At 35.8% G+C, this 72,089-nt stretch overlaps 2 long non-coding RNA genes across 2 annotated transcripts; both read right to left on the reverse strand.

Moving 5' to 3' along the window:
* Positions 1-42,826: 42,826 nt before the first annotated feature.
* LOC128245422 (uncharacterized) lies at positions 42,827-50,306 on the reverse strand. Its single transcript, XR_008263148.1, has 3 exons — positions 50,208-50,306; positions 49,746-49,840; positions 42,827-42,865 (listed from the first exon to the last, which is right to left on the reverse strand). It is a non-coding gene; the product is annotated as an uncharacterized LOC128245422 (long non-coding RNA).
* Positions 50,307-50,385: 79 nt separating this feature from the next.
* Positions 50,386-54,201, reverse strand: LOC128246445 (uncharacterized). The gene is made up of 3 exons (XR_008263252.1): positions 54,104-54,201; positions 53,642-53,736; positions 50,386-50,546 (listed from the first exon to the last, which is right to left on the reverse strand). It is a non-coding gene; the product is annotated as an uncharacterized LOC128246445 (long non-coding RNA).
* Positions 54,202-72,089: the final 17,888 nt, after the last annotated feature.

A 72,089-nucleotide genomic window follows, 5' to 3' on the forward strand; every position in this document is an offset into this window, starting at 1 on the left:
ATATGTTAAGGCGGTCTCTTCCAATTTTGCAATTAGACGGGCAACATAGTAGATGTTTTTAAATGTGTGTTTTGTCAACTGTTTGGATCTTGATCACTTCAAATTTATCATTTATTCATAGATGACATTAAGAAGAACCAGTTAACATTTTTGCGTCTGTCCCTAATGGTAGTTGTATTTGGGTGCAAATATTTAAGAAGCTTGTTTCAATACCAAAGCCACCAACAGTTGGATAACCTGACGTGACGTTTTAAAGCCATACATAGCATTTAATTGAGCCACCTAATTTTCATAAAACAAGAGTGTTTTTTTTTACATTTCTATGTAGTTTTATGTCACTCTGAACATAAACCAATACCATGATAATATGGCTGTAAGTTAAATACCAGAAATTATCGATTATTTATCAAAATCATATTTATATCATGATATCGATAAAGGAAAGCACGATTATAGAAATTAAGGTCTACATGCGTTGTTTTAGACCATGTCTGTATGTATACTAACATGAGTGTGATTCGATATATTTGCCTGTTATGTTAAGGTTAAAATTCAATTTTGGCGATCAGCAGTAGGGTGAGCGGGCTACCTCGGCCCCATGCGCTGTATATCCTGTAGATCGTCAAAATTGGACTCAAACTAATTTTGTGTTTGTATGTCCTTTGTGAGAAAAAAGTATCAACAAATTAATGAACAGAATTTTTGGAAATCGGCAATTGTCATTGACCCACACAAATATGCAAACACCAAGTATTACTATATTTTACTACTGGCACCAGTTAAACTAGTAAGCTTTTTGGGGGACATACTGACTTAAATATTATACTCTATAAAACTATGTTTGGAGCAATCAGATTCGTTCTATAGAAAAGCAGAAAAAAATATCGATTTCTATTAGTTCACGCAAAAAAAGAAACACCAACTGTTTATACTGAATGTGTAGATAATGAAATGACAGTTTACAGAAGGATTGCCCTTAATGTGTTTATTGTAAAGAAGTCGAAACACTACGAACACTTCTTTATTAAATGTCCATTTTTGACAACTTTCTGGAATGCCATACATGATATCTTTAAAAAATGCGGAATACAGAAAGAAATTAAGAATTTAAGATATATAGTAATAAGTTACAAAATTGACCAAAAATAGTATAATATTGTAAACATTGTTTTAAGTCAGATTGCCTTTTGCATCTATAAGACCTACTTTATTTGTGAAAGGAGATCCAAACCGATAAATAGTATGTACCATTTATATAATGATTTGAAAGTTCTTTAAGCTGCACTCTCACAGATTAAACGTTTTGACAACTTTTTTATTTTTTGTCTTGGAAAGAGCCAATTTTTGCGAAAATCCATGGAAACCAGTTATATAAGACTGCTGGCAAAAAATCAGATCGCAGATTTTTATATTTAAGTTCAAAAATTGATGTTTTATGCATTTTTCTTAAACCGTTAGTAACGGTTTAAGCCATAAAACATTAATTTTCGAACGGAAATGTGAACATCTGCGATCTGATCTTTTGTCAGCAATCTTTTATCATTGGTTTCCAGATATCTACGCAAAAATTTGCTCTTTCCAAGACAAAAAAAAGTTGTAAAAATGGTAAATCTGTGCGAGTGCAGCTTTAAACTCACTTGAACAATAAAAGCATTTCTAAACGTTTTTTAAACGATTTTGTTCATAAAATTACAATACAATATTAACGCATTTTCAAAACGTTTAATATTAAACTCAATTGATAAATAATATTGTTCCACTTCGATATATATATATTTATTTATATTGTATGTAATGTTTGTTTTATAAAATAAATAAAATAAACGGGTTGTCATGAACTGGCAATACCAAAAAGAAAAAAAGAGATGACAGTTAACTCTTAATGTTGGGATAACATATACTTAACTACAATAAAATATGCTGAGTTGTGATATAATGAAATGACAGTTGATTCGTGACCTGTATATGTATATACGTATGTACACGTGCATACTTGCAATAAGCGGGCGCCTACGTAAAGAAAATCAATTATAATATACATTTGTCATGCACCTGGCTCCACTTAAGTTGATTAATTGTTATATTAAATTATGCCTTAGGCAAATAGAAAACATATCATATCGATAAGCCAATGTGTGTTCCATGCTAAACGACTGGAGAATATAAGTATTGCGTAATATTTCAAAAATGTTTTCATAAGTAAAAGTTAATTACGGCATGTTTATCCCAGCGGCAAGTACGTGGGCACTCCAAACCTCGCGCCGAAGTGGGTTTATAAGTGGGTGAACAGAGGCTACGAAGATTGCTTTATTTGTCAAGAGCGTGGAAATCAGATGATCGGTACACTTAATATTGTTTGCGGATATTGACACAGACATTTTGTGTAGCTTGTTGCGGTTTTCTGCAAATATTTGTTGACAGACCAAACACTTTTGTTAATGTGAATATAACAGATTTGTAAATTTGATGGTAAAAGAATATGTAACGTATTGTGTTTGCTGCACGTGCTATTATTTCAACTGATTTAGGAAGCAAATACGAACTAGATGTTTGCATTAATGTCTTCTGGTTTTTTTCCAAAAATTGTTTTCATGCATGTTTTAGGAACGGGTTTCCTGTTTCAAAATGTCAAAACATTCTAATGATATAAAGTGCATGGCCTATTTTTACCAAAGAGTTCGAAGCGTAATGTCATAAAAGCTATAGGTTTAAGAGCAATGCGGCATCATTTTTAAAACCTTAATAACCTGTATCGAGGAAGCATAACACTATCATTCATTTCCGGTCCAGATTCAACAGGATTAACCAACATAATGTTCAACTGCATATTCGTCCTCTTCAGAACATGATCAGCATAAATATGTAGCTGTCAATCTAGATATCAGTTTTATTCTTAGATGATGATCAAATGAAGGTCATACAAACGAAATTATATCGAAAATATATGGGATTATTATAAGGTAATGTCAAATACATTTTATTCACTGAAGCAATATCAATAAAAAACGCTCTGTCTCTATAGTTATTGAGTGGGTGTTTTATATTAAATACTACATCGTTTAGGCTTGTTGTTTACGATATGAATCGCAACTAGCATAAATAGGTCAATTATGACGTAGGCGGAACAAATTACGTCATAGTTAACGTGAATGAAAAAGAATGGCAGCAACCATGGTGTGGCGTACAAAGAGCTCATACTTTCACGGATATTTAAAATTATGCTTATGTAAAACACACAAGACATAACCCAAAAGATAAATTCCTTCTTGTCGCGGTTGATAATTGTTCATAGAAACTGCGTTTTCAATAGAAATCAATTGTGTCGATAAAATATTTCAACAGCTTGAAAAAATAACATAATAAATAACGTAAATTACAGACAAATACAATATATATTTGTCTCAGTGTGATTGGCCATAACTAGCGGGGCAAAAAACACAATTTCATGACATTTATGTTATTTATAAAATATTTCTAAATACCAAGTTTTGATCACGATATGTCGACACAATTATTCGATACTATAGGTGAATTTGACGCCGCCGTCCCGCAAGCCCGCCGGTAAAACGATACAATTGATTGACAGCAATAATCATGTTATTTGCGGTTCTTTTAACACCCTGTAGCACCATTGCAAGCGATGTTTTATTTTAGAATAACGATCCGAATTACGGGAACATGAATAACTACACTTCTGTCGATCTTTTACAATGTTATTATAAGGTACGAAACTTTGAGAAAACATCTGTAAATGTCGGCGTTTTATACGATATTTAAGAAGTTGTGAAGCATAAATGTGCATGTGGCTTCCTGTTGAAAGTAAACGTGGCAGTTTACCTAATTTCCTAATGTACCTAATTTTCGGACACCCAAAGGACATCGATTGTAACTTTTACAGTTACTAAGTCTCACAGACAAAAATTATTAATCTTTATCGTTACAATGCCTGGCTAGATTACCTAATCGTATACATCACTGAGATAAGTAAGTTAGTTACTACCCATCCTAAACGATGAAATTGCCTGTTGAAAAGGATGTGTGATATATTTAATGGAGGATTAAAGAAACAACAAGGGCAATCAAGAGATCAAGAAAACTCAGACATGACATGTTTGTAAAACGATCCGCCACTAAACTTTGAAACTTGTACCACACTTTTAATATAGACTTTATGAAGCAATACTCGTACAGTAATACTCATTGTAACATAATAGAACAATAAAAATCAACACATTGAATGATACAGGTAACTATTTAATGTGATGAATTAAAGTTAGAAATCCAATACTTAAGTTACAATCGAAAACACCACTCAGAAACATTAATCCTGCATAGCAATATCCATGCTCTCCATGAGATCCTCGTGGGTATAACTGAGAGTTATGTGACGTCACACAATGTGACTGTTTGATCTGAAGCAGATAAAAGGTGTTTATTCATTTCAATGCATGTACACAATGGTGTTGAATGGGATTTTAATTAACTAGATGAAGGAGTTACACTTATAGGCGTAATAACCATTGATAACTACGGATAAATTAATAAGTGGTAAAATGCAGACATGAAGAAAAAAGGCAGGTTTACTATTCATGTAGATAAAATGTAAAAATGGTTATTTTCTATGAATTCGGAGAGCGAAAGATTAATTATTTTAAGGTGTCCGAACTCTAAGGTTAAGTACGGTAAATACATTCAGAAATCCAACTCTAATATTGTCAACTTTACGTACATACATTTCGTAACAAATGCTTTTCGTACCCAAATCACATTTTTTTCAGGGTTGGCGGGAAAAAATAGCGTCGGTCGGGTAACCTGAAACAGAGCTATTTTTGTATTTGGCCTTATACATATTGACGCATTATAGTAGGCTATCACTTGTATTTGTTATAACTACTAAAAGGCAAATCATTGTATTGACGTTAGTTTTAAAACAAATGAATGAAAAAGGAACATTACGACCATTATGAGTATAATTTTGGCTCAGATATGGTGGGTTTCATTATTGAATGATAATTCTCAATTACGAGTGAGATCGGTTACCGATTACTCCGCTACCATAATTTATTGTTTTAATTGTTAAATATTCCACATTACACAACACAATTAATGACATACACACGTTATGTAAAACATACGGTGTTTATCAAGTAATGCTTATTTATGAAGTAAGAGTGGTGCCCATACAGAAAAATAGACATTTTAATATTGTTAAACAAACTGATAAAAAAGAAGAGAACAAAATAAAAAGGAGAGAACGTTTTTTAACTAAAAAAAAATAACAAGTAAGTAAAGCATATATAAATTAATGAAAAGGTAGAAAGAAAAAATATTGTACTAGAGAGTGTTGCTAAAATATAATTTTCCTTTCCATTTTTGCTCGGGGACTGTTAATTTGTCATTCATGAATGCAATTTCATGTTCGGGATGTTTATTGACAAGAATAGGTTATTAAGATTGTTCCATATTTTTTTTACAAGTCTAAATTCCCAAAAAGAATGTTTCGTTGTCTCTATAGATTCTGAATAGAATTGGCATAAGCTAGAGTTTGTAAGCTTGCATTGATATATAAATGTATTTGTACTGGAATCTTCTTATTGTTGTATCAATGGTGCATATTAATGGCAATTTTTAAAATATCTTATTTCATATATTCGTCTCGAAATTTGTTCCTAGATTCCATTTATCTTCTTAGCAATGGATAGCTATAAGGGTTTTTAATTGTATTGCCTATTGAATTTTCTTCGGTTTTTGCTTAGTATTTTAAATATTTTGAACAAGTGAGACTATGTCAGGATTTACAACTGATTCCTCTTTCAATTTATGTTTTATCTTACTCATTAAACTAGCTGTTAGCTGGTTATACTTGAGGAAATCAGAATTGCCTATGGTATTAAGATGTTTTATATCGTCAAAGGTATAGAATTCTTTTGATCTGTAATCAAAAGTATGTTGGCCAAATTTGATGCCTTTTTCATTCCTTTTATGATAGTATACACTTGTTCATTTACTCTTATGTCGGAGTTATTCCATTATTATTTTATTGTTTTACTTAAACTAGTATTTCCAATATATTTGCTTATTTTAGACCATGATAAGAGTACTGCAGCTAAAAATTTATATTTATGTGCAATGATGTTTATAGTTTTTTTCGTCTAGATTACTTTCGAAAACCAACCTGCATCCAAATTCATGTAATTCAAAAGCGTTATTATAGAAGGTTTTGTATTGATGCCTTTTCGTTTCATCAAGTAGTCTTTTCACTAATGACGCTTTGATCGATTTATTTTACATAAAAATATTTAGAACCAACATCTTTAAAATCGTTCATCAGTACTTTCCTTATTATCTTGTCTGGTTTATTATTTCAAGTGAACTTAAAAATTGGCGTCTTAATGTCACCAAGGATGTATTCATGTGGTGAAGGTAGGATTGTCATCGGATAGATAAGTTTTGGAAGCGCTAATGTTTTAACTTCTGTTACTGTTTCCAAAAGCGTCAGTTTTCTGTGTTGCCAACTTTTGAGACAATTGTTTTCAAATTTTGTAGCTTTGGAACAAGATTATTTTGAATCATTTTGCTATTTCTCTTATAAAAGTGATTCCAAGTGTTATGGCTTCATTTTGAAACTGATTGAATTGAATTAAATCTAAATATGCAATATACGATAATTTTAAACTCCCTACTCTTGTAGATTTTTATGAATTTTATTTTAGGCCAGATATTCTTCCAAAGTTATCTAAACAAAATTTATCAAAGTTTCCAAAGATGTTTTGTTTGGATCCCTCATTAATATATGTAGCATCGTTTGCAAAAAGATATTGTTTTATTTCATTTTCATAAAGTTTTATCCCTTTGATAAAAAAATAATTCTGTATTGTATTAGATAGCAGTTCATTGCAAATGATAAATATAGAAGAAGATAGGGAGCTGCCTTGTCTGACGCCTCGCCCAATTTGAAAACCATTATTGATTATAACATTATTGATATCATTATAGAAGAGTTTGACCCTGTTTATTAAGCTTTCACCAAACATTAAATGTTCTAGACATTTTAGTATAAATTCGCAGTTTAACGTATCATAAGACTTTTCAAAATCGGCAAGAAATATCAAGCCATGCTTATTTTTAGTAATAAAATACAATGTAAAATATTGATAAAAGGCATTGGCAAAGAATGTTTTTATATCGTTCTAAGATATCTTATAAAGCTCGGCAGTGAAACCATCAGACCCTGGGTATTTTGGTTTTCCATCTCTTTTAACGCTTCTCTGCATTCGTATTCTGTTAAAAAACCTTCACAACTAGTTTTATCTTCATCATTTAGTTTGGCAAAAGGTGATGAGAAAAACTCACTAGCTATCTTAATCAATATCATATTTTGTGTATAATTTCCTATAGACTGTCCGTTGAGCATTCAATAATTCTGAAGGTTTACATATAATTTTATTGTCAACTTTTAAAGTGTTCAGTTTTTTATTCCTGAATTCCTTTTTTCAAGGTTTGCAAAGTATTTAGAGTTTTTCTCATTATTTTCCACATGTCGTGCTTTTACTCTCAAAATAATTCCATTTATTCTTTTAGTGAGTATATTGTCTGTCCAGTTCATCTTTAAGTTTTGAAATTGCTTCTATTATTTGGTAACTTTCGCTCTCTGCATTTTTTAGATTTTGTTCTAAATTAGATATATCGAATTTTTTCTCTTTCTCATTTGTTTTTCGCTTAAAATTTGATGAAAACTTATTGTTGAGTTTCTACTGTTTCCTTTTAGCGGGGCTGTACTCCGTATGATAAAATAGCGACAAAAAACAATTTATTTGAGTTTAACAGTTACATCGTATTTTTCCATTAATAAAGATTACTGGGTATGTCTACCAGGAAGAATTCATTGCTTATGCGTGATTGGCTAGGCGGTGTTATCACGTGATATTACCGAGGTAGGTCTATAGCTTAATTATGTCACCCAATTAGAGTAAGCTGTCTTGGATACGACGCTGGACTGCAATATTGGCGACACGGGTTCGAATTTTACATTTTGGTACTTATTCTTACAATTATGATATCAAAGCGTAACAAATTCTATTAGATAATTGACCTGAGATTCGTTACAGAAAAAAACTTTTTTTGGTGCCAATCTCGTGTACAGTCCCTTTAATACATCCAAATATGTCATGGAGTTGTTTCCTTATTGATTTCAGCAGTGTTTGTTAATGTATCTTTTATAAGCTGTTGGTATTCGCTAATTAATAGTAACCAATTATTTATTTTAAAATATCCCGGACCCCGTTTGTTTTCTGAAATAAATATTTTTATATATATTAAGCAATGGTAGGCAACCGATCATGAATCAAAATATAACATTCAGCCATTTCAAAGTGTGAAAGTACAATTGAACAGCAACATAACGCTCTTAGTAGAGTGGAACTGCTGTTGAAAAAGCGTGTTTATTTAATAGTTTTTCATCTGCAAATCCAATTTAATTGTATTGACGAGTGCTATTTTGATAATTCTTAAAAAGGTCAAAATCCCACCATACCTACACTGATCCTGATACTTCCGTGAAATGTCAAAGCGGTATCCCCATTTTTTGCCAGAAGAGACAAACTGTTGGTGTTTTTAACGAATGTCTTGTCAACTGTATGGTTCTTGGTTCACACATGAAGTCAATGGTGACATTAACGTAGAATCAGTTAACATTTGTTTTTGTTCGTAATGATGGTAACATTTAAAAAAGCCACTTAATTTTCATTAAACACAAAAAATAATTGACATTTCTATGTAATTCTATGTCACTCTGAACACCAATTAATACCAGAATAATATTGTCGTAAATTAATACCAGAAATTATCAAATACCGAGTACAAATTTATATAGTGCTATCGATATAAGAAAATGCATTATTGTAGAAAATTAGGTCATAGTACATTGTTTAAGAACATGTCTGTATGAATATTTATAAGTCATAAAGAAACAAGCTCCGTAGTCAAAAGTTTAAACATAAACCCCGTTTAATGGCACAGGGTACACGCCAAAGACGTAGAACACAAAAACAATCAATCATAAACAAGAAACAACAGCACAAAACTACACAAACAACACAAGGCATCTATATATTAAATAAACTAACATGTGTGATAATTTTGACTGCTATATTTAGGACAGAGTTTAATTTTCACGATTTGACGATCTATACTATATTCAGCGTGCTACCACGGCCGCAGTCATTCTGTTTCCTGTAGATCGTCGAAATTGGACTCAAACTAGCTTGGTATTTTTGGGTGCATTCGTGGGAAAAAAAATCTACGGAAAATTTATTACCATCATTTTTTTGAAAACCTCGATTGTTATTGACACACACGAAAATGCAGACACCAAGTATATGCTTTCTTTTACTACTGACACTAGTATAACTAGTAAGCTTTAGGGGAGAGATAGTCTTACTGAACTAGTCCTCATCAAACTATTTTTGCATCATTTCTCGAAATCGATCTACGTAGATATTCTCGATTGGTTTTAGTCCACACAAAAATGCAAATACAAACTCCTTTTACTGAACGGTAAAATAATAGAATTATTATAAACTCACGATGTTTATATCTATACGAACGGCATTTGTGTGATAACATATATTTGAATACTATGTTCGTTTCTGAATTGTAATATAAAGAAATGAGTTTAATAAAATGCTTCTTTAAATTATGAACCTGGCAAATAGAAATCATATCATATCGATACGCCAATATGTTTTCTAGACTAGACGACTGAAGAATATAAGTCGTGCATCATCTTATAAAATATTTTCATAAATATCAATTTATTACGACATGATTATCTCAACGGCTTTACGTTAACGCCGAAGTGGATTTGATAGCCGAAAAAAAGAGTGCCGGATAAGAGATCGTTTTATTTGTGAAGAGCGTGGAAAACAGATGATTGATACACTTAATATTGTTCGCGCATATTGACACAGACATGCTATGTAACTTGTAGCAGCTTTCTGCAAATATTTGTTGACAAACCAAGCACTTTTGTTAATGAGAGTATAACAGATTTGTAAATTTGATGGCGGAAGAATAAGTATCGTTTTGTGTTTGTTGACACGTGCTATAATTCCAACTGATTTTGGAGGCAAATAAAGACGAGATATTTGCATTGATTTCTTCTCCTGTTTAAAGAGTTTGCATGCATTATTTTAGGAACGGGATTCCTATTTCATAATGTCGAGACATCCAAATGACATAAAGTGCATGACCTATTTGTATAATACCTCGATGCTTCAAGAATAATTTATATTTTATAATTTATTTAACTTGTTTGTTTAAGAGTACCACGGTGACTTTTTCAAAAGCTTAGATGGCTGTATCATGGAGTAATAACACTATCATGTATTTTCGGTCTGGATCCTAATAACAGCTTTGGGGAAAGACGAGTAAACATCACAATGTTCAACTGTATAAAACGTACTTCCACCATGTAATTCTTTGATGATCATATGAAGCTTCTAGAGGTAATACAAACGAAATGAGACCCGAAATATATGAAATCATCATATGGTTTTGTTTTATGGCATATCACTTACAAAAACACTGTCTAGTAATTAACAAATATGCTCAGTGCTTATATAAATGGAGTACTTGATTTCACCTAAATGACAATATTGTTCATGCTTGATGCTTACGATATTAATCGCGACTAGCAGAAATAGGTAAAATATGACGTAAGAGGAAAAAAGACGTCATAGTTTATTGCGAATAAATATAATGGCATTACCCATGGTGTGACGTATTAAGAGAGCATACTTCTTGTCGCGGTTGATATTCTTATAGCCATTCCGATATACATTTATTTCAAGTCTAGTTTTGTTGTATGACAATAGCAATAACAATATTAATAATAATAATAATAATAATAATAATAATAATAATAATAATAATAATAATAATAATAATAATAAATATCAATATTAATAATAATAATAATAATAATAATAATAATAATAATAATAATAATAATAATAATAAAAATAATAATAATAATAATAATAATAATACTTATAAAAATGCTTCTTGGTTTCCGAAGAAGAACTTCTACACAAAACCATAAATGTAGATCTCTAAATTATACATCACTATTGGCCTAGCCTTCTAGACTTGAATCGTATTTTTCGACATAGGTGAGCATATGAGTCCTACTCCAGTGTGTTCTTCCTGTAATGATTTTTAGCTCGTCTCTTTTAGAGTACTGCTTGGTCAACGTGCTGAAATTTTGATTGGGTGCAAAGCAATAACCGCTCAAAATATTCAAATAGTACCTGGTACACATGTTTTCAGAAGAGATGCACACATGTGTTGCATTATCCAGTTGTTGGCTCATTTTCACGGAGCACTTTTAAGAAGATATAACTACCTATTAAACTACTGTGTTTCCCATTTTCAGTAGCAAAAGGTTTAATCATAAACACTGTTATTCCTGGCTAAAGAAGGCTTACATATTAAAGTACGATTTGAATTAGCCAAATGTGAGGTTGGGTACGCATGATCTCGGTTAAACCTCTAATGAACTTCTGCTAGGCTGACCGTTCCAATAAAGGCGGAAACATAACCATAGATAAAGGGACGGGTGTTGGGTTAGGTACCCATAAACTAGTTTATCAACCCCCCTCCAGTTTAGGGTTATGTAACACATTACAAGTTTTCAAATTTGCAGACCCACAAATCCGTTGAGATTGCAGGTCGAGACTGTTACGATTTACTCAGCGAAAAAGATCTCGTAATGTAGGTACATGAAACCTGTTCTGAAAGATGACATGCGCGCCCTTTTAGCTGGAGTCCAAATATCCCGCCTTTATTTGCTTCTAAATCAGTTGTAATCATAGCACGTATCGTCAATCTTAAAACGATAAAGTTACCCACTTTACAAGTCTATTATGTTCACATAAACAAAAGTGTTTAGTTTGCCCACAAATATTTGCAGACACCGCAACCAGTTAAACAATATGCCTATGTCAATATCCGTGTATGATATTAAGTGAATCAATCATCTAATTTCCACGTTTGTGAGAAATAAAGCATGAACCTGTTTTAACCTCTGCTATCAAACCCACTTCACTCACTCATGTAAGACGTCGTTTACATGCGCCCACGTATTAGCCGTTGATTTAATAGTTCCATAACAAATTGGCATTCATGAAGCGATATCATGACATGACGCCTTTATATTAGTCAGTCATTTGAAGACCTTTGTCTTGTCTTAAAAACCAAGTGAAATATCAATATGATACTATTCGAAAAAAATCACACACATAAAGTAACACACTAAACGGCATAAGTTACTATTAAACTTAAGTTGAACTAGGTCCGTTACAGTGGATATCATTATAGTTTGAGTTAATGCAAATATACACTTTTATTTACACCTTAACTTCCATTTCCTAAAGGAACTGCCTTTTGGCTATTAAGAGTATCATCCGATGAACGGAACATCTTTGGATATGTTCAGATCGTGAATCATCGCATTACAATAAACATGAAAATTGTTAATCTTGTTATTGTTTGTATTGTGTCCGCAGGCCCCGAAAAAACGTACATTTTAGAAAGTGTTAATTTATGAAATTAATAAGCAGTCTGTTACATATACATACAATTACAATGAGGAAATTATCATTTAATTATTTCACAATTATGGAAATGAACATTCATGCCAATCACGTGCTGTTAGTTTATGATCTAATTTCTAACCGAGATTATGTTCTTTACCGAGGGTAAGATACAAATGATACAAATAGGTTACCGATTTTTCTTACTGTTTTTTCACTTTAAAACAATATGAAAGTGGTTTCGATTGATGTTCGTTTGACATAAACTACAGAGACAATAGCTTTATTAAGATACATTGTATATTGAGTTTACCGCCTTGGAACGGTCATTGAAAAGCTCGTTCAACGAGGGAAATAGTTGATGCGCGTTCAGCCTCATACTTGTCACAACCTTTATACAAATAATTTTAGTATCGTTCGCCGGGTAAGAATGTTATTGGTACAAACGTCCTTTTTTAATGATGCCCAGGGACCCTCCGCACGAGAAGAAAGTGCTCTACAAGTTGGCTAAGATCTGACTGTGGACCTCCCGGGCCTAAGCTAACGCTTTACCACTAGGCTATCTGGACTATGAAGTGGTGTAATGAACCGTGGCAGACATCAAGTAGAACATCTGCCATCTCTGGAATACGATGTCGCACTAAAAGTATTTTCTAAATAAATGAAATCCAGCTTTAAGTGGACAGTCTTATTATGTTCTTCAATAGTGACCATGTAATTGGAAATTTGATATTCTTTTAATGCACCCTTTTTTACAACATAATAATTGTTAATTTTAATACCACAATCTACCATTAATGGCTTGTCGGATTACATTCGATAATTGATTATGACTTTGTACCGATTTCCATCCCTATTACCAAGGACTTCCTATGAATAGTTCGCTCAACACCATGCACATGTAATTGCCGTAAAGGCACTAAGCATAACCGTTGACCACAGGTCACCAAGGTCATCCTTGTGAACTCGTGTCTACACTCACCGTTCCAATGCACTAAGCTATTTTTATTATAACGATAATACATTGTATACAGTTTAAACTCGTTATGTCGCACTCTGTTATCTCGGTTGTTCTGTTATGTCGAACTTGTGTCGAATATGTTGGGCTAAGTGAGACATGTTCTGTATTTCGAATGTTCGTTATCTCGAAGTATTTGCTGAGGTCCCAACGACTTCGACATTGCGAATTCTTAATGTCGTATGCTTGTTAGGCCTTTTAACTAGGTCAAGGTTAACGTTCCGCTGTAAGGGGTGTCCTTGTAGTTTTACTTTTATTATTCAGATTCACGTATACATCAAAAGGGTAATTAATGTTAACATATCACGTCAATTGCAAGAAGTTATCACAAATCATTGCAAAAATAAAAAGATTTTGAATGAACGTTAGGGTATTGGTAAGCCTTATTGTACAATTGTTATCCGAGCCTGATTAGCTTCGTAAGGTTTCTTACCGTGAACTGTGAAAACATAATACGCATCAAAATACGATTTACGAATGGGTAAGCTTTACATCCCAGTGCGAACTGTATTATAGTTATTACGACTCGAACGACATTGTGCATTTGTCAATGTCCAGTGTAGGTCTAGTAAATACATAAAATTGCACTTACGAGATCGGCCAGGACAAAATATCAGCCTTAATTATATACTGTTCCATCACGCTGTGGCGAAAATGTAATGTTTCATCGGACATTTGGCCAACATTTATTGTGTGACTGCAGGTGGTCTGCTTCCGCAAATAAAGGAGGGTTTGTTGTCATGCTGTAATGTGTGACTGGCCCAAATGACTGGAAACATATTAATTCATTACATGAGCTGTACTGGCTTTGGTTAAATATTCAATACTAAATACAAAAAAGCAACTTTTAAAACGGCTGGACAACACATGGCCAAACAATTGGCAAATGCAGTATTTCCTCTAACAAACCTAGAAATGTTAATGCTAGCTGTATAAGGCCAATGATACATCGCTTTACATGGTTAAACCATAAAGTTGCTGTCTCATTTGTTTTTACCCGTTTAAAATAATGAATAATGATTTCCTTGTTTGAATTATATCTATTTATGAGTGCAGAAATATAACAGACTCTATTTTTTAAACTTACTGTGATTAACATGGTCGAAAACACTAATAAATTTGCTGTTTGTGGAGTTTAGTGCTGTTCTTCTATGTTTTTGTTTGTAATTTTGTGTTCTATGTCTTTCTCGTATGCCCAGTGCCACTAAACCGGGTTTATGTTTAAACTTTTTGCTACTATGCTTGTTTCTGTAGCTTTTTGCATAAATATTGGGAAAAAAACGCAGAAACTGCGAAAGATGCACGTGCCGCAAACGATGTTATACAGTAATTTAGATTCAATGCGTTATCCACAACGATGTCAATTTAATAATAAAAACATTTCTTTCTTTCATTTGTCCCTTCTCGTGCCTAGTAAAGCACACAAATTTGTATACATGCTATCATGTATAATTGTCGGTATATTTTATAATATTAAACATTTAGGCGGGGATATTGTTATTACATTTATATGGAATTATAAAGATTTAAATTAATAAAACATTTGCAGATTCACTACAAGAAGAGCCATATAGTGAAAAATATAATTTACTTTAATAAATCATGATTTATATTTTAAGTTGATACACTAGGATAATTACAACTTTGTGGGTAAATGTATACATCTGTTAACGTAGCTGTTTTCACTACCTGGGTCAATCGTAATCTGAAATTTGAAAGAAAACAATCTTTATAATAATCAAAATAAATTGTGTGTTTTTATTGAAAAAAACAACAAGAATAAGTAAATAAATATTTTTTTCATAAGTTACTTAAGCTTGTTATGATAAGACTTTCGACATATTTTGAAAAAAATACATCGAATAAAACTACTCGTTGTTTAGGGTCTTTTCATTTTTTTTCTAAAAAACAAAACCTAACTTAAAACAGAAATGGGCTAACACGTTCAACGCCTTTGAGACCGCCCAAAGCATATCTTAATATTGGTACCACAATTACAACAATATTGTCAGCGTCCCTAAAATCGGTATAAGTTGTAAAAAATGTTTGTTTCTTCTGGCCCGACTTATCCTATTTTTCAAACCGACCCTACATTGTACTTTTGCCGATTTGCTCTCGTAATTTCAATAAAAAAATCATATTTTGAGTGAACATGTCAAAAGTTGACCACTTTCTATTTACAATTTCCTACAAAAGTGATATGCCGTGATAAAGGTTTGTTTGGTACATAATTCCGATGGTCAAAACAAAGCAAACTAAAGAGAAAAAGTAATGTCTACCTACCTATTCTTATTTCTTCAGATATTAGAGGAAGTAAATAACTTTTTATAGTCTAACCTTGTGAGTCTATTGCATGTTGGACTCTGTTCAAAAATGAATATCAGGTGATATACATTAAGCATTAGGCTAAGAAAATGTGTATGTGTATTTAAGTTCGAGTAGCTAGAGACACACGGCTCGAGCAACGAGAGATACAATACTGTACTGTAATTCTTGTTTTGATTGATTCCCGAATAATTGCAATTTCCTACATTTGTTTTAAAACCCCATTTGTATCGTTAAAGAAACATTTAAAATAAGATGTTGTAAAAATACGACACGTGCTTTGATTTACCTGAATTGATTTTCAATACATTTAGTAATTTTATGTGTTAGTTTTTGCGATCATGGATATCAATGCTAAATCATGACCGTTTTACCCAGAAGAAACATGAACCATCTAATCCTTCCTAGGTCAAGTGGTCAGCTTGGTAGACCAAGTGGACAGCAAACAATACTGGCTCCTTTCTGTTTGTTCAAGCTGAGTACAACTTTTATGATAATAGTTTGCCTAATGGTGCTTATACACACATAACTAATACCTTTCCATCAAACAGGTTTATGTTGCTTTATTGCCACACGTATTAAAAGGGAATGGTTAACCTGTGAGTAAAGATGTGTATGTTCTCACATTTCATATTAACTCTTCAAGATCATGTATGAAGGTCTTTGCAGCGATTAATTCACATACTCATTTCTATAGTTTAATTTTGTTACACAAGCACATAGTCGTGTCAGTACCAATAACACCCTTTTCTAAAAATTAAAGTCAATTTTTCATGATAATAAACATTTGGACGTATAACATAATTTAAACCGCTTACAATATGCTCTTTCGAGCTATGATCCAAATTAAATTCAAATTGAACACAACAAGGTTCCGAGCTAAACATTTCAAGTTTAATTTAACCTCAACCATTCAGCCATGGAACAATTACAAAACAAAAACGGTATTATCAATCGATGTTATTAAAATGTTACTATTCTAATTCGGGGACGACGTAACACATATAATTTAATAATCTAATTAAATTAAATATTTAACAACAAGAAATACCGATACCAAAACCACATGCCCATATTCCACGAGGGATACTTCTTTCACAGTACAGTAGTCACTGCCATCATGATATACACGTGACTACAGATACTAAAAGTATCATATTAGTAAATACTATAAATTGTCTTTATTTTTAAATGTTTTTTTTGTATTTAAACCTCAATGCACCTTAAACAACTGGAATTTTGATAAAAACTTTCAAAAAAAAGAGAGAAAATTGGTTAAAATCAACTATACTCACTCATGGTGGCATATTCCGCTTGTCGGGGTAGACCACTGCGAAGTAAATTGTACTCGCTCATAGTGGCAGTGATTTATTCTGCTTATCAGGGGAGATCATTGCGTTTGAGATTGGACTCGCTCATGGCTGCAGAGATATATTCTGCTTGTCCCAGGAGATCACTGCGTACGAGACTGAGACTGGAGGTCAGCCCCTTCGAACTATCAGTAACATATATGGCAACCAAGTGATTTTTTTCGTACAGTCAGTAATATACATTAGATCTACCGGGGGGTGAACCCTTCCAACAGTTAGAAACAAATAGTGCAACTAAATTTTGGTTACCGCTTTCGAATTGAGTAACATAGATTGAATCTAACTGAAGGTCATCCCCTTCGTACAGTTAGTCACAATTATTGCAACTAAGTTGTGTTTACTGCTTTCATGTAGTCGGTAGCATGCATTCTTACTAACCTGGGGCTAGCTGATCTTACTCGTCTTCAATCATTATGATAAAATAGAGAAACACTAATTAAAAAGCAATATCAAGGACAACATTGTACTTAGAAAGAAAGTGTTCAAGATTAATGCTATAATTTGTATTCACGAAACCGATTTCACATTCATAATGACCGCTAGGATCCATTTTATTAAGAATATAAGAGCAATTATATGACTTGACGTGTCGAGGCCCATAAGATCAATGCTAAAACCTATGTGAAAAACTACAGAAACAAGCAAATATAAACCCGGTTTAATGGCACGGGGTAAACGCCAAAAAGACATAGAACACAAAAACAACAAATCACAAACAAGAAATATGGAAGAACAGCACAAAACTCCACAAACAGCACAGTGCATACATTCTACATATAAAAAACTATGTATGTTTATCAAGGATTGTAAGGTACCATCTTGGAACGGTCAGTAAAATGTAAATTTACTGGGGGTTTAAACCAGTTTACGTGCACAAACCTCACTCTTATCCCAACAATCCCAAATAAAGAAAAAAACGTAAAAGGTAAATCTTTTCAAAGTATACATTGAATTATCAAAATATTAATATTGCATTATCGAAATCAACATTCTAGTCTTAATGGTCATTACGTTCCGTTTTATTCAGCGTATAAGAGCAATGCTATTACTTGCATCGTTGAAATCAATGTTATACAAAGAATTAGGGGCTGGGGATAGGCTGCTTCCATTTAGTGCAGAAGATCAGAGATATTACTTGCATCAACAATATATTTAGATTGACCAATATGCTGATTTCATTCAGTGTAAAAGATCAATGATCTAACTTGCATTTCGAGACCAATATTACACTCAGAATGGCCGTTATGCTGTTTCATTCAATATATACGATTAATAATATAACTTGCATTATCGAGGTCATCATTAAACTAAGAATGATCTATTAGTAACTTACATTTTCTAGACCAATATTACACTCAGAATGTCCGTTTCCCTGCTTTCATTCATTGTATAAGATCAACGTTATTACTTGCATTGTCGAGGTCAACATTAAACTAAGAAATGCCGTAATGCTGCTTCAATTCAGTGATTAAGATTTATGATATTATTTGCATTTTCGAGACCTATTTTGTTCTTAAGATAACCACTATGTTGTTTTTATTCAAGGAGTATAAGATAAATTATATGACTTACCTAATAGTACATATACAATTGAGAATTCTGTCTATTAAAGCAATGTTATAACCTACCTACTAGTAACCTCAGCGTTAAAGATCTATACCATATATGTAATTTGTGTTTAGTAGTAAAACCCTGTAATAATTACGATTGATCAATAAAACATTACTTACCTCGTAACTTCGTGTAGTTTATGTGTAATTATTTAATATTTCATCAATCTTGTCTTTGATCAGATTGGGTTTTTTAGCTCTTATATCCTTACGCGACCATGGACTTTCATTTGTAACGCATCATCTAGATTTCATCTCGTCTTTGACCATTATCTGTTTTACAGGTGCTGTTGACATTAACTAGGTGTCCCAACGGACTAGATCTGGTATCTTTACAATCTATCAGCTAAGTGTCGTTAAGATGTCTATGTTTAAGGTATTTATAGGCTTGAATGCCTATTGTAGGTTTATTATTTAGGTACTTTAGTATGTAGGCAAGGTATATATCAAAGCGCAATATTTTATAGGTTGCTCAAGCAGACATTTTACTATATGTTCCAAAATTTCATTGAATAATTGATTTCTTGTTGTTGTTTTCTTGACCGTTTGAATGTGTGAGCCCCATTGCTTAAGGATATTTTTTTTTTGTTTTTTTTTTCTATTTGCATTGTAATGTGTTTTTCTTGATGTATATTTTACCCGTTTTGCTATGGGCTTTTGATAGCAGTGTCATTTAAACACTTGCAACGCGGTAGCATAGTTATGTGTTGTTAATTTATTTTTATCCTGTGGCTACGATTAACTATCTTGTTCCAGCGACTTAGTCATCTCTAAGTCGAGGCTACACCATACAACGTCATGATACCGAGATAGTTAGTCGTGGCTATGAGATAACTTCGTCAAGGGAACGATAATGAGAGTTGTTGCCATGACATACTTATTCGTGGAACAAGTTATTAAGTAATGGCCACAAAGTAAAAATAATAAAAAACCATCTCTTTGCCACTGCACATTTTAGTTAAAGATTGACATCCCATTGTAAAGTCATCAATGCGGGAAGAATAAGTGTTATTTTGAAGCGTAGAAATATTACCCAGAAAGCACCAGTGCTGAAACATAGCAGCCAGTAAACAACGCACTTCCGTTACGCCTTGCCGCATCAAGTTAAGGTGCATCAGCATGAATTATTGTATTTTTCTGGTTGTCCGTCTTTGGCTTAACCATAGTATTTCAGACATTGTAACATAATTATTATGAAAATTATCAAAAACAGTATATATTTTATGAAAACCTCGGTTATAACGTTCATGCAACTCACAATAAAACGTAATGCCCAGCAAAGTGCTTGAGCGGATAGTGTGCCGACTAATGATCCAATACAGCCATAATCACATTTCATTTGCATAAACGCTCAGAGAGGCCATGACATTATACAAGGCAAATTAGACAGACCAAGAACAACACGTAGTGTCTAAAACAAATAAATGTATCTCGTGTCATTGTTGCACTTAAAAGTCGTTTTAATAATAATCACGTCATAGGCTCAGTTGCATAAATGACATTCTACTGTATTATATGGTACATTAATCTATAGATGTCGGTACTGCCAGGTAAGTTCATTGTAATTATAAGTTGTTTATCTAAGTTTCACAAAAATGTGGCGGTAATGCTCACATAGTTGATCACAGCATATGTGTTGTTTGGACGTTGTGTGTCTCTGTTTCAGTTATAGAATAGAATTGTAATAAATTATTTTCCGAGTTTAAAAATGTCAATTATGTCTGCACAATTTAAAAATAAAATGTATAGAAGAATCATTATAAATATGTTTCACAATTTAAAAAAAGAAAAAAAAAGTTGACAACCCGGCTGTGTCTTAATTAAGTCTTATCTTATAATTTTGACTACTTGGTTTGTCCCAATGGTGTCATATGTATTGGCGGGGTCCTCGGTAAGCATAGGTCCCGTATTTATAAGGTTAAGATGTCCCGTCATGTGGTTATATGAAACTTGTTCCAAAACAGTGCAAGCATGTTCTTTAAACTAGAGAAGAAATCAATCAAAATATCCCGCCTTTATTTGCTTTCAAAAACCGCTAGAAATATAGAACGTGTCGTCTCAGACAATTTAAAACAGATCCGTCCATTATCTAATTTAAAAGTATGTTTTATTAACATTAACAAACGGGTAAGGTTTGTTCACAAATATTTGCTGAAAACCACAATTCAAGAAAATGTCTGTGCCGATATCCGCGTACAATATTAAGTGTATCAATCCTCTGATTTCCTCGTTACAAATAAAATAATCATTTGCCCGAACTCCATGCCACCTCTTTGCAACTTCTATCAAACCCACTTCATACACTTTCTGTAAGGCGTCATTTACTTGCAGAGGCTGATGGACCGACGTTCTAATCGTTGACAGTTTTCTTATAATCGAATTATTGAACAAATTTCATTTGTAAAACACGGTTCACATTGAAGCTATCATTTTACTCAAGTTTATAAAATCACATCTAAATATCGGGGACCATATTAACTTCGCCACAATTACAATTATAACAGAAGGTTTGGTAAAGAATAAAGTTCGGGAGATTTTTTAATCAGTTAACTTACACTTTTTGTCATCTTGTTTCGGTTAATAGGAAAGTTTTAGGAGGCCTAATGCAAGCAGCAATTCATCCTTTATTCGTTTATATAAAGAACATATTTGTTGATTGCAGTATTTTATCCTTTTTAATATTTGTGTCAGAAAAACATTTTTGGGGGTGAAATAGAGTGAAATAAAGTACAATATAACACTGAAATCAATAATGGAAATGTTCGTTTTATGTTATTTTTCGGAAATTCATTGGTATTCAAAAATATAAATGCCCCCTTTTAGGAATACCTCTTTACTTACGCCCACGAGTGGGAGTCCTTCACGCGCAGGCTTGATTCCCGATTGCGCAGACAGACATTCCAATGCCGGCTTGTGGAGAAACAGTTCTCAAAGATTTGGTTTATTGTTTATTTCATTCTCCTGTTTCAGTACAAATATTAATACACATTAAACAATACACTTTGATAAATTTATGTTCCTAAAAATAACTGTTACTGCTCAAACTATTTTTGAATTGAACAGGGCATGAATACATTACGTTTGACGCCACTAACTGAATGAATAGGTTGAACGTGTAGACAAAACACGTGTGGAAAAACATTGGATTTAAAGCTATTGTCCAAGGTTTAGAGTTTGTTTCATGAAACATGGATAATAAATCAACTCCACCAAGATCATTTAATTTACTTGTAGACGGGTCGTTTGTTAATTGTTTTGTGAATTCTCCGGAAAGTTCGTAGAATGAAGTCAGGCAGTTCTAAAAGATAATAAATAAGTAACATAACATCGAATTTGTGTTCCAAATGCCTTTGATGGTGTCCACGTGGTACACCAATTATAAGCAAGATATTGGTTGACGATGTATGTTTTAAATGTATGATGACGATTTTAAATTTTATAACTGAAATACGAAAATAATATTGAAAATGATATTAAACTTCAACGATTTCAGTTTCAATCACTAATATATTCTTTAAAACATATTTTTTTATATAAATATACCGTTCCAAGGCGGTGCTTAACATTTCTTGATCAACATACCTAGTTTTGTGTATAGTATATATGCACTGTGTTGTTTGTGGACTTTTGTGCTGTGTTTCCATATTCATTGTTTGTGATTTGCTTGTGTTTTTTTTGCTCTTTGTCTTTTGCGTTAACCCTGTGCCATTAAACGCGGTTTATTTTTAAACTTTTTATATATAAGTTCAAATTTGTTTCCATGATAATAAATTATAATTAAATAAGTAAATACATATTTGTCTGTATTATTATTTTTCATCATTGGAACAAATTTGAATTTATATACATTACGGGTGACTGAAAATCTGTACCGATTTAGAAAAAACTCAAAAGGATCAACGATGAATATGTAACAGATCAAATTCTGCCTTTTATTACATATTTGGCATAGCACAATACAATATAAAGCAACAGCGACACTACGAGGTAAATATTGTTTTGTTTCTTCATTCCTATATCTACAGGGACATAGTTGGAATGGTATACATTATTGAAGGCAATCAATTGTATTTGTTATTACTACTAGAAGGTCAATCATTGCAGTGACATTAGTCTTATAATCTGAATAAAAAGGGATATTACGACCGTAATGAGTATAAAGGCTCCAATATGGTGTGTTTCGTGGTTAAATGATAAAGCTCAATTATAAGTGAGATAGACCTACCGATACTCAGGAGTAAACACCGTCAGTTGCTATTTGTTTATGTCGAGTAATTTGGTTCAAAGTTATTGTGAACACATATTATATAGCTAAAATTGTTTTAACCCATTAACATGTTTTAACCATGGGGAACGATCTATGCTATTTTATACTGCAAGAACATTATCAAAAAAGCTACGGAAAAAAGACAACCGATCATGAATCAAAAGATAACATTTTGACAACTATGTTCGTTTCTGAATTGTGATAGGATTACATAAGTTAAATAAAATGTTATATAAAATTATGCCCCTGGCAAATAGAAAATATATCATGATATCGAAACGCTAAAATATTTTCAGGGCTAGACCTCTGAATAATAAAAGTCGTGCGCCATGTTATAAAATGTTTTCATAAATATCAATTTATTACGAATTGATTATCTCAACGGCTAATACGCTCACGCCGAAGTGGATTTGATAGCAGATGAACAGAGGGTCGGATAAGTGATCGTTTTATTTGTCAAGAACGTGTAAATCAGATGAATGATTCACTTAATATTGTTCGCAGATATTGATACAGACATGTTATGTACTTTGTAGCGGATTTCTGCAAACATTTGTTGACAAACCAAGCACTTTTGTTAATGAGAATATAACAGATTTGTAAATTTGATGGCGGAAGAATATGTATCGTTTAGTGTTTGATGACATGTGCTATAATTACAACTGCTTTTGGAAGCAAATAAAGACGATATATTTGCATTGAGGTCTTCCCCTGTTCAAATAATTCGCATGCATGTTTTAACGAACAGGGGCCCTGGCTATAATGTCGAGATGGCCTATTTTTACAAGAAAAGATTTTTACTCGAAGCGTCTGTCATAAAAGCTGTTGGCTTAAGAGAACCACGGTGATATTTTTAAAACCTTAGATGACAGTATCATGGTAATAACACTATCAAGTATTTTCGGTCGGGATTCTACAAACATCTCTGGGGGGGGGGGGGGGGCGGGGGAAGACGAATTAGCAACACAATGTTTAATTGTATAAAGTGTTGTCAATATCCATAAGCCTTTGGCTCATTTATCGGTAGCAGTTTTAAAAATATGTGACATCATATTAAACTACTTTGTTTCCCCTTTTTTACCTCATATTTGTACAATAAAACGCTAATTATTAAAATGTATGCATCTAAAAGTTGACGTAGGTGAGCTTAGTATAATATCTAATAGTTGTCTTTGTGTGACTGTGTTGTACCACCGGTAAGTTAGAATTGTTGCTACAGTTGGATTGATTCATTTGCATTTAATGACTTATTTCCTTGTGGAGTCTTTGTTTTACCGTTAACAATAGTGTCTTCAAATTAATCCTGGCTAAAAACGGCTTACATATTTAAGTATGATTTTATACAGTCAAATGTGAGGTTGGGTACGCATGATCTAGTTTAAACCTCTAGTGAACTCATGCTTGGCAGACCGATTTAATAAAGGTGGGAAACCAACAATAAGTAAAGGGACAAATGTTAGGTTGGGTACGCATGATCTAGTTCAAACCTCCAGTGAAATTCTCCACGGCTGACGTTTAAATAATGGCGTAACTTATTGTAGATAAAGGGTCGAGTGTGGAGTTGGGTACCAATAAACTAATTTAAATATCCCAGTTTATGGTCATGAAACACATAACAAGTTTTCAAATTTGAATAAAAGCGCCAATTTGAAAATAATAAAGGTGTTATGTAGCCACAAACAGAGACATCTTGTTTATTAATACATAGGGGATATTATAATAGGATGCTTTTCTGGTGACCTATATCATGTAGAGTTCGGTGTGTCAACACATATCCGTTGAGAGTGCAAGTCAAGAATGTTACGTTTTTACTCACCGAACGAGATCTCGTAGTGTAATAACATGGATCCTGATGAAGATGACATGCGCGCTCTTTTTACTGGAGTAAAAATCATTTCCAAATATCCCGCCTTTATTAGGCCCTTAATCAGTTGTAATCATAGAACGTATCGTCAAACACAAAACGATATACTTTTACCCACTTTACAATTCTGTTATGTTCACTAAAACATAAGTGTTTAGTTTGTCCACAAATATTAGCAGACAGTATATTAATATCCGTGTATGCTATAAGGTGAATCAATCATCTAATTTCCACGTTTGTGACAAATAAAGCGATCACTTGCATGAACCTGTTTTAACCTCTGCTATCAAACCCACTTCACTCACTTCTGTAAGACGTCGTTTACATGCGCCCACGTATTAGCCGTTGATTTAATAGTTTCATAAACAATTGACATTCATGACATGACGTCTTTATATTAGTCAGTCATTTGAAGATCTTTGTCTTGTCTTAAAAACCAAGTGAAATATCAATATAATATTATTTGCAAAATAAAAACAATCACATAAAGAAACACACTAATCGGCATAATTTAACATTTTTAGAAATTGTTAATTTATGATATGTTTAATGTAATGTTGTCATTAGTGTTTCAATTTTACGTGTGATTGATCTTTTCCCGCGTTACTGTGACGTTTTTCGATAAATTGTTTCCGGTTACGGCCGGGTCATTCTTATCGGACTCCAGACGCTTAATTTAGCCCAACTGCTTTCATACTCTGAAAATGACATCATTCCCGCATTTCACTCCTTAAATATACAGAAATATCGGTATGTATAGAGTGCCACTGATACTGCTATTGAGCTTATGTGCAGTCTGTTACATATACATACAAATAAAATGAGGAAATTGTACCAAAGGTAAGATACAAATGATACAAATAGGTTCCGATATTTCTTACTAAGTGTTTATTTTCACTTTACGACAAAACTTAATTGAAATCGATTGATTTTCGGAATGACATAAAACTACAGATGGCTATATTAAAGGATATTAGGATTACCGCCATGGAACGGTCGTTGAAAAGGAACCTCGCCGAAGGAACGGTCATTGGAAAGCTAGGTCACCGAAGGAACGGTCATTGGAAAACTAGGTCACCGAGGAAACGGTCATTGAAAAGCTAGGTCACCAAAGGAACGGTCATTGGAAAACTAGGTCACCGAAGGAACGGTCATTGGAAAGCCAGGTCATCGAAGGAACGGTCATTGGAAAGCTAGGTCACCAAAGGAACGTTCATTGGAATACTAGATCACCACAGGAACGGTCATTGGAAAGCTAAGTCACCGAAGGAACGGTCATTGGAAAACTAGGTCACCGAAGGAACGGTCATTGGAAAGTTAGGTCATCGAAGGAACGGTCATTAGAAAAGTAGGTCACCGAAGGAACGGTCATTGAAAAGCTAGGACACCGAAGGAACGGTCATTGGAAAACTAGGTCACCGAAGGAACGGTCATTGGAAAACTAGGTCACCGAAGGAACAGTCATTTGTAAGCTAGGTCACCGAGGTAACGGTCATTGAAAAGTTAGATCACCGAGAAAAAGGTCATTTTAATGCTAGGTCGCCGAAGAAACGGTCATTGAAAAGCTAAGTCACCAAAGGAATGGTCACTGAAAAGCTAGATCACCGAGGGAATGGTCATTGAAAAGCTAGGTTACCGCGGAAACGGTCATTTAAAAGCTAGGTCACCGAAGAAATGGTCACTCGAAAGCTAGGTCAGGGAAGAAACGGTCATTGAAAAGCTAGGTCACCGAGGGAACGGCCATTGTAAAGCAAGGTCACCGAGGGAACGGTCATTGGAAAACTAGGTCATCGAGGGAACTGTCATTTAAAAGCTAGGTCAAAGAGGGAACGGATTTTGACCCTGGACCATCCGGGCCTAAGCGAACGCTGCACCACTAGTCTATCAGGGGTATCGGAGCGGTGTTATTAACCGTACCAAACATCAAGTAGAACATCTGCCCGCTCGGGATTAAGCAATGAGCGAAAAATGTCGCCCTAAAAAGGAATTTCTAAAAAATTAAAATCTAGCTTTAATTATACATTCTTTGCTTGCTTTCCAATGTTCACCATAGTATTGGAACTTCATATTATTTTTCTGCACTGTCTTTAAAGCATTATGATGAATGTTAATTTCGATAACACAAACGGACTTTAATGGCTTGGATAACATTCGATTATCGATTATGAATTTGGACCAAGCTCCGATCCCAACTACCCAGGTCTTCCTAGGTAAAGTCCGCTCAATTCCAAGAACATGTAATGACCATAAAGGCACATAGCACAACCGTAGACCACCGGCCACCAAGCTCACCCCTTATCCCCTTGCAAACTCATATTTTCATTGGCCGTTCCATTGAGGTAACGCTTATATTTATTTATAACGATGATAAACTTTATACAGCCGAAACTTGCTATGTCTAACTCTTTTATCTAAACCGTTTGGTTACGTCGAAACCATGACAAATGATCATTGATTGAAATTACCTTAGCGTCAATACGTTTTTTATGTTGCTAAATATTTGAAGCCATTAATAAAATGTCCTGAAAGTCGAGAAAAATAAAATAAAAAGACACACAGGAAAACGGCCACCAAATAATTAAATTTCAACCGTCTCCGTGGCCTAGTGGATAAGCGTCCGCCTACGGAGCGGGAGGTCGTGGGTTCGATCCCTGGCCGCGTCATACCAAAAGACGTTAAAAGTTCCCTTGCCTGGCGCTTGGCATTTAAAGGGTAGTGCTTGGAAAAGTGGTGTACTCAATACTGGTTTAACCCAGGAAAGTTGTACCCCGTGTATCGGTGCTTTACACCGAGCACGTAAAAGAACCAAGGGGTCTCTTCGAAAAAGAGCTAGGGTCTCGCACCCGGAATTCATTGTATCCCACCACTGTCTCTTCAGCGTGCTGTCCCTTCAGCAAAAACAAAGGACCCCGTTGGAAATAAGTGCTTGCACTTTTACGGGTTATCTTTGATCGCAAGGTCTAAAGAAATACATACATACACACAAATTTTAAAATTGTATAATTATTTGAAACAGCCCCTGTAATATAATAAGCAATTATCCATTTACTGGACACACTTTGGCATTCCGAAGCTTTTACAGTTTAAATTGTTCTTCAACCGATTGGAGAGCGTCGAAAGGTAAACAAATTTAGCAGCGATATAAACTTTTTGGTTTAGTGAGACATTATCTGTATTTCGGTTATATCGAATGTTCGATATCTCTAATTATTTGCCGAGGTCCCCGACTTCGATATAGCGAGTTTTGAATCTCGTATGCTTATTTTGCCTTTAAACAAGTCAATACTAAAGTTTTTCTGTACGGGTTGACCTTGTTGTTTCTTTTTCATTATTTATATTTACGTATACCACCGCAATAGTAATTTATGTTTACATTCAACCGAAAAATGCATAAAAATGATTCTGAATAGAAGTAAAGGTATGGTACGTCATGGACGATTCTGTCGCAATGTGTGCAATTATCCATCCTTTGTGTACAATTGTAAACCGCGTCTAGTTATCATGGCTATTAATGCTGTCAATGTTTCCTTACAATGAAATGTGAATACATAATGCGCATTGATATATGATATACGAACACGTACGCTTAACATCCCAGCGCGAACTGTATTATGGTTAACAATTCGAAAGAAAGTATGCATTTCTCAATGTCCAGCTGTAGGTCTAGTAAATAGACAAAATTGAACTAACGAGATCGGCCATGACAAAAAATAAGCCTTAATTATACACTGTGACATCATACGGTGGCGAAAATGTCAATGTATCATCGGACATTTGGCCAAGGTGTATAGTGTGTTTGCCGGTGGTCTGCTCCCGCAAACAAAGGAGGGTTTGTTGTGATGCGATTCTGGCCCAAATTACTTGAAACATGTAAGTCCATTTAAACACGGTTGAGCTAAGCGCACTATATTTGTGGTATTTTTTTGTAATATTAACCATGATTTTACCACCAACAATAGCAACCTTTAATGCATTGGCAATATACATTGCAACAATATTAATCACATAGATAAGTATTTATGTTAGGGTATGATGTAAAAAAATCAATAAATGTGTAATAGAAATTGAACATCCAGGCGGGTACAATATTGTAACATTGATAATACATTATTAAGATGCAAATTGATATATTATTTGGGGGTTCAGTAAAGGAAATGTCCTATAGTGAAAAGGACTATTTATGTATTTTATAGATAATGATTTAGGATTAAGGTAATACAGTCGCATAAATTATATAGGTAAACGTATACATGTATAAACTACCTGGGTCAGACGTATTCTAGGAATTAAAAGAAAACAATCTTGATGATAATCAAGATGAACTTTTTGCTTTGGTGAAACCAAGAGTAAGGAAGGAATTTGGCTTATTAAAATAAGGTTTTAAGCTTTCTCTGTTTAAAAGTATACGAGGTATATACAGATGAACACAACGAATAAAACTATTCATAGGTCATGGTCTTTGCATTGTTTCTAAAAACAACAATATCCAACTTTTAACAAAATGTCCTGTAATGTCAACGCATTTTAGACTACCAAAAGCATACATTAGTACTGGTGAATATACTCTTTACCTTCCATTCAGTGTGTAAGATTATTGATACACTTGCATTATCAAAGCTAATATTATACTTAGAATGACCATGCTGATGTCATTCAGTGTGAAATATCAATGATCTAACTTACAATGTCGAGACCAATATAGAATGACCGTTATGGTGTTTTCATTCAGTGAATAAGATCAATGATCTATTTGTAACTTTCATTCACGAGACCAGTATTACTTTCAGAATGGATGTTATGCTGTTTTTATTCAGAGCATAAGATCAAAGATCTACTAGTAATTTACATTGTCTAGATCAAAATTACACTTAGAATGGCTGTTGTGCAGTTTCGTTTAGTGCGTAGTATTAATTATATAACTTCCATTGTCGAGATCAACATAAAACTAAGAATGATATACTAGTATCTTGCATTGTCCAGACCAATATTACACTCAGAATGGCCGTTTCGTTGTTTTCATTCAATGTATACCATCAACCATATAACTTCCATTGTCGAGGTCAACATGAAATTGGGAAATGCCTTAGTGCTGCCTCAATTCAGTGATTAAGAGTTATGATATTACATATATTTGCATTGTCGAAACCTATTTTGTTAAAAAATGGCCGTTATGCTGTTTTCTTTCAAGGAGTATAAGATTCTTTATTTCTGACTCCCAGTCAATTTACAATTTACTGACAGTTCCGAGGCGGTTCTTAAAATCCTTGATAAACATACCTAGATTTTTTATATAGTTTATATGCAATGTGTTGTTTGTGGAATTTTGTGCAGTTGTTCCATGTTCTTGTTTGTCATTGTTTTGTTTGTGTGTTCTAAGTCGTTGGCCTTTGCCCTGTGCCATAAAACGGGGTTTATGTTTAAACCTTTGGCTACTGGGTTTCTTTTTGTAGTTTTTCACATATGTATTGACTTACCTAATAATACACATACAATTGAGAATTCAGTGTATTGAAGCAATGTTCTAACCTACCTTCTAGTATTCTCAGCATATAAGATCAATACCATACTTGTAATTTGTGTTCTGGTAGTAAAACCCTGTAATAATGATGATTGATGAATAAAACAATACTTACCTCGTAACGTCGCGTAGTTGATGTGAAATTATTAAATATTTTATCAATCTCGTCTGTGATCAGATTGGCTTTTTAGTTCGTATAACCTTACATAATCATGGACGTTCATTTGTAACGCATCATATATATTTCATCTATCTGATCTTTGATCATGATCTGTTTTACAGGTGCTGTTGACATTAACAAGGTGTCCCAAAGGACTAGATCATACGGTATTTAAACCATCCATCAGCTACGTGTCGTTCAGGCGTCTTTATTTAAGATATTTATAAGCTTGAAGCCTATTTTAGGTTTGCGTTTTAAGTAATTTAGTATGCAAGAACGGTATATATCTAAACACCATATTTCATAGGTAACTTAAGCAGATATGTTACGATATATCACAAATTTTCATTTAAGTTCGATTTGTTGAGGTTAATTCTTGGCCGTTCCAATGTGTGAGCCAAAATACGCTATTTGTTTATTCTACCTGCATGTATTGCATTGTGTGTGTTTTGGGGTTATCTTTTTGTTTAGATTCTTACCGTTTGCCTTTTGGCTTTTGATAGCAATGCCATTTAAACGGTATCAAAGAGGTGTATGTTGTTGGTTTGTCTCATTTCGTGGCTACGAGTTATCTAGTTCCAACGACTTAGTCATTTCTCATATGTGGCCACAACATGCATAAGACGCTGGGTCGAAACAGTAAGTCTTCCCATTGCAATGTCGTCAGTGCGGAAAGTACAAGTGTTATTCTGAAGCATACAAATATTACCCAGACTGCACCAGTTGAAAAATTTGGCAACCAGTAAACAACGCACTTCCGTTACGATTTGCCACCACAAAGTAAAGACCCTTCAACGGGATTTATGTATTTTTCCCGGGATAGATATTTTGACTTGACCATAAAATTTCATAAAAAATGAACATGGTAAGATAGAAATTATGAAAGTTATCAAATAAAGTATATATATAATTAAAAGCCCGGTTGTAACGTATATGTAACACACAATAAAACGTTATGACCTGCAAAGTAGATTGAGCAAATTATGTGCCGACTAATGATTCCATACAGTCATAATTACATTTCATTTGCATAACAGAGAATTTCACGCAGTGACTGAATAAATGAATGTCGCGTCGGTGTTGCACTAAAAAGTTGTTTAAAAAATAACCCCGTCATAGACTTAGTTGCAAAAAATACATGCTACTGTATTATAAGTTCATGATTGTTTGGATGTCGGTCCTGCAAGAAAAGTTCAATGAAGTTATAATTTGTTTGTCTAGGATTCATACTTGATAGAAATGTCAGGGTAATGCGCACATACTTGAACATAACAAAAGTGTTGTGTGGACGTTGTGTGTATCTGGTTTTAGTGTCTGTTAGAGCATTGGATTGTGTATTGAGTTAGGGTCATACTGAATAGGCTTGTCCATGTAGGTTTTATTGTACTATCAAAAAAACGTGAAATATGCATTAAAGATAACTATTAAATGATTTTCCAGGTTGAAAAAATGTTAATTTTAGACTGCACAATTTAAAAATAAAATTTATATAGTAGAATCATTCAAAATGCGTGAACAATAACGAGAAAATAAATAAAGTCGACAACCCGGCTGTATCTTTAACAGGGTCTGCGTTATATTTTTGACTACTGGGATTGTCCGCATAGTTTATAGTTTTCCAGTGTTTGATGAGGTCCTTAGTAGGTATGGGTCTCGTATTTTATATGGTTAAGATGTCCCGCCATGCGGTGATATGACACTTTTTCCTAAAACATTGTAAGCACGTCCTTTAAACAAGAGATGAAATCAATCCATATATCCCGCCTTTGTTTGCTTTTGAAATTCGTTAGAAATATAGAACGTGTCATCTCAGGCAATATGAAACATATTCGCCCACTGTCACAGTGTTAAATCTGTTATATTCACATTAACAGACGTGTACGGTCTGTCCACAAATATTTGCTTAAAACCGCTACAAATTACAGTATATGTCTGTGTCAATATCCGCGTACAATATTAAGTGTATCAATCATCTGATTTTAATGTTCTTAACAAATAAAATAAACATTTGCCCGAACTCCGTGCCACCTCTTTGCCACAGCTATCAAACCAACTTTGTACACTTCTGTAAGGCGTCATTTACTTGCAAATAGTTGGTCGACCGACCTTTAAAGCGTTGAAAGTATTCGTATAACCGAGAGAGAGAGAGAGAGAGAGAGAGAGAGAGAGAGAGAGAGAGATTCTTTATTTCCTCCGATTTGAAGAGTTCTATTAAACACGTCGAAATATCGGGGACTATATCAACTTCACAAGCTTAAATCTTGGGATACTTTTTTCAGAACATACTTTTTAACATAGTTACCTTTTTTGTTTCGCTGATTCGGTTAATAGGGTTGTTAAGGAGGCCTAATGCAAGCAACGATTCCTTCTTTAATTCGTTAATATATATATATTTGTCGATTTCAGTGTGGAGCCTATTTTCATTTTTTCAACATGATTTGGTTAATTTGAGACGTTCTGGGGGCCTTTTATACTCTCGCGTAAAATCGCACCAACGAGAGTGATACATATACTGTTATAATTTTATTTTTTACAATCATTGTACAATATATAAGTTTAAACTTTCACAATGACTATGGTTAAAAAGCTAAGCACCCGACTTTGCAATTTCAATTGCTGCGTCTTCGTCAAATTTGCCAAAAGAAGGGGATATTAAGCTCTGCATCATAATGAGCTACTTGAACTGGTGCTTGCTCGCCAAATTCGTCTTAACCGAAGAAAATGGATATGAATCTCAGTAAATATCTTCGTTCTTACTCGAAGGCAAGGAAAAATTAGCACAGGAGACAACACTATCCGTTACTACGCGTTCATTACGAGTTATTCGGTACAAACTACAGTGAACATATAGTTAATAGCTATATTTAAAACCAAAAGAATCAACACAGTCAAAAGGAAGAACTTTCAGTATGCCCTTCTCCTATGCAAGAAAGTTATCAAAACAGTACAAAAAGAAACGAGAATTGCGGACATGAATAAAAAGTAAACAATCATTTCAATGTGGGAATAAACATTTGCGTGGCGTCGTTAAGCTCACAGATTGCTTCAACACTTGCAGTGCTCTAATTATGGAATATGTTTGCATAAAATCTGCAAATTCCATAGACTTGTATTGACAAGTGTTATTTTGATCATTTTGAAAATGTCAAAATCCCATCACACATACACTATCATCCTCATCAGAGATATGTCAACGCCAATTGTGTTTTTAATGTGTAATTTGTCAAGTGAATGGTTCTTGATCACATCAAATTTATCATTTATTCATAACTGACATTAAGCAGAATCAATTGACATTTGTTTCTGTCCCTAATGACAGTTGGGTGGAAATATTTAAAATACACTATAAAACTAATTTTGGAGCATTCAAAATATATCTACCTAACATTATTGAATAGAAAAAAGTATCGATTTGTATACGTTCACACAAAAATGAAAACTCCAAATGCATGTACTAAATGGTGATATAATGAAACGTCAGTTAAATGATGAGGTTTTTATGCACACGTACGGCACGTGTGTGATTACATTTATATGACTGCGGTACTAACTGCTGAATTGTGATATAATAAAATGACAGTTGACTCATGAACTTTATATAAATATACAGATGTACATGTGCATATCTGCCATTAGTGGCCGCCTACGTAATGAAGAACAATTATAATGTACATTTGTAATGCACTTGGCTCCACTTGAGTTGATTAAATGTTATATAAGATTATGCCTCTGGCAAAAAGAAAACATATAATATTGATAAACCAATATGTTTTCTTGACTAGACGTCTGAAGGTAATAAACCATGCGTCATGTTATAAAATGATTTCATAAGTAAAAATTAATTACGGTATGATTACCTGAAAGGCAAGAACGTGGGCATTACAAACCTCACGCCGAAGAGGGTTTAATAGTGGATGAACAGAGGGTACGAAGATTGTTTTATTTGTCAAGAACGTGGAAATCAGATGATTGATACACTTAATATAGTTCGTGGATATTGACACAGACATGTTATGTTACTTGTAGCAGCTTTCTGAAAATATTTGTTGACAAAGCAAGCACTTTTGTTAATAAGAATAGAACAGAAATGTAAATTTGATGGCGGAATAATATGTATCGTATTGTGTTTGTTGACACGTGTTATGGTTCCAACTGATTTTGGAAGCAAAAAAAGACGAGATAATTACATTGATTTCTTCTCATGTTAAAAGAGTCTGCATGCATGATTTTACGAACGGGTTTCCTGTTTCATAATTTCAAGACATCCTAATGATATAAAGTGCACGACCTATATATAAAAAAGACCTCGAAGCTTCAAAAATAATTTATATGTTATAAAAAACTATTGGTTTAAGAGTACCACGGTGACCCACAAACTTCTGTCAGACGTCGTTTACATGCGCCCAAGTATTAGCCGCTCAGATAATCGTTTCACAAGAAATTTACATTTGTACCATATACACATGAATGCAGTTATTCGGTGTGTGTATATTGGTACTTGTACAGTCTCACTATGACCAAGTGTGCAGTTTGTTACATATACATACACAATATACCATCATTTAATTACTCCACAATTAAGGCAATGAACATAGTTGTCAAACAAATGCAGTTCTTAACCAAACAATGCTTTAGGATCTAATTTCTAACCGGGCTTTTTCATATTTAAGGGTATGTGCAAAGTCTAACTATCTATACGCAACTGGTACCAACCTCTTTTTAATGACGCTCCGGGACCCTCAGCACCATCAGTAAACACTCTCCATGTTGACTAAGGATTGACCCTGGACCACCCGGGCCTAAGCGAACGCTTCAACATTCGGCTATCGGGGCTACCGGAGCGGTGTTATTAACCGTACCAAACATCACGTAGAACAACTGCCAACTCGGAATTAAACGATGATCGAGAAAGGTCGCACTAAAAGGTAATTTATAAATTAATTTGGTCTATTTTCAAACAGGCATTCTTTCTATGGTATTCAATGTTCACCATGTTGTTGCAATTTGACATTCCTTTAGAACAATTTTTAAAAACATTATGATAAACGTTAATTTCGATTACATTTCGAATTTCATTCGAACTACCAGGTATTTCTAGGTATAGTTCGCTTAATACCAAGAACATGTTATCACCGTAAAGGCAAAATAGCACATCCGTAAACAGCAGGCAACAAAGCTCACCTTTATATTCCCTTTTAACTCCTGTTTTCACTGACCGTTCCAGTGCGGTCATGCTTATATTTATTTATAACGATAACTATATACAGTCTATACTCTTTATGTCGAACTCCGTTATCTCGATAACACGGTTTAGTTGAACTTTTGTCGAATGTGTTGGGTTGAGTAAGACATATTTTGTGATACTGATATATCGAATGTTTGTTATCTCGATTTTTAATTAAGGTCCCAACGACTTAGACATAGCGAGTTTCGACTCTCGTATGCTTATTTGGCCTTAAAACAAGTCAATGTGAATGTTTCGTTGTCGGGTTTGACCTTGTAGTTTCTTTTTTATTATTCAGATTCACAATCGAAGAAATCTTCACAAATCATTGCAAAATATTTTTTAATGAAAGTAAGGGTAAGGTACGTCATGGACGATTCTGTTGTATAATGTGGAACTATCATGCCTTTGTCTATGAATTGTAATCCACGCCGTGTTATCATGGCTATTAATGTCGTCAATGCTTCCTTTCTGTGAAATGTGAATATAAAATACGCATTGATATATGATATATGAGTACGTACACTTTGCATCCCAGTGCGAACTATATAATGGTTAATTACTCGAACGACGGTGTGCATCTGTCAATGTCGAGCTGTAGGTCTAGTAAATACAACAACAAAAAACACTTACGGGATCGGCCAGGACAAAGTATTAGCCCTAATGATTCACCGCTCGATCACGCTGTGGCGAAAATGTGCATGTTTCATCGGACATTAGGCCAAAGTGTATTGTGTGACTGCAGGTGGTCTGCTTCCGCAAATAAAGGAGGGTTTGTTGTCTTGCTGTGTTGTGTCTGGCCCAAATTACCCGAAACATGTTAACCCATTATAACAGGATTGAGCTGTACTGGCTTTGGTGTAATATTAAAAACACAGCCTTTAAAAAGGCTAAACACAATTTTCTCTAACAAACTTAAAACTGTCAATGCCAGCTAGTAGGAAGCCGATAATACATCACTTTACATGGTTAAAATAATAAAGTTGCTGTCGTCTCGTGTGTATTTACCCGTTTGAAAGAGCGCTTAATGGTTTCCCAAATTAAATCATATCTATTTATGAGTACAGATAAATATACAGGCGCTATTTTTAAACTAACTGTGATTTACGTTGTCGAACACCCTTGTAAATTTCGAGTCGGCAAAAAAATGCAAAAACTGCGAAAGATGCACATGTCTTAAACGATGTGATGCATCAGTAATTTAGTTTAATGAGTTGAACACAACGATGTCAATGGTTTTCTTTTATTTGTTTCATCTGGTGCCTAGTCCCTTTAATGCATTTGCTGTATTCATCACAACGGAATAAAGCACAAAAATTAGTATACATGTGAGGGTATCAAATATGATTGTCGGTATTTAAGTTATAATATTGAAAATCGATGCGGGAATAATGTTATAACATTTATAGGAAATTATAAAGATTACTAATTATAAAACATTTGAAGATTCAGTCAAGGAAATGTCATATAGTGAAAAAGATTATTTTTCAATATATTATTATTTAGGTTGAGGTAATACAGAAGCATGAATAATGTGGGTAAATTTATACATGTATAAACGAAGCTAAATAATGATCTTACTAGCTGGGTTAAACGTATGCTAGAATTTAAAAGAAAACAGTCCTGATCATAATCAAGATAAACTGTTTTTTGTTTTATAAAACTAAAAATAAGTAATAAATTTGCCTGATTGACATAAGTTACTTAAGCTTTTTAATGTTAAGAAATTTTGATATAATTGGAAGAATTTACATGGAATAAAACTACTCGTAGTTTAGGGTATTTGTATTTTTTTCTTCTGAAAACGAAACTTAACTTAGAACAGAAATGGGCAACACTGTCAACGCTTTTGAGACCGCGAAACGCACATCTTAGTATTGGTGAGTATATAAATTGCCTTCAACGTAGACAACTAACTTACAACAATATTACCAACGTCGCTATAAATCGGTATTAGGCGTAAAGAATGTTTGTTTCTATTAACTTGACCGATCCCATTTTATTTTTTTTGCCGATTTTTTTTTTCGTTGCCTCGATATAGGTCGGTTTGGTCCAGAATCCCGACATTCAAAACATAACAAACTAGAGGAAAAGTCATGCCTACCAACCTTCGTTATTTTCGTCAGATGTAAGAGGAATCAAAGAACCTTTTTATAGCCTAACCTGTAGAGTCTATATAATGTTGGAGTCTGGTCTAAATCAGGTCATATTCATAAAGTATCAGAAGAAAATATGCATGTATTTAAGTCCAAGCAGCGAGAGACACAAGGCTCGAACAACGAGAGACACAAAACTGAGCTGTAATTCTCTTTTTTGTTTGATTCTCGAGAATTTGCAATCTCTGTGTTTATTTATAGAACACCATTTGAACCGTTAGATGTTTAATAAATACGACCCGCAGGTTGATTAACCTGACTGATGTGTAATACATTATTCCATGTGTAAGTGTCAGCAATCAAGGATATTAATACTAAATCATGATCGTTTTACCCAGTGAAAACATTGCTCATCTCATCCTTCCTAGGTCAGATGGACAAATGGTCATCATTTTTAACAAAGAGGACAGTTAACAATACAGGCTCGTTTCTGTTTGTTTAGGCTTAGTACTACATAAACGGTAATAGTTGATCTAATAGTGCATATAAACACACTTATAATAATGTTCCACCAAACAGTTTCATGTTGCTCTATTGCCAAACATATTGAATGGAATGGTAAACTATATAAGGAGGAGTATGTTCTCACATTTCAAGTTAAATTCATCAAGATCCTGTATTAACGTTTGTGCAGAGATTGATCTACATGCTCCCTTCTATAGTCTAGTTTCTTATACAAGCACATTTTCGTGTAAGTGAAAATAACACGTTTCTGAAAAATCAAGCTTTGTGATAATTAACATTAATATGACGGTATAGTATACCTTAAGTAAATGTGTCCGTTATATGTACATAACAGGTCGATCGGGCCGTAACTGCGTAATTATTTTAATAAAAAATCAAGTTTTAGGAAGTGAGCGGTCAATATAATATAATATTTTTGGCCGGTCTGGACCTCGCCAAAAATAATTATGAACCGCTGGCGTCATAAAATATGAACCCCTGACGTCATACAATATGAACCGCTGACGTCATATAAAGGGTGAATACGACTGACGATTTAAACAACGGCAAACAATTGTCGCAAATAACATTAATTGCGTTGTTCAATAACGTTGGAAGTCACTGCGTATGAGATTGTACTCGCTCACAGCTGCAGAGATATATTCTGCTTGTGAAGGGAAGTCACTGCGTAGGATACTGTATTCGCTAATAGTGGCAGAGATATATCCGGCTTGTCGGGGAAGATCGCTGCGTAGGAGATTGCCACAGTCCTAGTTGCAAAAGAACGTAAATAGCGTTTTTTGAGGTAGTGAGTCGAACACCGGCACACAGTCATCACGTTAGGAATCCTACAATGGCAAACAATCATCACGTTAGGAGTCTAGCAATGGCAAACAGTCCTACGTTAGGAAACCAACAATGGCAAACAATCATCACGTTAGGAGTACAACAATGGCAAACAGTCATCACGTTAGGAGTACAACAATGGCAAACATTCATCTCGTTAAGAGTACAACAATGGCAAACAGTCATCACGTTAGGAATCCAACAATGGCAAACAATCATCACGTTAGGAGCCTAACAATGGCAGACTGTCATCACGTTAGGAATCCAACAATGGCAAACAATCATCACGTTAGGAGTATAACAATGGCAGACTGTCATCACGTTAGGAGTACAACAATGGCAAGCAATCATCACGTTAGGAGTCTAACAATGGCAGACTGTCATCACGTTAGGAATCCAACAATGGCAAACAATCATCACGTTAGGAGTCTTACAATGGCAAACAGTCCTACATTAGGAGTCCAACAATGGCAAACAGTCATCACATTAGGAGTTTAACAATGGCAACAGTCCTACGTTAGGAGTCCAACAATGGCAAACAATCATCACGTTAGTAGTCTAACAATGGCAAACAGTCCTACGTTAGGAGACTAACAATGGCAAACAGTCATCACGTTAGGAACCCAACAATGGCAAACACTCATCACGTTAGGAGACTAACAATGGCAAACAGTCCTACGTTAGGAGTCCAACAATGGCATACAGTCCTACGTTAGGAGTGAAACGATGACAAGCAGTCATCAGATTAGGAATCCAACAATGGCAAACAGTCATCACGCTAGGAGTACCATAATGGCGCACAGTCGTCACGTAAGGAAAACAACAATGGTGTACAGTCATCACAATTTTGGATTTAAGTTCGGGTGACTGCTTCCGTACAGTCAATAACATATTTTGCAACTCATTGGGGATAGCCGCTCACGTACACTCAGTAACACATATTGCACCTAACTGAGGGTCACCGCTTTCAAACAGTCAGTACTATATATTGCAACTATGTGGGGTTACGGCTTTAGGATTGTCAGTAACATAAATTGAATCTAAATGGGGTAACCGCTTTCAAACAATGGGTTATCGCATTCGTACAGTCCGTAACATACATCTGATCTAACCTGGGATCACTCCCTTTGCACATACAGCAACATACATTGTATCTAACTGGGGGGGGGGGGGTCACAATCGTCGTACTTTCAGTAACATATACTGCTTTTAACTAGAGGTAAAAGCATTCGTAGAATATGTAACATACATTGCAATAAACCGGGGGTTTAACCGAAAATCGGGTACTCGATCTCACTCCTATTCAAACACCAATCAAAAAATCCATATCGACAACAACATTATACTTAGAAAAGCGAAGCTATAACTTGCATTCTAGAGACCAAAATTATTCCCAGAAAGGTAGTGTATAAGATCAATACTATAACTTGCATTCCAGAGACCAACATTATACTTAGAAAAGCGATGTTTAAGATTAATGCTATAACTTGCATTCTAGAGACAAACATTATTATCAGAAAGGCAGTGTATAAGATTAATGCTATAATTTGCATTCTAAAGACCAATATTATACCCAAAATTGTTCAGAAAATGGCCGTTATGTAGTTTTCATTAAAGAAGTATAAGATAAATTTTATGACTTACTTATATTACACATACAATTGTAATGCAGTGTACTAAAGCAATGTTACAACCTTCCTACTAGTAATCTCATCGTATATAAGATCAATACCATACTTGTATTTTGTGTTCTAGTATTAAAACCCTGTAATAATTATGATTGATACATAAAACAATACCTACCTCGTAACGTCGCGTAGTTTATGTAAACATATTTAATATTTCATCAATCTTGTCTTTCATCAGATTGTTTTTGTGCTTATATCCTTACATGACCATGATCGTTCATTTGTTACGCATCATCTATATTTTATGAATCCGGTCTTTGATCATTATCTGTTTTACAGGTGTGTTGTCATTAATTAGGTTACCCAACGGACTAAATCTGGTATCTTTACCATCCATCAGCTATGCGTCGTTGAGATGTATATATTTAAGATATATATAAGCGTGCATGCCTATTTTAGATCTATGATTGGTAGGTAGTTTAGTATGTAAGCAAGGTAAATATTAAAGAGCAATATTTTATAAGTTGCTCAAGGAGATACGTTATGATATATCACAAAGATTCATTGAAGTATTGATTTCTTGTTGTTATTTCCTGAACGTTCCAATGTGTGAACCCAAATGCGTACCGTTATTTGTTGTTGTTTTTTCTATCTGCATGTATTGCATTGTATTGTGTTTTTCTTGTTTAAGATTATATCCATTTCGCTATTTGCTATTAATAGCAGTGCCATTTAAACGGTTGCAAAGCGGAAACTTACGTGTTATGTTGTTGATTTATTTTTATTTCGTGGCTACGATAACTATCTTGTTCCAACGACTTAGTCATATCTTAGTCGCGGCCACACCATACATAAATTGTTAGAAAGAAAAAGTAAGCCGTTGCTAGAAGACAACGAAGACATGAAAACGATAATGATAATTGTTGCCACGACATTCTTATTCGTGGCAACGATTATGTAAGTCGTGACCACGAGGTTAAAACAATCACACATACATTCTCTTTGCCACTGGACATTTACGTTTAAGATTTACCTCCCTTTGCGATTGCGTCGATGCAGAAAGTACAAGTGCTATTTTGAAGCATACAAATATTACCCAGACTGCACCAGTTGAAAAACATGGCAACCAGTTAACAATACACTTCCGGTACGATCTGTTGCCATAAAACTTATACGCGTCTACGAGATTTATTTAATATTCCTCGTGATCAATCTAGCTTGACCATATTATTTCAGGCATTGTAAATATCAATTCTGTAAATAATCCAAAAATGTTTAATATGTTTTATTAAAAAAACTCGGTTACAAACGTCATTGTTACTCACTATAAAAGTTATGACCACCACAGTGCTTTGAGCGAAAAATGTGCCGTCTAACGATCCCATATAGCAATAATCCCTTTTCATTTGCATAGAAGCTTTGAAGGTCCATAACATTAATCAGGGGCAAATCAGACAGACCGAGAACATCACGCAGTGTAAAACACATAAATAAATGTCACGTCGCAGCTGTACTTAAAAAGTCGTTAAAATAATCATGTCATAGACTCAGTTGCATGAATAAAATTCTACTGTTTTATTAGTACATGCTTCTTTTGATGTAGTACATGTGAGATTAGATCATTGTATTTATAGGTTATTTGTCTATGATATATACTTAATAGAAATGTCAGGGTAACGCTCACATATTTGATCACCACATATGTGTTGTTTGATCGTTGTTTGTATCTGGTTATGTGTCTGTTAGAGCGTATAATTGTGCCTTTATTTAGCGTATTTCTATTAGGCCTGTCACTGTATATGTCGCGATACTCGGAGTACGAGGGTTCAAAACCCAGGCGTGCTGAAGAAAAAGCAAAGTATAATTATAAGACATAAACAAAACACGTCTGTGATGTCCAAAATCTAATATACGAGTGCTTAAATACAAATACAGCATATTAGACATAAAATGAATACAGAATGAAATATAAATGGAAGTTACCTGAAGAAATAGCCACGCAAAGTATAATTATAAGACATAAACAAAACACGTCTGTGATGTCCAAAATCTAATATACGAGTGCGCGGATTCCTCGTGCACGAGTGAAAGGTTAAGGTTAACGGATATAGAAAAATAAAGTGAAATTGAAAGAATAATGAAGACCAGACTGAAAGTGAAAGTGAGTGACAGGGATTAAGTTCTACTATTACTATGATGAATAATATTAGACACATATAGACAAACAAACAATGACAAACACATAAACAAATGACCATGCGACATCCTCCCCCTCTTAGAGAGAATGTCGTCCTGACATTGCAAAGTAACTAGACGCTGTAAACTAAAATTCAGCTAAAGTAATATACATAATTCAAAATACAGGTACTACATTTAAGTAAGTACACTACAACTGTCAAAACTACTTGTAGCTGGTGACAGTCACTATGAAAAAAACCCCAGTACGGGCCCCAAATTGAACAGTAAACATAATAATATGTTTATGTAGTAGTGAAATAATATTAATTAAGACATAATCGTAATCAATAGCAAATAAATGGCACATCTAAATAATTGTATGTCTGCAGTTTTATCATTTGAAAACACAGCATTGTTAAACGTTATGGTTTACATATTCAATAATAACGCATTTCAAACACAATAAATAACACAATTTTCAAATTCATGGTTCAATACAACAAAAAAAAAAATTGAAACAAAATCTTCAGATCTCAAAACTACTATCTCAGAAAACACTGTAATTACTCTGAAATTAAAACCAGTGTCAAACGACCCAATCCTTCTCCATCCATCTGGGTCTCTGACGCACCCTCGCTTCACGTCGCTGCGGTATGACGTGTTTCTGGCTGGAATCTGAACAAGGTACCACACTGTTACTCTCTCTAGGCCTCAAAGCACGAGTACCATCAGAACAACCACCAGGGTCTGAAATTAAAGAAGCTCCCGGCGGGGACGCCATTGTTGTATTTGGTGAAACTACGTCATCTGACTCGCCTACATCCGTTGAATCAAGCCTTTCACCAACACCAACATCAACATCAGCATCGGGACCTCTCAAAGGAATTGCCGAACATGGCAGCAACAAATTCCTATGAGGTGTTTTCACAGGACCCCTGCAAAACTCCTTCCGGACCCGGAAAACGGGAATGTCCTTGTTAGGTTGATCAACCACAACATAGACATCACGGTCCCAGCGATCAGCCAACTTGTGTCTACCTTTTATGCCAACCTTCCTAACCAAAACGTGATCGCCTGGCTCTACCTTACAAGATCTCACACGATGGTCGTATCGGCGCTTATGTCTCCGGCCCTGTCGCTTGGATTCACGACTGGCAGCCTTGTATGCAAAATGCAAACGAAACTTAAGATCTCTGATATATGAGGACTTATCGACAGAAGAAGAAGAACAAGTATCAGGTGTAATGCCTAGAAATGCATCTAGAGCCAAACGAGGGTGCTGCCCAAACATAAGAAAGTGTGGCGTTAAGCCCGTACTCTCGTGTCGAGTTGCGTTATACGCGTGCACCAACGTAGATATATGTGCTTTCCAATTCTTTTTCTCCTCCTCGGTAAAAGTGCCAATCATGTTCATCAGAGTCTGTTTGAACCTTTCGGCCATTCCGTTGCCCTGGGGATGGTAAGGTGTGGTGCGGCTTTTCTCCACGTTAGCAATTTTGCATAACTCGCTGATAACATGACTTTCGAAGTTACGACCTTGGTCGCTGTGGATGCGGCTCGGAAATCCATAGTGACAAATGAACTTATCAAACAATGCCCTTGCAGTTGTTCTCGCAGTCTCATTGCGGGTGGGAATTGCTTGTGCGTGAAATGGTCTATAATTATCAGAACCTTCTCATACCCTCCAGCGCACATGTCTAAAGTGAGGTAATCTATAAAAACAAGATCAAGAGGATGCGTTGAGACAATAGGGACAAGATTAGCAGCCCTCTTCTCCGGTGTCTTCCTCAAAATGCACCACTCACAGTCACGTACTCTCCGCTCAACGTAATCATCAATGCCGAACCAATAGAACCTAGACCGTACCAATGAAGATGTCCGGTCTCGACCTTGATGTCCAGCCTCTTCATGCAAACCTGTAAAAATGAGATCGTGAAATGCTCTTGGAGCTACCAACTGCTCAACCTTATGCCCACTCACCAAACCATGTCTGTACAACACCATCACGCACAAACAAATGCGGCCACTCACGAAGCAACTGTTCCACTGGCTGTTCTTCCAGCGCTGTTTGCCGACGTGTAAGCCGATGACCTCCACGCACAATCTGAACAACCCAGTTGATCACTGGATCAATAGACTGCTCGTCTATCCAGTTAACAGATGACAATGGTTTACCCATATTTGATACATCATCATCTGCGTCAACAACCACATCCTGGTCAAACGACACACATTCAAAGAGAGGGAACTCTTCCACTGTAACCATATGGGACTGAAAAATGGCCTTGATGACATCTGGAAACACTACGCACTCCAGAACCAGATGTCGTGCCAAAACCTGGTAGTCTCGACAAAGCATCCGCGTCTATATTCTCCTTGCCGGACCGGTACTTGATGGAAAAGTTAAAGGCAGATAAGGCAGCTAACCACCGATGTGAAAGAGCATCGAGTTTGGCCGTGGTGAAGGCGTACTTTAACGGATTGTTGTCCGTACGAACATGAAACTGATTACCATAAAGGTAATCATAAAACTTGTCAACCACTGCCCATTTAAGACATAAAAACTCGAGGTTATGCGCGGGGTAGTTGCGCTCACTCTGTCTCAAACCACGGGAGGCGTACGCGACGACACGCTGAACTCCTTCCACCTTCTGGTATAAAACGGCTCCAAGCCCGTCTCCACTGGCATCAACGTTCAAAATGAACGGTTTTGAGAAATCAGCATACGTCAACACCAGAGCAGAACATAACTTGTCAATAATAGAGTCAAACGCCTGTTGCTGTCTATCGCCCCATTCCCACGGAACCTGAGTTCTGGATCTCTTCTGCTTGGAGGGAACACCAGCTAACAGCTCATTCAGGGGTTTCGCCAGCTGTGCAAAGTTGTGAATAAAACGCCGGTAATAGCTGGCGAACCCAAGGAAGCTCCGCAGCTCCTTGATGTTCGTCGGAACCTTCCACTGTCTAAGTGCAACAATCTTGTCTGGGTCAGTCTCTATACCCGACTCACTAACAACGTGACCCAGATACTTCACCTGCCGCTGGAAAAACTCACACTTGCTGCCCTTCAACTTCAACCCTGCTGATTCTAGTCGACTGAAAACGGAATTGAGCCTCTGAAAATGGTTTTCCAAAGTATCGCTGAAAATGATAATGTCGTCTAGATAAATCAGACATTCCTTGAGATGCAGCTCACCCTTACAGCGCTCCATGAGTCTCCGGAAAGTCGCTGGGGCGTTAGTAAGCCCGAAAGCCATACGCTGGCACTCGTAAAATCCAAGAGGGCCCACTGAAAAAACCGTCTTGGGCTTATCAGACTCTTTCATGGCACATTGCCAATAACCACTTCGAAGGTCAAGTTTGCTGAAAAACCTAGAACCGGACAAATAATCAATGGTCTCATCAATGCGTGGAAGTGAGTACGCGTCCTTAACAGTCCTAGAGTTCAAACGACGAAAGTCTATACAAAACCGAAGTGAGTTGTTCTTCTTACGAATCAAGACCACGTTTGATGAAAATGGGGACTTCAATTCACGAATAGCGCCGGCCTCCAGCATCTCCTTCAGGTGTTCACGAACCTCCTCAAACATTCCCGGTGGGATCCTTCTATAAGGTTCCTTAAAAGGAGTGGGGTCTGTCAAATTGATCTCATGTTCGACCATAGAAGTACACCCCAAATCTGAACCAGAAGAAAACAAATGTTTCCAATCAGAAAGAAAATCCTTGGCCTTAATATGATCTCCCTCAGAAAGTGTATCAGTAGGGACACTAATACCCAACTCTTCCAGACTCTTGTCAGAATTCCGGGACTTGTCTAACTTGCCCTCAAAAGGATCAACCTGTCGTACTTCATCCACTTCTTGCAGAGAACAAAGTACAGACTTTGGCAAAAGTGTAAGCGGCCGTGCAGACATGTTGCAAATACGGACCGGAATCCTGCAAAATGAGCTTCCTGACTTAACTTGTACTAATCTAGGGCAAACATTCAAATAAGTGGAGCGTTCATCCGTCTCTGTAACACCAACTGTCATACCTCCAACATCTCTCACAGCTCCAGTAAGTGTACGGGTCTCAAATGGTTTCACCACAATAGGTAGCCTACTCAGCGACCTAACTGACATAACACGCGCCTCTGAAAATGTCGAAAAGACGTTTTGCCAAACAGAGGGCATCTGACTACAATCAGCAGCTGACTTAACATAACTTATAACGTTGGTACCAACAACAACAGGGGTACAACAAGAGTACTGAGTGTCTGGCACAACCAACACTGGAACAGTCACAGATTCTATAGCAGATGATGGAATATCAATATCCAACAACCCGTAACCCAAATATGGCACCTTCGCACCAGCAGCACCTGTAATGTTGAGTGTGAAATCGGACAAACTCTGCAACGCTTGATGAGGTTCAAGTGAGTAAAACAACTTCTCACCTATAGTGGTTACAATGGAACCAGTATCCAACAAAGCATTACAAGAGACACCATTTACCAGAATCTTTGTTTCACTAGATTGACCTACAAGGGGAGCTTCACACGACAAGAAGGGTCACCTACTGGCTCCCGTTTGATTGGGGCCCCTTCTTGTTTAAATCACCCGGTTTACTATTACTAGAGTTACCAGAGTATGAACCTGACTTAGGACCACCTCTACCTTGTCCTGGCTTACTAGACATCTCCTCCAGCTTCCCCATCCTGGTACTAAGCTGCTTCATCTGCGTGCTCAGCTCCTGTAACTGCTGAAGCATCTTATGTTCAACAACACTCATATGTTGACCTACAGTCTCAGTAGGCTGCTTGTTCCCAACCGGCTTAACAGAAACAACTGAACCCAATTCCTGTTCAATGACCCGCAACTCTTTCCGTAGAGTATTGAAATCAGAAACACTTTCAAATTTGTAACGTGACACATTACGTAATTCTGGACTACGACGACCAGACCACAGACGATTACGAAGCATGTCATTCTTGCTACGAGGATCAAGCTGTAAATTGGAAGTACTGAGAAGCTGCTACAAACGAAGACTATAATCAGCAACACTCTCATTTACCTCCTGCTTGGCACTGTAAAACTGCTCCTTCAACTTCTCCGTAGAGTGCACATTACCATAAATGCCTTCCAACTCAGTCAAAATATCACCAACTGTAGCTAACTCACCCAAATGCAACAGCACCAATCTAGCCTTGCCCTTCAAACTCCGTCGAATTGCCTCAAGTATAGTGTGGGCAGGGTAAACCTGACTTCTAAGTAGACACTTCAGGTCATACTTCCACACATCAAACTCAACACCACCTACAACTGCCTCACCTGAAAACTCTGGAAGTTTAGGCACCTTAACTGAAGAAACTGGGACAGAAGTAGCAGCTGAACTGTTCATTCCTGAAAGAGAAGCATGTGGCAAGACTGAATATCTCGATGTAACAGGTGGTTTCACTCTAACAACCTCAGGTTTGAAACCAACAGCGCCAGTAGAAGCACCTCTAAATGCAGTAGACCCAGTAGCACCACTTAATTTAATATCATCACCAGGAGACTTCAAATGAACTGGGGAACCACCATGAATGGGACTACCAAACTGTGATGTGAAAGAGCGTGCTCGGGGAACAGGTTTAGGTTTGTCATGCAAAATCCTGTATTCCCTAACGGGTGTCGGTGTGGACAATGTGAGGTTTTCAACCTTTGATACTGCTGGCGTGCTAGTAATAGTTGAAGCCAAAACAGTGTATTTGCCTGACTTCCTAAGTTGCTCTGCATAGTATGCTAACTCTATCTCCTGCAATCCAGACAGCTCAGGTGTTTCATCAGTGTAATTTGCCATTGTGAATAAAAAATACATGTCAATAGCAAAAACTAGAAGATAAAAAAATGGACAAAATATAATGAAAACCACAACAACAATTCAGGAACACTGGAAAGGATCATAAAAAAATGATCTGACAAACAGGTCCCTGAAAAAAACAAATGCAATAGAAAAGAAACACAAATACAAGAACAATTGTTTTTCACTTTATCTCAAATTTTGCAATGCTAAATACACCACACTTACCTATCCAACATCTAACATGTGCATCATTACAGCAAAAATGTAGATAGAACACCAGGAATAAAGCTGAAACTAACAATTCAATGTCATGCACTTCAAATCAAATAATTTGAAGACCATTTACATTGATAAGACTCACTATTTTTCATTTAATAAATTGAATGAAAAATAAACTGCAGACTAATATCAACTGAAGTGCCAGAATTAAATTAACATGAAGCAATTTACCACAAGTATGTCACCAGTCACACTTTATATGGAAGTAAAATACTCAAACTACTTTTTAATAATTAAATTCTAATCACTCATCAAGTTCTAGAACTATCATGGTAAGAACTAATTTAATAATGAGAAACTAAACAAATCTTGACCAGAGGGATTTTTTTTTCAACAGAAAACACGACACGGGATTAAATGATATGAATATAATGTATCGATATTGTTAAATAAGAAATGATCACTAATACCAGATGTTAGTCAATGAAAATGAAGTGCTCACCAGTATTTGTTAAATGCAAAAGCCTGTTACTATTAGGATGCCGTTATGAAGACTGTGAAACCATGATCGTGAAACGCAAGGAACCGCACGACAGTCTGCAAAAATTTAAATAAAATGTTCAACAAGAATGCATTAATAAATCACATTACAATGTAACATTAAATCAGTGAATGAAAAATCAAAACACTATATTAGTATATATTCACTAAAAATTATCAAAGAGTCACAATTAATTACGAAAGTATCATGTAATGTTTATAGATTCACTGGATGAATCTAGAAACTAAATGTTAAATAATCACTGTAGATTCCTTCATTATAATGAAATCCAAGTTGTTATAAGAAATGACAGATAGAGAGCTGTCAAAAGGTAAAGGTCACTATCGCTGTCGAAAGATGAAGTCAAAATATGGTCTTAATTCCAATGCAAATATGTAAATGCGAGTTAAATCAATCACTCACGATAAATAGATCACAATACCAGCAATGGTAGTCCATGAAAATGTTTTAATTCACTTGTAACTGTGAAAATATTAAAGCCATGCCGGCATTCAATGTTTACAAATACCACTTCCGGTAGAATACGTTACAGAGCGGTGTCATGTGGCAGACCACGTGATGATTGATCCCGCCACAGCGATTTGCTGGTGAAAATTCGCCCTCACGACGTTCGACACATACCGCCAAGCCCATAACTGCAGATGTATACGTTGCGAAGCCCAACAGCAATACAAGCCCGAGACCACACTGGCCACCAAATGTCGCGATACTCGGAGTACGAGGGTTCAAAACCCAGGCGTGCTGAAGAAATAGCCACGCAAAGTATAATTATAAGACATAAACAAAACACGTCTGTGATGTCCAAAATCTAATATACGAGTGCTTAAATCCAAATACAGCATGTAAGACATAAAATGAATACAGAATGAAATATAAATGGAAGTTACCTGAAGAAATAGCCACGCAAAGTATAATTATAAGACATAAACAAAACACGTCTGTGATGTCCAAAATCTAATATACGAGTGCGAGGATTCCTCGTGCACGAGTGAAAGGTTAAGGTTAACGGATATAGAAAAATAAAGTGAAATTGAAAATGAAAGAATAATGAAGACCAGACTGAAAGTGAAAGTGAGTGACAGGGGTTAAGTTCTACTATTACTATAATGAATAATATTAGACACATATAGACAAACAAACAATAACAAACACATAAACAAATGACCCTGTTACATATATTTCATTGTACTATTATAAAATAGTGAAATATGCATCAACAAATAGTGATAAATGACTTTCCAGGTTTAAAAAAAGTCAACATAGACTTTTCTGATTCTTAATTGGAAATATTAATGGCAAGATATACAGTTGACATTTTACCTGATATCTTGTTTATTTCCGTGTTCGCGTGGAATACGATATATAGTACATGTTAAGACTTAAACATCCTCTGCGTATTCGCATATATTTATTGTTCCCCTGTCTCAGGGTGATATGGATCACGGTGATTAAATGTCCACATCATGGAGGCTATGTATTTCATTAACCAAAATTCTTGTGTTTCATGGAGTTCCCCTTCGTATGTTTTTGGGGCATTATGCCCTTTTCCCGTGTTGTCACGGTGATTTTCCACTTTTATGTGGCTATTTTTTTCCTGTGGTCTTACAGTGGTGTTCTTTTTTCCCACATTTGTGGTGATGTCAGCCTGTGTTCTCACAGAGCCTTTATGTGCCCTGATTGTCTGGGCATTCCATGTATCCGGGGTGGAAGCCATTCACACTGAATACCGGGAAATGTATAACACATTTCCCGGTATTCAGTGTGAATGGCTTCCACTGATTTTTTGTTATATCAAATTTATTCATTATGATCATTTTCGTTTAATTATTGTCATTTTCACTTCAGGAGATGAAGCGGTCATCAAGGACGCGGCCTCCCGCCAAGAAGAAGGCCCGGTCAGGCCAGCCTTGGACGTTGGCAACCCCCCACACTCTGCCCAACCCGGAAACAGCGGCCGTATCTTTTCCGGAAGAACATGAGCATCCCACACCTCTGACAACGGGATCACTGGCCCCTCTAAACCAGTCTCCGGCACCGGTCACCCGGACAACACCCGCAATTCCCGAATTGGTGCAGATGCCACAAAGGAGTCCGTGAAAACCGCATTCAGGGCCCATTTGATACACTACCCTTTCCCAGTCCCATAGGTGTTATCCCGAAAAAAGCACCAGGCGAATACAGATTCATACAACACCTCAGCTACCCACGCGGGGCATCCATCAACAATGGTATCGATAAAAACTTTTCTAACGTATCTTATGCTAAATTCGACGATGATGTTTATCAGCTTCATGCAGGTAGGGATGCCCTTCTTGCCAAAACTGACATTGCTAACTCTTATCGTATTGTCCCAATTCATCCTGATGATCACGATCTTCTTGGGTTCACTTTTGATAATCAATATTACTACGACACCTGTTTGGCCATGGGTGTTTCATCAGCTTGTGCAATCTTTCAGCGTTTCAGTACCGCCCTCCAGTGGATTCAAACTCCGTCGAATTGCCTCAAGTATAGTGTGGGCAGGGTAAACCTGACTTCTAAGTAGACACTTCAGGTCATACTTCCACACATCAAACTCAACACCACCTACAACTGCCTCACCTGAAAACTCTGGAAGTTTAGGCACCTTAACTGAAGAAACTGGGACAGAAGTAGCAGCTGAACTGTTCATTCCTGAAAGAGAAGCATGTGGCAAGACTGAATATCTCGATGTAACAGGTGGTTTCACTCTAACAACCTCAGGTTTGAAACCAACAGCGCCAGTAGAAGCACCTCTAAATGCAGTAGACCCAGTAGCACCACTTAATTTAATATCATCACCAGGAGACTTCAAATGAACTGGGGAACCACCATGAATGGGACTACCAAACTGTGATGTGAAAGAGCGTGCTCGGGGAACAGGTTTAGGTTTGTCATGCAAAATCCTGTATTCCCTAACGGGTGTCGGTGTGGACAATGTGAGGTTTTCAACCTTTGATACTGCTGGCGTGCTAGTAATAGTTGAAGCCAAAACAGTGTATTTGCCTGACTTCCTAAGTTGCTCTGCATAGTATGCTAACTCTATCTCCTGCAATCCAGACAGCTCAGGTGTTTCATCAGTGTAATTTGCCATTGTGAATAAAAAATACATGTCAATAGCAAAAACTAGAAGATAAAAAAATGGACAAAATATAATGAAAACCACAACAACAATTCAGGAACACTGGAAAGGATCATAAAAAAATGATCTGACAAACAGGTCCCTGAAAAAAACAAATGCAATAGAAAAGAAACACAAATACAAGAACAATTGTTTTTCACTTTATCTCAAATTTTGCAATGCTAAATACACCACACTTACCTATCCAACATCTAACATGTGCATCATTACAGCAAAAATGTAGATAGAACACCAGGAATAAAGCTGAAACTAACAATTCAATGTCATGCACTTCAAATCAAATAATTTGAAGACCATTTACATTGATAAGACTCACTATTTTTCATTTAATAAATTGAATGAAAAATAAACTGCAGACTAATATCAACTGAAGTGCCAGAATTAAATTAACATGAAGCAATTTACCACAAGTATGTCACCAGTCACACTTTATATGGAAGTAAAATACTCAAACTACTTTTTAATAATTAAATTCTAATCACTCATCAAGTTCTAGAACTATCATGGTAAGAACTAATTTAATAATGAGAAACTAAACAAATCTTGACCAGAGGGATTTTTTTTTCAACAGAAAACACGACACGGGATTAAATGATATGAATATAATGTATCGATATTGTTAAATAAGAAATGATCACTAATACCAGATGTTAGTCAATGAAAATGAAGTGCTCACCAGTATTTGTTAAATGCAAAAGCCTGTTACTATTAGGATGCCGTTATGAAGACTGTGAAACCATGATCGTGAAACGCAAGGAACCGCACGACAGTCTGCAAAAATTTAAATAAAATGTTCAACAAGAATGCATTAATAAATCACATTACAATGTAACATTAAATCAGTGAATGAAAAATCAAAACACTATATTAGTATATATTCACTAAAAATTATCAAAGAGTCACAATTAATTACGAAAGTATCATGTAATGTTTATAGATTCACTGGATGAATCTAGAAACTAAATGTTAAATAATCACTGTAGATTCCTTCATTATAATGAAATCCAAGTTGTTATAAGAAATGACAGATAGAGAGCTGTCAAAAGGTAAAGGTCACTATCGCTGTCGAAAGATGAAGTCAAAATATGGTCTTAATTCCAATGCAAATATGTAAATGCGAGTTAAATCAATCACTCACGATAAATAGATCACAATACCAGCAATGGTAGTCCATGAAAATGTTTTAATTCACTTGTAACTGTGAAAATATTAAAGCCATGCCGGCATTCAATGTTTACAAATACCACTTCCGGTAGAATACGTTACAGAGCGGTGTCATGTGGCAGACCACGTGATGATTGATCCCGCCACAGCGATTTGCTGGTGAAAATTCGCCCTCACGACGTTCGACACATACCGCCAAGCCCATAACTGCAGATGTATACGTTGCGAAGCCCAACAGCAATACAAGCCCGAGACCACACTGGCCACCAAATGTCGCGATACTCGGAGTACGAGGGTTCAAAACCCAGGCGTGCTGAAGAAATAGCCACGCAAAGTATAATTATAAGACATAAACAAAACACGTCTGTGATGTCCAAAATCTAATATACGAGTGCTTAAATCCAAATACAGCATGTAAGACATAAAATGAATACAGAATGAAATATAAATGGAAGTTACCTGAAGAAATAGCCACGCAAAGTATAATTATAAGACATAAACAAAACACGTCTGTGATGTCCAAAATCTAATATACGAGTGCGAGGATTCCTCGTGCACGAGTGAAAGGTTAAGGTTAACGGATATAGAAAAATAAAGTGAAATTGAAAATGAAAGAATAATGAAGACCAGACTGAAAGTGAAAGTGAGTGACAGGGGTTAAGTTCTACTATTACTATAATGAATAATATTAGACACATATAGACAAACAAACAATAACAAACACATAAACAAATGACCCTGTTACATATATTTCATTGTACTATTATAAAATAGTGAAATATGCATCAACAAATAGTGATAAATGACTTTCCAGGTTTAAAAAAAGTCAACATAGACTGCACAGCTAAAAAATAAAATGTAAATTAGAATCATTATAAATATGTTTCACAATTTAAAAAGGTCGACATCCTGGCTGTCTATTCAAAAGAGTCTGCGTTATATTTTTAGACTATCTGCACATGCGCACAGGTAGTCTTAAGACCACAAACTCCAAAGAACTACTTCTATTCATGTCGTTTTAACCCATTTTTTTTGTCTCAATGCGCTCTATGTTTAGCAGAATGACGTCGAAACCATACAAATAGATTGGTTGTGCTGCAGTCCGAGTATGAGTTTTTGCTTGTTCGGTTATATTTCCGCGATGTAATTATGTATCCCGGCGTTTTATATTTAGCAGAATATAACTAGTTTTAGATCGTTATATTTATCAGATTAATGAGGGTCAAGATAACGGAAGCTCTGGTAGGAAGGTAATATACAGTATTGATATTCACTCTAGTTTTGCCCATGATGTTTCAGAAAGCACGCTTATTTGTAATGGCGATTTTTTATTTGACTTTTATGAGATAAGAAACAAATATAATTATTGTCTTAGTGTTAAAATAGTTGTATCTCAGGTTTTGCATTGCTAATGCTTTAAATACTATACATTGTAATTTACCTGCTACACAATAACAAGATACTATTCATTCTATGATTTTAGGCGTTTATATTTCTAATGAGATGTTTTCATTTTTTTGCATAAAAGCTTCGTTCCGGTATATTCTTGGCATAGTTTTTGACCTTAGGCTTTCAATTCATATAAGCACACATGCCTTTATACGACAGTGAGTCATGCATACGTTTGGTGAAGCAAAGTAGTTCGGATTAAACCTGTTTAACATCCAAAGAGTACGAAGCATTCATAACAGCACTAGTACTAGTACTATTTCTACAGAGGTATATACACTTACATAAATAACATTTATGCTACATAAAAGTATTTATGTAGCTTGCTAGGCCATTTCATTATTGTTTTGGCAATTTTACCGTTTCGTGGTACCGACAAGCGTTTATGTGCGTCGAGGTCTCACTGCCAGACTTTGCCTGGCTTGATGGATACCACGTGACGTTAACAAACCAATGAAACCTCTATCGCCATTATCCTTTGTCTTCAGCGAACAAGCTTTGCATGAAACGCTAAAAAATCAATTTTCGTATATACGTGCTTAATTCTTGGTATATCGTGTAAATTTTTATATGAAAGATAGACTTATTAAATTCTTTTATGGTTGCTATTTAATTTGTGTGTGAGTACGTACAACTTTATTGTTAAAATTGATGTAAAAGTTCAAAATCCTCGGAGATCGTCGTGTATTGATCACGCACTCATCTTTCGGCCGGGAAATAAAGATGGCGGACAGGAAGATACAAATTTTTGGACATTCGTATGTTTATCGCCTAAAACGATTTATACATAGACATCAAGGGTACAGTTTGAATTTCAATCTACAAGATTCGTCGCATATCCGTTACACGGGATACCCAGGTGCTACAGTATCGGATTTGTTAAGCAGACTGCAGGATATTCGTGATTTTAAACCAGACATTGTCGTTTTATTGGTATGAACGAATGATCTATATCACCCTTCGATCACTCCTGACGCCGTCGCCACTAACATTATTGCTCTTATGCAGGCTCTGCATTTTGAGTGTCAAGTGAACAACATAATCTATTGTGCGACCCTCCACAGAACTGACCCATTGATTCCAACTCGTTATCCTGTGGATTTAGAGTGGTTCAACCACCGTGTAGACAAGTCCAACATCATCGTTTGCCGGCACTGTTCTAAAGCCAGCCACCTCCGGTTTTGGCGGCCAAAAGGTTTTTGGAGTGACGTGACCAAGGGGAGCGCTTTCTCCGAGGATGGTGTTCATCTCGCTGATGACGGGCACAGAAAAGTATACAACAATATTCGTGCTGCTATTGTGGCTGAAAAGAATGCACGGTGATGCAACACAATTCAGTTAAGTTGCTCATGTAGGGGGAACCCCCCACAATCTGCCCATATTGTTGTTTGTTTGTTCATACCTTGCCCATTATGGATACCAGTAAAGGTATATTGTAAGATTACAGTTATAAGCTGGTTATCTATTATTACGAAATCCGGCGGTATTTTTGTGACTTACCTGGTTTTCTGATTCTTAATTGGAAATATTAATGGCAAGATATACAGTTGACATTTTACCTGATATCTTGTTTATTTCCGTGTTCGCGTGGAATACGATATATAGTACATGTTAAGACTTAAACATCCTCTGCGTATTCGCATATATTTATTGTTCCCCTGTCTCAGGGTGATATGGATCACGGTGATTAAATGTCCACATCATGGAGGCTATGTATTTCATTAACCAAAATTCTTGTGTTTCATGGAGTTCCCCTTCGTATGTTTTTGGGGCATTATGCCCTTTTCCCGTGTTGTCACGGTGATTTTCCACTTTTATGTGGCTATTTTTTTCCTGTGGTCTTACAGTGGTGTTCTTTTTTCCCACATTTGTGGTGATGTCAGCCTGTGTTCTCACAGAGCCTTTATGTGCCCTGATTGTCTGGGCATTCCATGTATCCGGGGTGGAAGCCATTCACACTGAATACCGGGAAATGTATAACACATTTCCCGGTATTCAGTGTGAATGGCTTCCACTGATTTTTTGTTATATCAAATTTATTCATTATGATCATTTTCGTTTAATTATTGTCATTTTCACTTCAGGAGATGAAGCGGTCATCAAGGACGCGGCCTCCCGCCAAGAAGAAGGCCCGGTCAGGCCAGCCTTGGACGTTGGCAACCCCCCACACTCTGCCCAACCCGGAAACAGCGGCCGTATCTTTTCCGGAAGAACATGAGCATCCCACACCTCTGACAACGGGATCACTGGCCCCTCTAAACCAGTCTCCGGCACCGGTCACCCGGACAACACCCGCAATTCCCGAATTGGTGCAGATGCCACCCAATGGTGTTCAACCACAGTCCTCCGCATCTAACGTCATCTCCAGCGATGACGATTCTGACGAAGATCCAATGGATGGAGCAGTGGCAGTCCACCTAAACAGCCTTCTTCCCCAGGGTAACTAGCAACCCACCAGCACTCCGATCATTTTCCAAATTAAACCGTCTATCGTCAACAAAATCTGGCGAAATAAATATATTGACTTCGTCCTCTTACTCCCATCTGCGCAACTTTCTAACAAATTTGCAATACAGATGGACAAGAACGCCCAGCTCTGCATAATTCCCACGAACCAGGCCAAAACGATTATATCTATTGACCAGTGGACGACTGCATTCGTTCGGTTTGCAGCTGTCTATCTTATGCAATACCTTTCCGAAGGCCCAAACCTTATGTAATATGGGGGAAATTGTCAGGGATCTAGCTGCCAAACGTCCCGGTTCCTTTCTCCAGTATGACTCCCAGTTTCGGATGCTCCGCGAGGGATGCCCAATTCCCTGGGAACAGATCCATATGGAATTCTGGTTGATGGCATCCACCCTGCCCCAGCCCACTCCTCAGTCCTTTCGTTCAACCCAGGCCTACCATCAATCTAGGCCTAAATTCAACGGCCAATCCCCAAAGTTCCTCCCAAATACATGCTGGACTTACAATCGACGGTCAACCTGCAACAACGGGCAGTGCTCGCGTCCACACATCTGTGGCTACTGCCGAGGCCATCATCCCGCACCCCAATGCACCTTTACCAGCATGGATCAATCAGGTCTTTCCACCCCTAAACCAGGTTCAACAAAACGCATCCAAAAGTAATGGTCCAGGGGTCACTACTCCGATTCGGGTCCACATTTTAGGTCGATTTCTAGAAGGTTACCAATTGAAAGATTACCTGACTCAGGGTTTTGCACATGGTTTTAAATTAGGTTACATACGTCCTCATGCTGCATCGTCCAGCCCAAACCTCAAGTCCTGTCACGACCTGCATTGTATAGTTGCATCAAAAATCCACAAAGGAGTCCGTGAAAACCGCATTCAGGGCCCATTTGATACACTACCCTTTCCCAGTCCCATAGGTGTTATCCCGAAAAAAGCACCAGGCGAATACAGATTCATACAACACCTCAGCTACCCACGCGGGGCATCCATCAACAATGGTATCGATAAAAACTTTTCTAACGTATCTTATGCTAAATTCGACGATGATGTTTATCAGCTTCATGCAGGTAGGGATGCCCTTCTTGCCAAAACTGACATTGCTAACTCTTATCGTATTGTCCCAATTCATCCTGATGATCACGATCTTCTTGGGTTCACTTTTGATAATCAATATTACTACGACACCTGTTTGGCCATGGGTGTTTCATCAGCTTGTGCAATCTTTCAGCGTTTCAGTACCGCCCTCCAGTGGATTTCTAAGCGCCATCTCAATATCGACCACATGGTTCATATCTTAGACGATTTCCTGTTTCTGTGTCCTCCCAATTCACCCCTTTGCCAGAGCTACCTCGAACGCTTTAAAGTCATGTGCTCGTCTATTGGTGTACCAATCAAAGTTGAGAAAACTGAATCAGCTAGCACAGTCATTACTTTTATGGGGTTAGAACTCGACTCCCTTTCGATGGAAGCCCGTCTTCCACAGGAAAAACTCTTTTAACTCTCTAAAATTAAGGTCTCTACTGTCTGATGTGGTTAAAAAACGTAAAATAACACTGAAAGGCCTCCAGTCCATTATAGGGTTGTTAAATTTTTGTTGCCAAGTAGTCAGGCCGGGAAGAAGTTTCCTCCGGCGCTTGATGGATTTGACAGTGAAGGTTACCAAGGCATCCCACTATATCACCTTGAACAAACAAAGTCGGAAAGACTTGTCTGCTTGGCTTCTATTCATAGAACATTTCAATGGGAAAAAATATTATGCTTAAAGACCGTTGGATTACAGACACCTCTTTGCACTTCCATACTGACGCAGCAGGGTCTATAGGTTATGGAACTATTTTCAAAACACATTGGCTCCATGGTTTATGGCCTCCACAGTTGTCCCATCATACAATCACCTTCAAAGAGTTGTTTCCCATCGTCATGGCACTCTCTACTTGGGGGCCACGCATTACAAACTCCTGTGCTGTGCTCCACACAGACAACCATGCAGTTGTCCACATTATTAATACACAAACCTGCAAGGACCCCTCCGTTATGTCATTGGTTAGGCGTTTAGTTCTGTCATGCATGAACAATAACGTGCTTGTGAAAGCAGTGCATATACAGGGCTCAAAAAACATCTTACCAGATCTTCTGTCTCGTTCACAGATCATGAAGTTCAAAAGATTAGCGCCACACATAGACATAGAGGCAACTCTGCATCAGGTCGATTCCCTCCTTCCACCTTGAATGCGGCCATTTTCTCCCTTTTGGAAAATGCCCTTTCTAAGTCCACGAAACTCAGTTATCGGAATGCCATCAATAACTATTCACGCTTCCATGGCACATACTATGCGGGCCAACCGCTGTTTTCTGCTTCTACGTCACAACTTGCGCAATATTTGGCTGATTGCAAATACAGGGGTTTGAAGTACTCCACCGTTACCCAGTATGTTTCGGCTATCATTTTTGTCCATAGAATGCAAAGTTATCCAAATCCAGCAGAGCCTTTCCTTATAAAGAAAATGGTGCATGGGTTCCAACGCACAGTCACTACAGATGCGCGCTTGCCCATCACAATACCTTTGCTTCACCAACTGGTTTCGGCGATTGCTCAAATCTCCCCCAACAGGAGCATGCATTTGCTGTTAAAGTCTATGCCTTGACACAGACTGCGCCATCAAATGTCATCCAAAGGCAGCATTTAACATTTCTGCAAAACAACAGTCACAAAGTCAAAGGGATAACTATTAAAATGTTACACTACAAACACTCTCAAGGTCACTCAGCTTCGATTTCGTTAACACGCCAATCAAATCTCCAACAACTCTGTCCAGTTAAAGCGTTGCTGCGATATCTTAGTATTAGGGTGAATTCCGTACTCCCCTGTTCAGATTGGTTGAGCCAACTGGACAATTGTTAACCCCAGGCTTGACATCTACCCCTCCCTGTGTAATGTACTGTTCTGACTGGTTGAGCCAGCAGAACTAGCTCATGTATTTCAGTGTGCTCGGGTCTGTCTGGTTGAGCCAGCAACCCAGGATCTGTGACATGTACAGTGTAATTTTTTTGATACATGTGCTGTTCTGTCTGGTAGAGCCAGGAGAAATGTCATTGTATTTTTGTTTGTTTATTGCATTGTCATTATAATAATGTATTGCATGCATTGTATTCCTTGGTTGTATCTTCAAGGCTTGTCTTTCAAGTCTATAATTGCAGTATTCATGTTGTACATACATTTATTTTGTTGTTAACTTACACTTTGCATAATACTTAACCTTGTATAAACACATGTTACAACCTAGTCAAATACCGCCCATATCCCTTTGTCTGGCGGCGTTTCTCTTTTGGCGGTTTTGGCCGCCAGATAAGTGATCAACATTTACCTTGTTTATACAAATGATGTATATTATTGTTACGGCATTAAATAAATGCCCATATACAATTTTATCCTGTTCGTTTGTTGATTACCTACTAGCTGGGGATATGAGAGTCATAGCCAAGCCTGGTATAATACATAAATAACATTTCTGGTACATAAAATTATTTATGTAGCTTGCTATGCCATTTCATTATTGGTTTGGCAATTTTACCGTTTCGTGGTACCGACAAGCGTTAATGTGCGTCGAGGTCTCACTGCCAGACTTCGCCTGGCTTGATGGATACCACGTGACGTTAACAAACCAATGAAACCTCTATCGCCATTATCCTTTATCTTCAGCGAACAAGCTTTGCGTGAAACGCTACAAAATCAATAACCACCTCCTCCACATCCTCCTCCACACCAACTATACAATACATTGTGTCTAGTCAAACTTGTATCATTATTTAAACTTTTGCAACAACCATTTGATCTCTGTATATTTTGTTTACATTTAACAAGAATTGTGTTAAAAGCCACTTTTGTATATTAAGGGTGTTATTTCAAATGTTTGTATGTTTGGTATTCATTAATGTTTCATCACTGCCAATTTTGCAGATTTCTATATTATTTTTATATTAGTGGCGGTTTTGGCCGCCACATAAGTCATCAACATTTACCTTGTTTATACAAATGATGTATATTAGTGTTACGGCATTAAATAAATGCCCATATACAAACTTATCTTGGTCGTTTGTTGATTACTTACTAGCTGGGGATATGAGAGTCATAGCCAAGCCTGGTATAATACATAAAACATTAATAACATTAAATTTATCAATAAACTTGAAAAAGCACAATCATATTCTCATTCATAAAAACAGACTAGTTCCGATAATCTAAAAATAGTTTCAACTACATTAACTGACCTATATTCTAAACATAGTTTCTACATACATTAACTGACCCATGTTTGTCCTTACCGCGGGAAAACGACCATCTGATAAGCTCTGCATTTTAAAGGGTATTATTGCTAAAGTTGCTCGTAAAAATAAAATCATTTTCCTTAAAGAATTAAAACGTGTAAGTTCATAAAATTTGTCTAACGTATGCTATCTAACCAAAGCACTGAAAACCCGATTGAAAAGAGCATTTACTGTAACTTCAAATACATGGGGATACGTCGAATGAATTGATATAAAGCTGTGCATTTTGAATGGAATTATTGCTGAAGTTGTTTGTAAAAAAAATGCTTTTCACTAAACAAAAACGTGTATGTTAATAAAAGAAAATGATATATATATATATATATATATATATATATATATATATATATATATATATATATATATATATATATATATATATTTTGATGTATTGTATTTTCCTATCGTATGATATCTAACCAAAGCAACGAAAAACCTTTAGAAACGATTGAAATGGGGCATGCGTTGTAACACTTAATACATGGGGATGGGGGATTACGACGATTGAAGTGACATTTACAAAAACAAAATGACACAAGACGCCATAAAGATAAATATGTGTTTGTTTCTTCGTCCAGTGTGGGCACAAGCGCTTTCGGCACATTTTTTCACTTTTATTTATGTGTATTCCCATTGTTCAAATAAAATTTGCAACTCTCACATATTTGCCCGCAGATAGTCTTTCAGCGCCCCGCGCTTTGATTGACTGCTGGTTTTGTCCAAATGGCTTCCTGTGTTTTGGTGAGGTCTTCAGTAAGCCTAGGTCTCGTATTTTATATGGTTAAGATGTCTCCTCATGTGGTAATATGAATTTTTTTCCTAAAACATTACGCGCACGTTCTTTATAATAAATCCAAATATCCCGCCTTTGTTTACTTTTGAAATCAGATAGAAATATAGAACGTGTCATCTCAGGCAATATGAAACGTATTCACCCATTGTCACATTTAAAAATCTGTTATATTCACATTAACAAACGTGTAAGGTTTGTCCACAAATATTTGCTGAAAACCGCTACCAATTACAGTATATGTCTGTGTTAATGTTCGCTTGCACTATTAAGTGTACTAATTCTCTGATTTCCACGTTCTAAACAAATAAAGTCAACAATTGCCAGAACTCCGTGCCACCCCTGTGCCACAGCTATCAAATTACTTCATACACTTAAGTAAGGCGCAGTTTACTTGCAAATATTTGTAGAAACGACGTTCGACTCGTTTAAAGTATTTTTATAATCGAATTACGTTAACGAATCAATTGATAAAAGAACGGTTAACATTGCTGCTATCATTTTACACAAGTTCATTAAAAACACATAGAAATATCGGGGACCGTATTAAATTAGCCACAATGTCATATAATTTCACAAAGTTTTGTGAAGCTTTTTGAGAGTTTTTAAATAATATACCTTTGAACAGACTTATCCTATTAGTCCACTTGTTTTAGTTAGTAGGAGATGTTCAGGAGGCCTAATGCAATCAGCAAGTCCTTCCTTAATTCGTTGACATATAGGTAATATTTGTTGATTTCAGTGTGAGATCTTATTTTTTGTACAATTGTTTCGGTTTATAGGAGATGTTCAGGAGGCCTTTTACCCTCTCGCGTACATTTCTACCAACTAGACTGATACATATAGTGTTGATATATTTTTGTTTACAATTGTTGTAAAATATATAAGTTTAAACATACCCAATAGATATTGTTAAGAAGCTCAGCACCAGACTTTGCAACTTCAATTGCTGCGTGTGCGTCAAATTTGCCCAAAGGAAAGGGGTATGAGGCTCCGCATCCTTATGAGCTACTTAAACTGGTGTTTGCTCGCCAAATTTGTCGTAATCGAAGAAGAAGGTTTTTATCTATATCTGTCTATAACTAATACAATCAACACAGTTTTATCAATAGGATGAATATTCAGTAGTATGCCTTTCATTTATGCAAGAAAATTATCAAAAAAATACATAAAAAAGCGAGACTAGCGCACATGAATCAAACGAAAACAATCATTTCAATGTGGGATTAAACATTTGCGTAGCATCGTTACGCACACAGATTTCTACAACAATTTCAGTTCTTTAATTTTCTAATATTATGTTTGCATATTTTCTGCCGATTCAATTTACTTGTATTGACAAGTGTTATTTTGATAATTTTTAGAAAGGTCAAAATCCCAACACATACACTATAATCGTCATCAGAGATATGTCAAGGCGGTATCTCATAAGTGTGTAATTAGACGAGCAACACAGTTGGTATATCAAATGTGTGTTTTGTCAAATGTATGGTTCTTGATGACTTCAAATTAATCATTTATTCATAGCTGACATTAAGAAGATTCAGTTAACATTTGTTTCTGTCCCTAATGGTTGTTGCATTTGGCTGCACATATTTAAGAACCTTATTTCAATACTACAGAAACCGGATTCACTGACATGACACTTTAATGCCATACATACGATTTAAATGATCCAGATAATTTTCATAAAAAAATCATCATTTTGCATTTATATGTAATTTTATGTTACTCTGAACATCAATAATACCATAATAATATTGTCCTTAAGTAAAATACCAGAAATTATCAAAAATCGAAAACATATTTATATCATGCTATCGATAAAGGATAAGCGCGATTAAAGAAGATATAGAGGATATTTGTTTATTTCAGTGTAAGATGGTATTATATTTCACGAGTGAAACTATAGTTTTTTCTATGATCACGATACGATCTTAAACTGAAATAAACACATTTTCTGGGGGGTTTTATGCTTATTTTCCGAGTTTTATAGAATTTTAATTTATTTTCTAAATTACCCCCTTTTTATTCAAGCCGCTACCCGTCGGGCGCTCCTCATGCAAAACTAAAAACTGTCAATTTTCTATTTCCGGTTTGTTGAGAAAGATTTCTCTGATATTTTTTTTATAGTTTATTATTCGATCGTTTTTAACGTAAACAATTTATGCACAGTTTTCAATGAAGTTTATAAGTGCATCCGTGTTCCAAAAAATTACGAAAACACTTTCATTTTAAGCGTGGTATGAATAATTAACCAAATTACTACGCCGCCATTTATTGAATGAAAATTTGAAGGTCGAATGTGATGTCAAAACAATTGCGGATAATCATTGGATATTTAACATATTTCTTAGTTTAAGAGTGTGTTTCATGATATATGGATATTCAATCATCTTACTGCCAGAGACCAGTATGTTTCGCTTGAAAACATGTTGGTTGTCCAGGTAATGATGAGGACCACGCTAGTTTGTTGACAAATTTGACGCGTGGGTGGGTCAAACAAATCAGTTAATCTGTAAATCGCTGTGTGAATTTTCCGGGAAGTTCGTATTACAAGGACACATAGTTAAAAATACATTGAAACGATGATATAACATTCTATTTATGTTGGACCATTTGTATTCGTCTGTAATTTGTTTGGTATGACAGCAAATGTTCGAACATTCAGCTTCAATATCAAGACAATGTTTGAAAAAAGGGGATAACCATTAATAAACTGTAAGTTGTTAATTTCCAAATGTATTTGTTAAAACCTATGTAAAATGTCTTTAGATTTTAAAACTGTTTTGCCAACATGTTATGGTTGAGTGTTCTGTTTTGATCAAGGGTAACTGCAATGGATTTTAAAATTAGTTCTGAAAGTTGGTATTTTTTCACTCCTTATTTTGCAGTGAAAATATAAATTTTCACTGTTGTTTATTCACTGATAAGAATCCATATTTCATCGTAAAGCATGAAAAAAAGGTCTTAATGCATTGTTTAATACCATGTCTGTATGTATACGAACCGCATATGTGTGATTCTACATATTTGACTGAAATTGTTAGATTAGAGGTCAATGTTAACGATCTCGGTCGTAGTCGCTGTTTTCTGTAGATCGTCAAAAATGGACGTAAACTTATTTGGTATTTGTAATAAGGATTTCTCTTCTTTAATATGTGCTAGTTTTATATGGTCAGCGATAGATTACATAGATTTTGCCATCAAACATATTTGTTACGCTTACCGGGTATAGTTTGTATCAAATTTTATAAATGAATCAATCAAAAAGCCTGAATAATTCGATGCAGTAAAATAATTATTAGCAAGATATAAGTACAGTGTATATGTCAATTCATGATATATATGATTGTGATTATAGGGTCAGCTTACAATCCTTAAGGTTTGCAAATTTAAATAGTTGCCATCGCTTATGTACACTTTAAAATAGTAATTTCTAAATGCATTGCAATGATCGTCAGAAAGGATGACAGGAAATCAATACCGACTTTTAAAAATTCAAAATTGCCTCTAAGGTCACGATAAGTATGTAACAGAACATTCTGTTTTGTTTTACTGCAAAATGCGTATCACATTACCATACAAATCACCCGCGACGCGACCATGGAAATATTGTTTTATTTATTATCATTATCCCAACAGTAAAAATATTGTTTTGTAAATCTATTTTATTACTACAGGGACTTTAATTGTAAACATAATAGAAGACAAACAATTGTATTTGTAATTACTAAGGGGATGTAGTTTTAATTGTATACATAATTGTAGGCAATCAATTATACTTGTAATTACTACAGGGACGTAGTTTCAATTGTATACATAATAATAGGCAATCAATTTTATTTATAATTATTACTAGAATGCAAATGACTGCATTAATCTTAGTTTTATATTCTATATAAGAAGTAAATGTCATTCTAAACGTGATGTTGGGAACGATATTGCTCTTTCGTTTGTTGAGTCTCTTAGTTGAATTATTATGTTTAATTATGAGTGAGGACGTCTACGCGATACACGATTTAATTTCAAATAGGTTGCAGTTTATTTTAAAAACCGATAACGCCGACATTTGGAGTATTTGAATTGTTTTGACTGAGCACCACTCCTTGTATGACCCTTTTCGACTATAAACCGTTAGTCTATGTCTCTTGAACGCTATTAAATTTCTTTTTCCACCATATTCCACCCTGTTGTGTTATTGATGTCGCAAATGTATTGACGTAAAATGGTTGTGTGATGTCTGAACGCTTTCATAAAATAAAATAATTAAATTTGAATAGCAATACATTATGCCATGGTCTGTTTATGTAACATGTAACTAGATATAGCAATTTCTTGCAACCCTTTGAATTTAATTACTTTCTCAAGTTGAATATTCAATAGAGAATATGTGTAGCTGGATCGGTAACGTGCTTATATTTGTTACTAGGATATAACACGGGATACGTCGATTGAACTCAGTACAGAAAATAATAAATAATCTTGACAAGCTTCGTTTGAAATATACGAATAAAATGAAGCGCATTGAGACAAAAATCAATTAAATTGCGCAAATGGGATAAGTTGTGTATTCATTAACACTTTAAAGCAAACTACATGTAATATCATAATTATTGTACTACTGAATAAACAGAAACGAGCTCGGATAATTTGATGTCCTCTTTTCAGTTTTCGGTACTGATTCTGACTGATAACAACAGCAGTTTCCTTTGCAATATGCCAATACAATAACATTAAACAGTTTGTACCAATTGTATTGTTATGAGTTTATAGCACCATACACAAGCTATTATCAGAATTACTGCCATACGCGTGTAAAACAGAAATGAGCTTGTATTATTTGCTATTCACTTGATCTACGGAATTGACCACTTGACATAGAAAATATTATTTGAGCCTTATTTTCACTGGGTAAAACGGTCAGGAATTATGATTCATATCCAAGAGATCAAACACTATCATACGAAACAGTAAATATATAAGTGTTCTCTCGGGAAAATCAAACGTACATGGAGTATTCATTACATTTCTTTTAAGCTATTATCTTTAATAATAGGTTTTTGCAACGGCAACAGTCATAGAATGGTCAATGCAACCAAAATTCTGCTGACTCAGTATCCGCCGTAGCAACTTTAACTGCTGTGTGCTGATCGAAAGGGACCATACAAGGGGTATGGTGAATAAGCTCAGCACAAGTCTTTGAGACCCAAATGGTTTACTGATCATTGAAAGGGGTTGACTCAAGGGATATGGTGAATAAGCTCAGAACTAGCCTTTGCCACCCTAATGGTTACGCGATCATCCAAAGGGACTAACACAAGTGGTATGGTGAGAAAGCTCAGCACTAGTCTTTGTTACCTTAACTGTAGCGTGCGCACTGAACGGGACTAACATATGGGGTATTGCAAATAAACTCAGCACTAGTCTTTGCACCTGAAACGTTTGCGTGCTCATTGAATAGGACTAACACATGGGATATGGTGAATAAGCTAAGCACTAGTCTTTGCTGCATTAAATGTAGCGTGCTCACTGAATGGGACTAACAAAAGTGGTATGGTGAATAAGCTCAGCCCAGGTTTTTGCAACTTTAACGGTTGCGTGCTCCCTGATAGGCACAAACACATAGGATATGGTAAATACGCTAAGCACTAGTCTTTGCTACCTTAACTGTAACGTGCTCCCTGATGACGACAAACACAAGTGGTATAGTGAAAAAGCTCAGCACAAATCGTTGCAACTTTTACTGTTGCGTGCTCCCTGAATGGGACAAACACATGGGATATGGTGAATAAGCTCAGCATAAGTCTTTGCAACTTTGACTGTTGCGTGCTCAGCGAATGGAACAGTTACAAGGGATATAGTGATTAAACTCGGCACAAGTCTTTGCAACCCTAATGGTTACGTGATCATCGAAAGGGACAAACACAAGTGGTGTTTTGAGAAAGCTCAGCACTAGTCTTTGCTGCTTTAACTGTAGCGTTCTCACTGAATGGGACTAACACTAGTGGTATGGTGAATAAACTCAGCACTAGTCTTTGCAACGTAAACGGTTACATGCTCACTGAATGGGACTAACAAATGGGATATGGCGAATAAGCTCAGTACTAGCGTTTGTAACGTTAACAGTTGTGTGCTCACTGAATGGGATAAACGCATGGGCTATGGTAAATTAGCTCAGTACTAGTCTTTGCTACCTTAACTGAAGCATCTCACTGAATGGGACAAACACAAGTGGTATGGTAAATAAGCTCAGCACTAGACTTTGCAACTTCAACGGTTGCATGCTCCCTGAAAGGGACTTACACATAGGATATGGTGAATAAGCTCAGCACAAGTCTTTGCAATTTTTACCGTTACGTGCTCCCTGAATGTGACAAACACATGGGATATGGTGAATGAGCTCATCACTAATCCTTGTAACTTTAACAGTTGCATGCTCCCTGAATGGGACTAACACATGGGTTATGTTGAATAAGCTCAGCACTAGTCTTTGCTACCTTAACTGATGCTTGCTAACAGAATGCGACTATTACAAGGGTTATTGTGAAAACAGCTCAGCGCTACTCTTTGCTACTTCAACGGTTTCGTGTTTATCGAATGGTTCTTATCACGATAAATAAGCTTAGCACCCGCCGTCGCACTTTGAACTTCTGCATGGTCGCCAACGAGGACGAATCGAGTGGCTCGGGTGAACACCCGCCTTTGCAACTTTAACTGTTGTTGCTCGACAAATGGGTATAATGTGAATGCTACGGTAAATAATAGTAAACACCGCCCGTTGCTTCTGGTCCATATCGAGTAAGTCGGTACAACATTTATTCATTTGTTGTCTGCATATATAATTAACTTGTATTGACGAGTGTTACTTTGATCTTTCGTGAAAATTTCAATTCCCACCACATATACTCACAAAGATATGTCAAGGAGTTATCTCAAAACATTACAATTAGACGAGCAACACAGTGGGTGTTTTGTCATATGTATAGATTTTGATCACTTTAATTTTTCATTTATTCATAGGTGAAATTTAGATGAATGAGTTAACATTTGTTTCTATCCCTAATGATAGTTGCATTTGGGTGCAAATATATTAAGAATACTACAACCATCCACATTCGAATTAACAGACGCGACATTGTAATGTCATACATAACATTTAAATGAGCCATAAATCAGTTATTTAACATTTCTTTGTAGTTTAATGTCACTCTGATCACTAATTAATGCCATGCTTATATGGCGTGAAATTAAATACCAGAAATTATCGAATAACGCAAATATATTTATATCATGCTTTCGATAAAGGAAAAGCACGATTATAGAAAAAAAGGTCTAAATGCATTGTTTTAGACCATGTATATATGTATACGAACAGAATATGTGTGATTATATACATTTGCCTGTTATGTTTAGGTTATTGTTCAATTTTGGCGAACTGCTTAATAAAGAGCGGTTTACCTCGGCCCCATTGGGCCGAATTTAGAACAATCACTCTCACTCACACTCAATGAGTTAATCCTCTGTTATCACATAACGGTCGAGATATTTTCGAGTGAAAGGTATATCCGTATTATTAGGTGTGATTGAGACTCAAGTGTTTTGCGTGAGTGGGACATTTGTGAGTGCTCGGGTAGGCCACTTGAACCGCCCTCGAGAATTGGTTGTGAATACGAATTAAATGAATGTGAGGGATAAATGTACATGACAAGTAGAAAAGGTGAAATATATCAGATTTTGGAACAAATAAGGGATACCCTCGTTCCCAGAACACATTTTAGAGACTGGGATAATCCATTGAAGTACGTATGCTTCAAAAACGTTGCCTTCTATAAAAAGCAGTGTCAGTCTAGATATAATTTTGACCCTTTGATGATAAAGTCAAGGTCATACAAACGAAATGCGATACGAATCATATATCATCAATACATTGGATGATAATGGTAAATGACACTTTTTCACTCAAGCACTGCTTATCAATTAACCAGTGCGCTCTGTAGTTATATAGATTGGGGGTTTTATTTAATAAAGTAACAATATTGTTTATGTTTGATGTTTTTGATATGAAACGCAACTAGCAAAAATATGTCAAGTATGACGGAAGCGGAAAATATTACGTCATTGTTTATTGACAATAAAACATCATGGCAGCAACCATGGTGTGACGTACGAAGAGCTTATACTTTCAAGGTTATTTAAAGATATGCCTATATAAAGCACACACGACATAACCCCAAAAACCAATTCCTTCTTGTCACGGTTGATATTTTTAAAGAAACTGTGTTTTCATATATATATATATGTATGTATTTGTCTCGGTGTGATTGACCATGACTCTCGGGGCCCAGAACACAAACCAATTATTTGATACCATATGTGAAGTTGACGATACCGTCCCGCAAGACCGCTTGAATATAAAGATCATGTTGATTGACAATAATCATCATGTTTTGGCACCGTTTCCAACACCATGTAGTACCGTTGCAAGTGGTGTGTTGTTATAAAATAATGATCCGAAATAACGCGAAAGTAAAAAACTACACTGCGGTCGAAATTAGGGATTCTTTTTTTGTCTTCTACAATGTTATTTTAAGATACGAAACATGGAGAAAAAATAGCTGTTTGAAAATTAAATGTCGGCGTTTAATACCATATTAAAGAAGTTGCTCAGCACAACTTGTGCGTGTGGCTTTCTGTTGAAACTGAACGTGGCAGGTTGCCATTGCAATTGTTTGGAAAACATACCTATCCACATGTACCAGATGAATCACGGAATTTCTTTTTAAACGTACGCTCCTTTACTAATCTGTTTTACGTAGTCAATGAAATTTGCGTCCAAAACATCGACTACAGGCTTTAAACTGGTACAAAGAGCAAATACCAGGATGGCTTTACATTCAAAGGTAGTTCGTTTTTACAG

This window comes from Mya arenaria, chromosome 9, assembly GCF_026914265.1.
Source record: "Mya arenaria isolate MELC-2E11 chromosome 9, ASM2691426v1".
Classification (NCBI taxonomy): domain Eukaryota; kingdom Metazoa; phylum Mollusca; class Bivalvia; order Myida; family Myidae; genus Mya; species Mya arenaria.